The sequence below is a fragment of the Theobroma cacao genome, chromosome 3 (genome assembly GCF_000208745.1).
Source record: "Theobroma cacao cultivar B97-61/B2 chromosome 3, Criollo_cocoa_genome_V2, whole genome shotgun sequence".
Classification (NCBI taxonomy): domain Eukaryota; kingdom Viridiplantae; phylum Streptophyta; class Magnoliopsida; order Malvales; family Malvaceae; genus Theobroma; species Theobroma cacao.
The window spans coordinates 27398664-27452063 of record NC_030852.1 but is presented as its reverse complement, the minus strand read 5'-3'; the positions used below and the strand labels follow the sequence as shown (position 1 = coordinate 27452063).

General features: G+C 35.6%; 9 protein-coding genes across 19 annotated transcripts; 6 read left to right on the top strand and 3 right to left on the bottom strand.

The window, feature by feature from the left end:
* On the top strand, positions 4298-5159 carry LOC18605359. The gene has a single exon (XM_007038327.2). The coding sequence runs from the start codon at positions 4508-4510 to the stop codon at positions 4676-4678; it is 171 nt and encodes a 56-aa protein (XP_007038389.2). The 5' UTR covers positions 4298-4507; the 3' UTR covers positions 4679-5159.
* LOC18605358 (putative glycerol-3-phosphate transporter 1) lies at positions 13046-16564 on the bottom strand. The gene is made up of 3 exons (XM_007038325.2): positions 16396-16564; positions 14337-15415; positions 13046-13935 (listed from the first exon to the last, which is right to left on the bottom strand). The coding sequence occupies exons 2-3, from the start codon at positions 15337-15339 to the stop codon at positions 13370-13372; spliced, it is 1569 nt and encodes a 522-aa protein (XP_007038387.2). The 5' UTR covers positions 15340-15415; positions 16396-16564; the 3' UTR covers positions 13046-13369.
* On the top strand, positions 25717-26799 carry LOC18605357. Its single transcript, XM_007038324.2, has 3 exons — positions 25717-26044; positions 26138-26297; positions 26407-26799. Exons 1-3 carry the CDS (start codon positions 25722-25724, stop codon positions 26797-26799), a joined length of 876 nt encoding a protein of 291 aa, XP_007038386.2. The 5' UTR covers positions 25717-25721.
* Positions 27846-29020, bottom strand: LOC18605356 (23.6 kDa heat shock protein, mitochondrial). Of its 2 annotated transcripts, none has more exons than XM_007038322.2 (2): positions 28582-29020; positions 27846-28481 (listed from the first exon to the last, which is right to left on the bottom strand). In XM_007038322.2, the coding sequence occupies exons 1-2, from the start codon at positions 28796-28798 to the stop codon at positions 28063-28065; spliced, it is 636 nt and encodes a 211-aa protein (XP_007038384.2). In that variant the 5' UTR covers positions 28799-29020; the 3' UTR covers positions 27846-28062. The 2 variants fall into 2 exon arrangements, with proteins under 2 accessions (XP_007038384.2, XP_017974095.1); XM_018118606.1 differs by having other exon boundaries at positions 28579-28966.
* Positions 29956-34869, top strand: LOC18605355 (conserved oligomeric Golgi complex subunit 7). Its single transcript, XM_007038321.2, has 10 exons — positions 29956-30380; positions 30704-30793; positions 30902-31021; positions 31118-31219; positions 31330-31610; positions 32019-32164; positions 32303-32501; positions 32837-33497; positions 33718-34050; positions 34479-34869. The coding sequence occupies exons 1-10, from the start codon at positions 30096-30098 to the stop codon at positions 34758-34760; spliced, it is 2499 nt and encodes an 832-aa protein (XP_007038383.2). The 5' UTR covers positions 29956-30095; the 3' UTR covers positions 34761-34869.
* On the bottom strand, positions 34988-40308 carry LOC18605354 (luc7-like protein 3). 10 transcript variants are annotated; one of them, XR_001927178.1, is made up of 10 exons: positions 39979-40308; positions 39747-39875; positions 39413-39452; positions 37335-37410; positions 37031-37231; positions 36580-36792; positions 36094-36486; positions 35936-35995; positions 35794-35832; positions 34988-35122 (listed from the first exon to the last, which is right to left on the bottom strand). XR_001927178.1 is itself a non-coding variant. In XM_018117797.1 (8 exons), exons 1-7 carry the CDS (start codon positions 40019-40021, stop codon positions 36136-36138), a joined length of 1053 nt encoding a protein of 350 aa, XP_017973286.1. In that variant the 5' UTR covers positions 40022-40308; the 3' UTR covers positions 35866-35995; positions 36094-36135. The 10 variants fall into 10 exon arrangements, 2 of the variants coding, with proteins under 2 accessions (XP_017973286.1, XP_007038381.2); XR_001927175.1 differs by having other exon boundaries at positions 34988-35126; positions 35936-36486; XR_001927174.1 differs by having other exon boundaries at positions 35936-36486.
* On the top strand, positions 42170-43185 carry LOC18605353 (peroxisomal membrane protein 11B). The gene has a single exon (XM_007038317.2). It carries the CDS (start codon positions 42287-42289, stop codon positions 42965-42967), a length of 681 nt encoding a protein of 226 aa, XP_007038379.1. The 5' UTR covers positions 42170-42286; the 3' UTR covers positions 42968-43185.
* Positions 45243-48438, top strand: LOC18605352 (cell number regulator 6). The gene is made up of 5 exons (XM_007038314.2): positions 45243-45528; positions 45683-45784; positions 46529-46643; positions 46973-47238; positions 47857-48438. The coding sequence occupies exons 2-5, from the start codon at positions 45683-45685 to the stop codon at positions 48073-48075; spliced, it is 702 nt and encodes a 233-aa protein (XP_007038376.2). The 5' UTR covers positions 45243-45528; the 3' UTR covers positions 48076-48438.
* Positions 49824-50794, top strand: LOC18605351. The gene is made up of 2 exons (XM_007038313.2): positions 49824-50226; positions 50327-50794. Exons 1-2 carry the CDS (start codon positions 49927-49929, stop codon positions 50516-50518), a joined length of 492 nt encoding a protein of 163 aa, XP_007038375.2. The 5' UTR covers positions 49824-49926; the 3' UTR covers positions 50519-50794.

Sequence of the window (53400 nt, the reverse complement as noted above, 5' to 3'; positions counted from 1 at the left end):
ATTAAACTAAGAAAAGGCTATATTAAGATAACTTAAGATTAAATGGTACCGTTCGTAGAACGGGCGTCACGGAGGTGCTAACCCTTCTCCGTGGGTAACCGCACTCCCGAACCCATCTCTAAAAAAACGTGGACCAGTTCTCGTTCTTTCGACGGACCTAAGATTAATTTAGGACTTTGTCGATTAAGAATCGGGTTAATAGGTGACCAATCACACCTTAGATAAACATGATTGGTGGCGACTCCCACACCCACACGATTTTAATTTTCGCCCGCGTCTGGCGGACGGGTATTCGGACCCGCACGTCACGACAAGCAGCAGTGTGTGTGGGGTTAACATTGCACGAGTACGATATAAAATTAAATAAATTTAATTTTAAAATTATATATTAAATATGTCAAATTCACTTAATTCATCTTAAATTCATTTATTTTGTTTAATTAATAGTGTTACCATTTCGATATGTATATCTCGTTTATTCATTTATGATTTGTATAAAAAATTTGTATAAACTTTTTTTGAATTTATTAATATATTATTTTTATTTTATAAATAGCTTTTATAACCCAAGACATGGTATGTGACAATGGCGCGGAAGTCTTTAATCTTGACTTTTGGTGTTTTTATATAATGATGAATTATGGATATTATTTGAATTTTATTGTGATTCTCTTGTGTTGATGTTGATAGATTTTTCATATGCTTGATAGATATTATTTTTTTTGAAAAGCAAGGAGATTTCATTAATCGGATGGGAAAAAGATTTCCCCTGTACAAGAGGCACAGCGTACAGCCAAAGCAAAACAAAAGGAATATTGGTTAGTATACCCATCTCATGAAGGGGTATACTTCCCCAGAACTCTTGTTCAAAATTAAATCACACATCTGGACTCAAAAGTTCATCGTAGACTTACAAAAAGAGTCAGCAAAAAATCAGTCCTTCCATTCAGCATTCTGGAAAAGAACCACCAAGACCGGTTTGGAGTCCTAACCTTCCGTCATTTGAGAATCCAGAAAAAACATCTCCAAAAAGCACAAAGACAGCAATTCAATCCATCCCACAGTAGAAAAAACACACAGGAAATCCAAGCATAACCATCCAGCTGGCCTTTTGAAAAAAAGATGGGAGTGTCATCAACAAAAAAAAGGGGTTCTTACCTTGTCAGACAATCTCACCAGATAAAGTGATGGAGAAAAAAGAGAAACGAGGTAGGCTACCCCTTTTAAGCCCAAGAAGCTTACATCGGGTTATGAAATTCAATCAAGTCAACTTCTCTGCCCACTCCTTCCTTAGCCAAGAGATCAACTTCCCGATTCCCTTCCCTCAGAGTGTGTCTAATTTTCCAATCTGTCACTCTTTTCTTTAAGACTTCTATGTGCAACATCCATTTCCTCAACCTCCAAGCTGTTTTGGAAGGGTCATTAATCCACCTGATGGCATTTCGTGAGTCACTCTCGATAACAAGGGAATGGTTGTGCGCCTATATGGAGTTTGAGAACAAGATGAAAGCTTCCCTAATGCCCAGATATTTTGCCAGATTTGAATCTCCACTGCCTATAGCTTTGGAAAATTTGATAAGGACTTCCCCCTTTTCATTCCTAAGTAAGCCTCCGATTCCCGCTTCACCTGGGCTTCCATTCGCAGCACCATCGACATTGAATTTTACTGCATCAGCACCTGGTTTCTCCTAAACAATTAAGGGTCTTATGTTCTCATCTCTCTGCTGATTGAGACCAATAGTAGGGAATCTGTAAATATCAATGATCGAACTAGCAGTATCTTGCCATATAGCCTTAACCCACATAGCCACTCTGAGTTTAATCAATTCCCAAATGACTTCTTTGTCCCAAACTTTGTTGTGAAAAACCACCTTGTTCCTGCCAATCCATACGGTCCAAGTAATAGCGAACATCGCTGTTTTCCAGACCCTTTCACAATTTGATGCCATCTTAATGTTGTTCCACATAATCGTTAGCTTTTTGAATCTTACTGGCATAACCCAAGCTAAACCCCACTCATTACACCAATCATACCACAGACTTATCACGCTTTTGCAACCAACAAATAAGTGATCCACGATTTCAATGCACTTGTTACAGAGCGGGCATGATGCATGAGCACTGTTGATAATCCCTCTTTTTAGTAACTCTCTTTTGACTGCAGCTTTATCATGCAAGAGTTGCCAGACCAGAGCTTCCGTTTTATGCAGTGCTATGCCCCCCTAAACCTATTTCCATACCCTTTGGGTTATCCGTCCCTGTTCACCATACTTTTTCCATAACGATTTGACTGAAAATGTGTCATTGGCAGTTTTCTTCCACACTAGCTCATCTCTTATGTTTTCACAAAGAAAGAAATCACCGATTGTCTTAATAAAAGTATTGTACTACTCTTGTTCCCAACCAAAGCTATTCCTTCTGAGCTTGACTTTCCATTCCCAAATCCCGTTTTCCCATTGCCCAAACTCTTTGACAGTTTCACATTTGTTTTCAGCCAATGCGAAAATTCTTGGGAACATCTCTTTTAAGCAACTGCTCTCCATCTACTCATCAATCCAAAAGCGAATATTCTCACCATCGTCGAGAGCAAAGCCAAAAAAAGGTTGAACCTGCATAAAAAAGGAGTTAGTGGGGAATACGGGTTTTGTGATGTTTTTCCAAATGGATGAAACTTTTTTTCCAATCAGCACTTAGGGCAGAAGACACTTTACATTCTCCTCATTTTTTTGACTCACCACTTTCCTCCACAGACTCTCCCTTTCACTTCTATACCTCCATATCCCTTTGGTTAAAAGAGCCTTATTTTTTGTCTGTAGGTCAATGATGCCCAGTCCCCCTTCATTTCTCGACTTGCACACCTTATCTCACCCTATGTAGTGGATCCTTTTTCTATTTTCGCTTCCACCCCAAAGGAATCTTCGTTGAATTTTTTTCAATTTCATTACTCATTCCAATAAGCATGGGAAAAATAGACATGTGATAAGTTGGTAAATTGGAAAGCACTGACCTCATAATCGTGATTCTTCCTCCCATGGATAGCAACTTTGATTGCCAGCCAGTAAGTTTATTTTGAAATTTTTGATTGACTGGCCTCCAAGTTAGCTTTGATCTGTGGTTAGCGCCCAGAGGAAGCCCTAAATAAGAACTGGGCAGCGATTCGTTTTTACATCCCACCAAGTTTGCCCACTCCTCAATAATATTTGACTCCATATCAATCTCCATTAGACTGCTTTTAGCAAAGTTAATCTTGAGGTCAGACATCGATTGAAAAATTCTAAGAACCCTTTTAATGGTCTTTATCTGCTCAAGATCAAGATAGTAGAAAATCATAGTGTCGTTCGCGAATTGGAGGTGGGAAACCGTGAGTCCATTTCTGCCAACAAGTATACCATTGAAAAAACCTTTCCTTTCAGCTTCTTTCATCAGAGAGCTGAATCCTTTCGCTACCAAGTTGAATAAAAAAGGGGACAGCGAACACCTTTGACGTAATCCTTGTCTCATGCGGAAGTTATTTGTGGGTGATCCATTCACAACTTGATAGATATTATTGTTATATTATAATTGTTTTATGATTATTAATTTTAATTTTGAATAGTAGAGTTTATATTTTATTTGTGTATGTTAAAATTAAATTATTAATAAAAATATTTTAATTTAATCATATTAATCATTTAAACGAGTTATTATTTGTGTCATATTGTATAAAATTTAATTTAACTCATTTAATAAATATGTTAAGCATGTCGTATCGTGTGCATATTTAATAAATATATTCGTGTACATGTTATGATTTTGATATATTTAATTAATTGTGTTGTGTTTGTAGTTATCTATTTAAATATTAATACTTTATATTTATGCGAGACAATTAAAAGACTTAGACACAAATTATAAACTGCACTTAGCACAAACCTTGAACATCTTCTCTCTCTTTTTCAAATCACTATAAAGAACAATGCCAGTTATTTGAATATTTGCCTGTTCCCTTTCTGTTTTTGTGCCGATAATAATAACTTTTGAAAGTATAAATTTTATGGCAATGTTATTGAGCTCAATTTAATGACGGCATTCAGCATCATTATGTAAATTATACTTATTTTTATATATAAATAGATTGAAAATAGAAATATAAAAGTAAAAGAGAAGTAGAAAAGCATATTATTAAATATTTTGTATTTGTCCGTTAACGTCACCGTGTGATTAAAACTTAAAAGAATTGGGTTTTTTTATTTTTTATTATTATTATTTGTTTTGCTGGAATAACAAAACCAGAAAAGGGTAGTTACAACGTGCCACAACAAGAAAATGACAATTATGCCCTATGAGTGCATTCTTCTTTTCCGTCGAAGTTCCGATCTTCCAGATGCTTCGAGAAGCCAATTCATCTTTCGCAAAAACCCTAATCCTAAAATTCAACCCAAACCCCCACGATCTCTGACGCTAAATCCCAGAAATCCGATTCCACTCCTTCCAAATTTCAGTTCAAGTGCGGCAATCTCACTACTTCATGGGAATAATAAAAAGCAGTTTTTCGTTCATCGCAGGTACGGTTTGCGGAATTTACATTGCCCAGAACTACAACGTTCCCAACATCAAAAGGCTGGCTGACACCGCCTTCTTCATGGCCAAGCATGTCGAAGAGAAATACCGCAAGCCCAAGAACAGGGACGACGATTAGCTGCTATACGAATCCGTTTTTTAGGAACCAATGGAATCAACAGGTTCAATTTTGTTTTCTCTTCATGATTACGGGAAAGAAAAAAGATTATTTTGTTGGATCAAATACGATATTGGGGTTTTGTACAAGAGAAGCAAAGATAAATTACTGACAAAATTGGGTGCTCTTTTACTCAATTGGGGATATATTGGTTTGAATATTGTTGGTTTTTAAAAAAGTTTATACTTTAATTTTGAAATTGGAATCTTATGTTTTGGGATTTTGGGTTGATTGGTGTTTAGGGAATGAATGCAACAGGTCTTCAAAAGCCTGTAGCCTGTTCTTACTCACTCGGGCGTTTGTTCTTTTCATAGCTTGAGAAACGATAATTTACCATTAACTTGGTTTCAAAACAATGTCAGGCTTTGCATAATTCAATATTTTGTTCAATGATGGAGTTATGTTGATTTTGTATATGGAATTTTTGCAGGTGTTAGTACTATTGAATTAATTCTATTTTGCATGATAGGCAGTGATCATTCTTTTCATTACGAACTGGTGGATGAGTTTTCAAGTGGTTGTTAATTTTGGAATGTATGATATTTTCAATCAGCTGCAATACAGTTGCCAGCTGGGTTAACCCTTTCAATTAGCATTAGCCCTTTAAGTTTCTGAGATGGATTTCCCTTTTAGGCATTGCTTTTATTGAAGGGAGACCCTTTCCTTGTTAACTTTATTTGATGTTAACCTTGTGTTGTGTGTTTCTTACACCTGCAGTTCGGTGGTTAATCCTGTGCCTTGATAGCTTCCAATTTTTGTTTTGGAAATTAGAACTACTCAGTTTTAAGAGTTAAGCGAATTGCTTATCTTTGACATCTGGTTATTAGTGAATTATGGCGTGGGGTTGGTTGTGTGTCGTTCCTCGGTTTGGAGTGCTTTGTGAGGCTTTTCTGGTGCCTTGCTCTCTCAAGGCTCTCTTAAGTCTTGAGTTTTCTGGCATAAAGGGCAAGTAGAATGTAGCTTCTAAGTGTTGGTGGTTATAGGTTATAGGGAAAGTGTATATTCGATGCCGGCATTGTCCCAGCTATCGTCATGATAGATAAGATAGATAGGTAATAATGCTTCTGTTCTCTTTCCGCAGCATATCCATCATGTCATGGCTTTCAAGTTATGTATATCAAGTGTATGCTTTCTTGCACGAGGCCTAAACATGGGCAATTTGGTGGCTACTTGAATTTTTGTTTTGAATCTCAATACTTTGGTCAAACTGTTGTTAGTGGTTTATCCTTTTTCTTTTGAGAATGTTTTAATAGAAACACCAGCAAAGATAATAATAAAAATTGATCCTCGTTCTCGTTCATGGGAGTAGCTACACCCAATTAAACTTTTAATGGAAAGTACCCTACCCTGAGAAAATGTTCACCCTAGATATCATAACAAGTTTAAATCTCTTCAACGCTGACTAGATTGGCGTAATTCCGGGGGCATTGGTATATCAACAGTAGGTCCTTAACTGTGCGCAGACTGCAATAGCTCTGTGAACAGGATCAGATAAGAAGTTGCTTACCAGCTCCTAGTTAATGGGAGCGCCTGAATCAACCTCTAGGAATGCCTGTTGAGTAAGGATGTAACCAAAACGTGGAGCCCAAGCTCTACTTTCTTGAACCCAATCGTGCAGTTGTGGAACAATTATCAACCATGGAAGAAACTCCTCGAGTATGCATGAAGGGGTTCTGTCGCAACGTGCGGGTCCGGGAATCCGTCCGTCAGACGTCGGCGAAAATTAAAATCGTTTAGGAGTCGCCACCAATCTTTTTTATCTAGGTGTGATTGGTCACCTATTAACTCGATACTATCGACGAAGTTCTAAATTGATTTTAGATTCGTCGACAGAGTGAGAATTGGTTCACGTTTTTAGAGATGGGTTCGGGAGTGCGGTTACGCACGGAGAAGGGTTAGCACCTCCGTGGCGCCCGTTCTATGAACGGTACCATTTAATCTCAAGTCATCTTAATATAGCCTTCTCTTAGTTTAATCACTACTTTATTAATTAAATTTTTATTAAATTAACAGACTGGGTTTTTTTTTATTTGGTTTTACGTATGCACATGATGCAAGCGTAAAATGATGTCATGACTTATTTATTTTAAATGATGGAGTCGGTAATCTTTTATTAGAAAATTGTTCGAAGATCATCTCAACGCTTTGGTGAAGTTTCGAAATTTTCCTCACCTAGAGATATTATCGGAAGAACTCGTCTCTACAAGCTCATCGGGAAAATCCCATCATCGGGATTCCCGCACCATTTGCAAAATAAATGTGGCATGCAATGACAATATAAAATGATAAAATCTACATGATCGTGTTTATTAATTAGTTGGTTGGTAATATTAACATGCTTAATAATTTCAGGTAATTTATTGACTTATTCATATATTTATCATTATTATTTATCATTATCATTATATACTATTTTAAACAACAATTATTCAGACTAATGGGTATAGGAGTATAGAATTCGGATTTATCCCGACGCTTCGATGAAAATCTGTTTCGAACTCCGTCCTTAAATGACCCACCTGAAAGAGACAACTCTTTGCCTCTTTTAGGTGGTAATACTCAAGTAATTGTTTCATTTATTTATTTTTATTATTTGCAAGCCTCTAAATATATTTATAATATTTTTTATTATTGTTATTATTTATATATATATTTTTCTTAAAAAAAATCTATAAGTATTATGAATTTTCTTTCTATTTATTTATTTATTTTATGTATATATATTTATTCTTCTTTTATTATTATTTTTATTTACTACTATCATTATTATTTTTTAGCATTAAAAGAGACATTTATATATATATGGCTAACTTTCCTAATGTGGTTTAAATCATAATAAAAATGTAATTTTTTTAAAACAAAACGGGCTAACTTCAAATTAATTGAAATAGGCTCAAACCAAAGAAAATGGGTTATACTTTACTGGGCTCGAATTAGCCAAACTCGTCGACCCGCAGAAGCCCAAATCTGTTACACCCGGCTTGCCTCCTGAGATCCACAAAACAGAGTTTAAAACGCACCGTTTGTTGCCTGTGGGGCTGCTCAAAACGACGTCGTTTGGGCCTGGACCTTTCAACTTCTGCCACTCCACTAAAACGACACCGTTTTGCTCTCCTTCTTCTGGGTATAAAAACCCTTTTTAGCTTTTTTTATTCATTTTCAAATTTCTTTTTCTCTCTCTAGCTGGCCACTCTCTGTCTTCTCTCTAAAACCTTCTTTCCTCTCTTCGTCGGCGTCCTTTCTTCTCTCTCGTCGGCCTCTCTCTTTCTTCTCTCTATTCGCTGGCCTCTCTCCGAACACTTACTCGTCGGACTCTCTCTCTCTTCTCTCTAATCGTCGGCCTCTCTCCAAACACCTACTCTCTACCCGTTGGTCACCGCAAAAACTCTCTTTTCGTTTCACTTCTTCCCTTCTTCAACTTTCAGCCGGTAGCCTCCCTTGACGTCGATTTCCCTGTCGATTCTCTCCTACCCAAAAAACTTTTTTCTACCCTTAAACTCCCCTCTCCCTCATTTTTCAGATCTCACTAGTTTTCTTTTTTGGTTTTTTCTTTGTATTTGTTTTGATTTTTTTGTATTTCTTTGCTTATGGTTAGGTAGCTTCTGGTGGTAGCTTTTTTATCTGTGTTTTCTGTCCTCTTTCTGTAGACACTTAAAAAAAATAATAATAATAATTTTAAATTATAATAAAATAAATTAAAATATAAAATAATATAAAAAAATATTAAAAAAAAGGGATGGCTGGGCGTATGCCCAGCCATCCCTTCCCCCAACCACCACGTATGATGGGGTTCTGGCCACCAACTCCCTGGTGTCAGAACCCCATCGCCGAGTTGTCCAAATTTTTGGACAACCCGGCTTTTTAAGGACCACCTGCAAAAACCAAACAGGGGGGCAGAAAACACAGATCAAAAAGCTACCACCGAAAGCTACCTAGCCACAAGCAAAGAAATACAAAAAAATCAAAACAAACACAAAGAAAAAATCAAAAAAGAAAACTAGTGAGATCTGAAAAATGAGGGAAATGAGAGTTTAAGGGTAGAAAAAAGTATTTTGGGTAGGGGAGAATCGACAGGGAGATCGGCGTCAAGGGAGGCTACCGGCTGAAAGTTGAAGAAGGGAAGAAGTGAAACGAAAAGAGTTTTTGCGGTGGCCGGTGGGTAGAAAGTAGGTGTTTAGAGAAAGGCCGACGATTAGAGAGAAGAGAGAGAGGTCGACGAGTAGGTGTTCGGAGAGAGGTCGACCAGAGAGAGAAGAAAGAACGTCGGCAAAGAGAGGAAAGAAGGTTTTAGAGAGAAGACAGAGAATGGCCAGCTAGAGAGAGAAAAAGAAATTTGAAAATGAATAAAAAAAGCTAAAAAGGGTTTTTATACCCAGAGGAAGGAGAGCAAAACGGTGTCGTTTTAGTGGAGTGACAGAAGTTGGAAGGTCTAGGCCCAAACGACGTCGTTTTGAGCAGCCCCACAGGCACCAAACGGTGCGTTTTGAACTCTGCTTTGTGGATCTCAGGAGGCAGGCCGGGTGTAACAGATTTGGGCTTCTGCAGGTCGACGGGTTGGGCTAATTCGAGCCCAGTAAGGTATAACCCATTTTCTTTGGTTTGGGCCTATTTCAATTAATTTGAAGTTAGCCCGTTTTGTTTTAAAAAAATTACATTTTTTATTATGATTTAAACCACATTAGGAAAGTTAGCCATATATATATAAATGTTTCTTTTAATGCTAAAAAATAATAATGATAGTAGTAAATAAAAATAATAGTAAAAGAAGAATAAATATATATACATAAAATAAATAAATAAATAGAAAGAAAATTCATAACACCTATAGATTTTTTTTAAGAAAAAAATATATATAAATAATAACAATAATAAAAAATATTATAAATATATTTAGAGGCTTGCAAATAATAAAAAATAAATGAAACAATTACTTGAGTATTACCACCTAAAAGAGGCAAAGAGTTGTCTCTTTCAGGTGGGTCACTTAAGGGAGGAGTTCGAAACGGATTTTCATCGAAGCGTCGGGATAAGTCCGAATTCTATACTCCTATACCCATTAGTTCGAATAATTGTTGTTTAAAATAGTATATAATGATAATGATAAATATATGAATAAGTCAATAAATTACCTGAAATTGTTAAACATGTTAATATTACCAACCAACTAATTAATAAACACGGTCATGTACATTTCATCATTTTATATTGTCATTGCATGCCACATTTATTTTGCAAATGGTGCGAGAATCCCGATTATGGGATTTTCCCGAGGAGCTTGTAGAGACGAGTTCTTTTGGGGATATCTCTAGGTGAGGAAAATTTCGAGACTTCACCAAAGCATTGGGATGGTCTTCGAATAATTTTTCAATAAAAGATTATCGACTCCATCATTTAAAATAAATAAGTCATGACATCATTTTACGCTTGCATCATGTGCATACGTAAAACCAAATAAAAGAAAAACTCAGTATGTCAATTTAATTAATAAAGTAGGGATTAAACTAAGAGAAGGCTATATTAAGATGACTTGAGATTAAATGGTACTGTTTGTAGAACAGGCGTCACGGAGGTGCTAACCCTTCTCCGTACGTAACCGCACTCCCGAACCCATCTCTAAAAACGTGGACCAGTTCTCACTCTGTCGACGAATTTAAAATCAATTTAGAACTTCGTCGATAGAATCGAGTTAATAAGTGACCAATCACACCTAGATAAAAAAGATTGGTGGCGATTCCTAAACGATTTTAATTTTCGTCGACGTCTGACGGACGGATTCCCAGACTTGCACGTTGCGACAGGTTCAAGGAATCAACCGCTTCAATCAGACTCTGATGATGATTTTTGAGTCTGAATGGCCCTTCTTTCTCAAGACCCCAATCTGGTGGCAATGATTCATCAAGTTTTAAAAGTAGTCTACTCTCTTCCTCTAGCTGCTGGCATATTATTTGCTGAAAATCCAGTGCTGGCAGTTGGCTCTTAATTCAAGATTGCTAAGAATGAAGAAAACGAAAATTATGGGTGCTAAATAATTGGTATCTTGGTACAATCGTTTTATCCCGTTTTCTATGTCTCCTTGCCCTACCTACAAAACCCACCAAAAGATTAGTTGGCAAAGGGAACGAACCAAAAGATAAAAGTGACTAACCAGTAAATCTGAAGCAGCTATGTCCATATAGAAGTCAAAATGTATCTTTTACTATGTAGAAAGTTAAATTGTTTATTCTTTTGTTCAGTTATCATGGAATGCACCAGTTTTCATCAGGGTATTGTAAACTTGTTAGATTACAAGGGGAAGAGCCTTGTTATTCACCTTTGAATGGCTTTGGAGATTCATTTAGAAAGCTAACAGCGTTCAGAAGTACCAGGTTCCCTTACAACTAGGCTTAGTGTTTTCCTTGGTTGTTGGTTCTTTCATTTATTCCACAGCCGGCCTAAGAAATATGGATCCATGAAAATATCATTTTCTTTTCTGGGAGAATTGGCATATTTCTCCTCAGAAAGCATTCTTTCATTATTTTCATGTTGGGCCGTGATCTGTTATCGGGTTAAGGGTCCAGAACAGGGCCATGCACTCCATTTCTTCTTCTCTAATTCGCAATACTTTGTTACATTTGATGGAAAAATTCCATCACCATTAAAAGTAACAAAGGCAAAAGATAGGAAACGACCGGTGCATATTATTATATGCAGAAAGACAAAAGAAAGATAGCATAGGATTTTACGTTTCTTACTAATCTATTTGTAAAATTTAGAAAAGTTGTCACTATGTGTGGTTTAGGGATGAGAATCAGTTTTCTAATCTCTATGAGAGACGGATAAAGAGAGAGAAAGTGAAGATTAATCAAGTGATTTTGAGAGATCAATAGGAATATAGGTTAATATTATTTTATGTTGATTGACGCACCTAGCAAAATTTCATTCGTAATTCGTAAATGATTAATATTTAATTTAAAAATTTTTAATTTTATAATTTGAAATAATCGTGATTTGTAAATGATTGATATTTAATTTATAATTTTTTAATTTCGTGGTTTACGCGGTAATCAAATCAAGTTCGTGGCTGATACACAAAAGTAGAAATCATCTTGATATCTGTGGTCCATACAAAAATCACTATGAGATTGATTAATTAAGTAAGGGACCAAAGGTCGGTTTCATCATTTTAGTATTAGTTTAGTCTTAGCGAGTGACAGAGCCAGTAAACCGCTGGGGTTAAAACCGACAAACAGCATAAAACCCTGCCAAAGCATCTATTTACTGCCACTATGTTATAATCTTGGTTAGGGAAAATTTCCCATTAAACTCTTCATATCTTTAGAATAATCTTGAAACCTAAACATTTAAAACTATTTCAGTGTTTAAAATTTCATGTCTTGTTTCATTGTTATAAAATTTCATAAAAAGGTTATGAAATTTCATATTGAAACATTTGATAAATAATTAGTGCATGTATTTTTTTATTTAAAAAATTAATTTTTTTTTCATAATATATATATATATATAATATTTATATGTTCAAATGACTGTTAAGAAAACGGCCTTGCGTCTAAGAAAATGTTTTCATTTGTCTGGATAGCAGTATTCCCCATGTTAAATGTGGCAAAGAATAAACAAGGTAAGAATAAACCAGGTAAAGAGCTCCTGCTCCTGGCAATGGCATCATTTTCAACTTGCCAACCCAGGCTTTTTCTTTCAGGATAATTAATTGAAATATCTAGCCAACAATTACACCTGGACCAGCCTGCTTGCAACCATTAAGAGGACCAGCATTTTCCTTTGTTGCATATCTGATAGCAGCCATTATAGAAGCATAGCTTTCTCAAAGTCAAGTGGGCCGGTCCAGCGTTTGTTGGAGAACATTTATAATATAAGTGGTCGAGACACGCATGGGCAGAGCAGCTGTTTTCAATCGTCTAGTCAGAAAACCTTTTGTGTGGACCAAGTTTTTCCCCGCTCCATTCCCTGTGTTTATGCACATTTTGTACCTTTTCACCTTTCACACATCTATATGGGGCACCACTCTGGGCCAGTTTTCATATTTGGACGTGCTTTCCGGCCAACAGTTGTCTTACATTGTCTACCTGGATCCTCAACAGTCCTAAACAGGACTCCACTATCAAACTTGTTTCATGGACATTTCTGATTTCCTTTTCCTGAATCCTGGTTACAGAAACATAGGCAACTCTTTTTCACTAAAAAATTGGTCGATGGTTTGATTCACTCTTTTGTTTTGCCAGTAAATTTTGTTTGTGTATAGGCCATGGATGCACAAATAAATATGGCTCCAATCAGGAAATGCTTAAACACTTTGACAATAAAGAAAGGGTGATATTCTGAATAAGCAATAATATTTGAATGATATTATAGCATACAATATGTACATACGGAGGGACATGGAAAATCCTCCCTCCCTGCCCTCTTTTTTTTTTCTCTTTTCCTTTTTCTCCCAACCTCTCCCTCCATTAACCAAGTAAAAAAAATAACTAATAAAAACATGTATCAATCTAAAACCATGGAGAAGGCTACAAAAATCTTCTCCTTGCCCAAGCCATAATCAAAGGCTCTTCCCTCTTCATTTTATAGCTAGAGCTAAGACAGACATGAAAACCACACACTTTATACAGACGGAGCTCCTGTTGCCCCTGCAATAAATCAAACATCCAGTTCTGCAGCTTCAGATCTTGACTCCTGTCCACCTTGTGACCTTGATTCAGAAATCCTTGCAGCCACCTCGGCCACCACAAGCCTTGTCAACAACAGCCCTGCTACTAGAGCTGCTCCCATAAGCATGGTAAAAACTGCACTCCAGCTCTTGGCAGAAATGTAACCAGTTAATAATGGTCCAATTGCAGCACCAACAGAACCTGTTCCATCTATGATTGCTGTCACAGTTGCCAATGCCTTTGAGTTCCCCTTTAACGAACTGTGTGTTCCCAGGTCGGCCGAGACGGCAGTTGTTATAAGAGCATAGGGCCCATTTACAAACATGCCGGAGATGAACATGAGAGCTATGTTCATTGCCAAGGAAATATGTCCATAACTACGATAGAAATAAAGAGCAGGGATAGCGCAATACATAAAAGTTGCTGCTGTTATGGCTCTGGCATCTAGACGATCAGAAATGTGGCCAGCTAAGATTCCTCCGAGCACCCCTCCAACATCAAAAAATGTTGACATGTTTCCAGCTGTCTCGTTGGATAAATATTTTCCCTCAATCGCTGCCAGATAGATGAATAGAAACGAAAATTAGTAATGAATCATCTATAGTCAGCCAAGAACATTTTAGAATCCATGAATTCAGCATGTTAATGTAGTCATTGAATTTACATCAAAGGATGAACAAAAATCCTATGGAGATAGTTCAGAACAAAATGCAAGCAATTCAAAAGTTATGAAACAGCTTCAGGCATTCTAATGGGACAAAAGGTATTCCATGTTGGTTAAAAAAGGTCACAAGTACCTTGGGTCTATACAAATTCGATATTTCTATAATTCTATGTCAACTAGCGACAATCCATAGAGTGCCCTGTTTTTTTCTATGGTCAAGGAAATCAGTCTTTTAATGATAGTACATGGATGCAGAAATATGTGATTGGTGAAAGAAAATATATTAGAATACCTGTATGGCTAATGTAGTATGGAAGCCAATAGAGGAATGTGTAAGCAACCAATTTGGCAAAGAAGAGGCAAAATGCAAAAGGAGCAACCCCAGGGATTTTCCATGCTTCTATGAACCCCACAGCTTTTTCCTTAAGCTCAGTATCTGAGCCCAACAGAGGCTCTGTTACCCCCTCTCCATTCTTCCTAGGAGAATCTACTTCATCTTCTTCTCTATCAACTCCAACCGATTCAGGACAAACAGGCAGTAAAAGGAAAACCACCAAGCCCAAAAAAGCAATAATGAGACCTGGCACAACAAAGGACCAACCCCATCCATAGCTTAATAGTGCTGAAGCAATCAAAGAACCAGTAATGTTCCCAACAGATGTGTGGGCATTCCATATACCCATAATCAGCCCTCTCTTTTTCTTCCCGAACCAGTTACCTACTACAGCAACAACTGAAGGCCATCCTGTTGATTGAAACAAACCAGCGATCATTTGTACTATCAGGAAGTAGTAAAAACTATGGAGTTTAGCCCAGTATCCAACACCAAATAGTGCAGTAAACAAGCCAGTTCCGATCATTCCCACTGTCAGAAAGATCCTTAAGTTCATTCTATCACCCAAGTGTCCAGAGAAGTACATTCCAAAAGCATATACCGCGAGAAAGGCCACATCGAGTTCACCAAGCAAGGCGGTCCCATCAGATCCATTAAAAGGGGCCCAACCATCTCCTAGAACCCACGAAAGTCTTTTGCTTTCAGCAGGTTCACTAATGTATGTTATCCTCCATGGGAACTTCAAGCCTACATCAGATGACTGGGGATCAAGGGCACTCTTGACAATGCTGGTGGTTTTCCTTGTTGCATGGTAGCTAGTGTAAGCAAAAAACGTCACAATCAAGACAATGGCTTGATAGGTTTTATAAGAAAGCTTTGCTTTCGTAGTGGATTCTAAGAATCGAATTCCAAGAGGCTTGCTATAACTTCTCTCCGCTGGCAATTCAGATGGTGAACCCATATAATTTTGATTCCCTCAAAAAACTATAAAGAAGAAGTACGGCTCCAACTTCTCCTGATAGACCAAAAACAGCAAGCTGGACATTTGAGAAACCAATAAGCAATGTGAGACAGTTATTCAATAAGCAATTCCAAACTAATATTTACTCAACCAACAAGAGAATTCTAATAATAAAAGATCCTATAATCTAATCTAACAATCAAGTTAATGTTGATTCATACTAAATCAAACAATGATTTGATATCACTCAGAAATAGCACAAATATCGCAGAAAAGTCGTTAAATTCAGGGCAGAGTGCAGCGATGCTAATTTTCCATGAAATTTACCGTCCGTCAGTCCCCATATTACTCTCTTTTTTTTCCTCCATAAAAAAAAAAAGGAAAAAGAACAAGCCATGGCAAAGTTACCATATCAAGCTGCTATAAAATTGAGATACTGTGCTAAAAAGGTCCATCAAAATCTAGTCAAAGTTCAATTCAACTTCTAAGGTGAAAAAAACCAGTCCTTAGAAACTAAAAAAGATATTCCCTGTCTTCACTAAAGAAAAGACCCCGATTTATTTCTGACATGAACTCTCTCAAATTTAACATAAAAATCAACTGAATCCTTGGATGGATTGTATCCAAAGTCCACATAATCCGTTATCAATGATGCTAAATAAGAGAGGATTCAATAGGATCTTAAAAGAAAGCAACATATTTCAAAAAAGGGCGCTTAAAATGAAAACAAAACACGATCGAACGTTATATACTGCTTTGTAAAACGCAGGTGTGAATACAGATTACACATGAAAAAACAGAGAATCTCCAAGAAACAGGGACAAACTGAAAAAAATTTTCGGACTTTTCAACACACTGTTTGACCATTCGGAAAAGAAAACACCCAGTCTGTCACACTTGCTTCATAGGAGATTCCCTTCATTAAATCAATGTTACCCGCTAAAGAATGTCATGAAGAACTCAAAAAATCAATATAAGAAAAGAGGGTGAAAACCTGTTTACAAGAATCAGAAACAGACACATTTAACAAAATACAGCAATGAAAAAGATCATTACCTCTGGCTCAGCTGAGCACACTAGATTGCTTCGTGTTTCAATATAACTCTTTCTTTTCTCTCAAAAAATATATCTTTCTTTCCTCTCTCAATCTCTTCTCTTCTCTTCTTTTTTTTTCTCTCCTTTGGTTTTTCAGTTGCCAACAAACGAAAACGCCTCACCGTTTTAAGCTGTGACAGCGGGATGAGTCTTACTGGAAAAACAATTATTTAAATATGGGAATTTCCAATCGTGCCCCTACTTAGTTTCTCAGTAGTTTCCTGTTTACTCGTTTATATACGGTGCTCGGTTTCTGTGAGTTGACTTAATTGCCCCTCGATAACACATGCTGGTTACAGCAATTATTATGTGTTAACCTTGACCAAATTCCCACTACTACAAGACACAAAACTTAAATTCAGAAAAATAGACCAATTAGTTCAATTTCGTATATTGGTTTTGGAATTTTATTTTTGTTAATAAATTAATAATTACTTAAATTTACTATGATAGTAGTTTTTTTTCTTCTTTTTAATGGTGCAAGTCTCAAATAAAGTAAAAACTACATATGGAGTAGGAGAACGGAAGAAATATGCTTGTTAACTTTTCTTATGGTCTTTTTTCCAATTAAGTCGCTAAGAGCAATAGGCAACTAGATCGCGTTCACAATAAAATGAGCTATATATATAAATAGTAGTCTTTTTTCGTAATTAACATACTGGAGGTAATGAAATGAAATTGAAAGTTTGTGGTTACTTTTTTTTTTTTTGCCTTTTTCATAAATATATATGATTTTTTTTCTTATTAATTTTTTCCACATATGAAACTTGAAAGTAACAATATAATAAAGTCTTAAAAAGCGAAACCCTACAAGAGCAAGTCTTCCATATTGAGAAGAAAAAAATTGACACAGCAACCGACTGTTACCCACTTTCCTACGTATACTAGAAACATTTTTTGTTTTATTTTTCTCATAGATATACAAATCTCTGCATATTTTTTTGAATAAAAAACAAATTTCTGGATGCGTTTTCAACTAATTCGTGTCACGTGCTGTACCACTATCATCGGAAGACCAAAAACAAAAAGGGATATGATAAACAAATAGAAGCATATAGAAAACAGAGTGCGATCATCAAAATATTTCGGTTTAGTTTGCGTGAAGAACAAGTGCAAAAATTAAGTTTGTGTGTGTGTGTGTGACCAAATTGAATGTATCAATTTAATTTTTAATGAAAGCTATCAGGTTCAAACACCAGTGGATCAGTTATTTTATTAATAATTTTCTCTTTTCTTTTCCTTGCAAATCCATGCTTCGACTTTTGAAAATTCTTCTACATCGTAACACAAATTACACAAATTAAATTACTACTAAGCTTTTAGACTCATTTAAGTCAACCCATGATGAAATCTTTTCTCTAAATAAATAAAGAAAGAAAAAATGTTTAACTTTTAAATTATATATTATTAGTTTCTCTAAATAAATTTAAAGTTTTTTCTGATAAAATATTTTATTTAAAATTCATTGAAAAAGAATATTTTCGACGGAATAATTAGTAAAAAGTTTTATCAGAAAAATTGTCATCAAGATTGCATCACTTTACTAGCTTTGCCCTAAGCTTCCCGGATAATTTATTTTATCATGTCAATAGAAAATTAAAAAGACAAGAGTGTGTGATTTAGTCCTGGTGTGAAAAATGTGGAGAAGGAGAAGGAGAAGTTGAGAAGCACTGCCACCGGCGCAACCGTTTTTGTTTCTTCGTGACGTTTCTCTCCTTCTCCCAAAGAAAGAACAAAACAAGCAATTGTTTGTTTTATTCAAGGTTCGAAAGCATTTGGCATAAGCATTTAAGTAAGGAGAAAGTCGTCGTTTAGTCGAGGTTTCCAGCCATTGTTAATTTAAAGGACATTGTTTTTCAGCACCTGACATAAGCAAAGGAAGAAGTTTTCCTAATTTACGAAAGGGCATGAACGTTTAATGCCTGAGATAAATTAAAAGCAGACGGAAAAAAATAATCAAAATCTCTTCTGTGAAAAAATGTTTGAGACATGGAAAGTGCCACATTTGGCTTCTCTCTTATTTTTCTTTGTATTCCTCTCATGGATTAAGTTGCTTGTTCTAATACTTAAAATTTTTAAAAAAATCAAAATTTTTATTTTGAATAAATTAAAAAAATCAATGATGAATCTAAAATTTTATATGAAGAGTGATTAAAAGATAATCACATGAAATTATAAATTTATATATTTCAAATTTTATATAAATAATAATAAAAAATTAAAAACCGATCATCACTTTTCATCACCAAAATGACTCCTTCACTAAAAAATATATATATAAATCAAAATTTGCAAGATATCAGCTTTGTACTCTCACCTCATATTCGGATTTAAAGCTTTTAACGGTTGAGAACATTAAATTAGTTGATTTTGATTTTTGATGTCAATGTACCTTTATTTTTCCCTAGTTTTCCTGCCCAACTTCTTGGTAGCGATCAGGACCCACCAAATTCAATTTTCTCGGAATAATATTCATCTATAAATCTACTCCGTCCGATCCACATCTCTAATGATCTGGTGTCCCAACTTTTTCCAGGATTATTATTTTAGGACACATGGTCCAAAAGGTCATTTCCGTCACACTATCCAAAAAATAACTACAGAGCTCAACCTGGCACAACCGTAATTTCTCCAAACATGGGGGATATTTCCGTTAATCCACTAGCCGGCTGTGTTTATAATTGTAGAAAGGGCGGGTGGACTCAAAGGCATATTCGCATATCCAAGAAGAATTATTCTTAACGTGCAGCGTATATCCTCCTCTTAAGAAACGGGGACCCGCAACTACCACGTGGGAGTACGAATAATGACGTGTCAGTATTATTGGATCATGTTTAAGGAGAACTAAAGCCAGGATCTTAGGCCACGTTGAGATGGAGATACCAGGCCTCCTATGGGCTGGTTGTCGGCATCAGGGAGTGGCCTGATTAAAAAGAAAGTAAGGGGAAGCAGGGAAAGCACACAGAAATTTCGTTGTCTGGCATTTCCCGGTCGAATCAGACACCGGGGGCTTTATCCTTTTTTTTGTCAGTTTGGATTAAAGCATTCATTGAGTAGTTTTCGGATATGTATAACTGTAATTTTCCTTTGGGTCCTATTTCCATCACGTATCTCTTTAATTCTCGGTATATTGATATTAATGTTTGTCATGCGACAGACATTCACTCGATAGTGGGCTGCTGGGTGGTGGCATGCTCATAGCTTTTTTTGTCTCTGGATGTAACCTTTTGCATTCTGATAACATTTAAATTGATTTTTTATCAGATAATTAACGTGGTTCTATAAAGATTTAAGTTTAAATTATAGTATAGTTTAATTATAAATATTTGAGGTTTGTAGGAAAGGAAAATTTTACGTTTTGTTATGCAACCAAGCTGTATTATTGGACCTAGAGACATTTTTTTGTGGATTTTAATTTAATTTAACTTTATATATTTCGAATCTTAATTTGTTGCTTTATAGTAGTATTTAATACTTTTAATTAACAATTTTCATTTAAAAATAAAAAAACCTTTTATATTGTCAAAATCATGTAATTATTGCATAGTCACGTTTATAACATTTAATACATTTCAACTAGTGATCAGGTGTGCGCATATGAAGATGAATAAGATATATAGTTTTTGGTAAAATAAATTATTTAATTTTCATTTAAAAATAAAAAACCTTTTATATTGTCAAAATCATGTAATTATTGCATAGTCATGTTTATAACATTTAACACTTTTGGTGTGCGCATATGAGGATGAACAAGATATATGATTTTGGGTAAAATAACCTGTTTAATTTTCATTTAAAAATAAAAAATCTTTTATATTTTTCAAACTATGTAACTATTGCATTATCAAGTTTATAACATTTAACACTTTCGATGTGCGCATATAGAGATGAACAGGATATATGATTTTGGGTAAAATAAACTGTTTAATTTTTGGTAGGCGAGGTGTGCCTTTTGCCATTAATTAACTAGATTAACTTAAATTATAATAATCAAATTGCTATTGTTGAGAATTAAAATAGTGGTATAGTTCACGTGTATATGTTCAATCTCGTGGGTTGCGGCGTGCTCACCACCAAGCAGACGGACGACAGTGAAATTTCCCAAATGTCTGCTCCGGAAGTCCATAAACTGACGTAAAATAAACTTGGTTCGTTTTTCCCAACGTAACAACATTCGACTTATAAAAATCACAAGAAAAATTAAAGCCGTTCAAACTAAGCTTGCTGTCTGCGTTTTCCATAATCTTGTAAAGAGATGTATTGGCGTAAACTGATCAGCATCATCATCATCATCAAACGAGCCTCGAATAGAAAATTATTTTACCTATATTGCACTCTCAGCCCAGGGCACGAACCCTTGATTATTTAAATCATATGGAACCTAACTTATGATGAAATGGAACCCTCTCCACGTAATTCCTTTTTAGTTAAAAGATGCCTCAACAGAATGCAATGGACGATGTCTGTTTGTTGCATTATATTATACGAGTCGTGTGTCAAACTTAATTAGAAGCATGTGACTTGGGGTTTTGCTCAGTGACGTGTGGAGAAAGGACACTCGTAAAACTCTTGTTCGTGAGTTCATCCATCGAGAATAAAATATGAAATGCGAAATTATTTTAATCTATTGGTAACAAAAAAAGTAACCACAAATACTAATAAACTAATGACATGTACAATTGATCGATGTGTACATGTACATATTAAGTATAAAGGTGGCAATAAGATTAATGGAGTCGAATTATTTGTTAATTTTATAGGTTTTTTAATTTAAAGAAAAGAGATTCGAATTTATTATTTAAACAAAAATTATATATATTTATTATTAAATCAAATATTTTGATTTTTTATAAATATATATTTAATTACATGATTTTATTACTTCTTTTTTTATTTATTTTTCTTTACAGAAATGTTTAAAATGTGAAGGCTCCATGGAATCTAGTAGATGGCACAAATTAAAGAAAAGCATCAAATGGATTCAAATCAATTTATTTTAATTCACAATAAAATTGAAGAAATGTTTAATTTTGTTAGGACTCATATATATAAGATGCTCAATTAGAAAATGTGGATAAGATCGCTCTGTATTTGATTTACAGAAATGCATGCTTCCTTGTTGCACAGATGGCAGTAGGGGATAAATTGCTTGCAAGAGGAACATAGGGAGGAACTCTGCTTGAGGTCCAACCGTAGCAACTGGATTATTCTATGTCAGCACATCAATTATTTTCTTCCCAAACACTTGTTAAAAGGACAATCATATTGAGTCGAGACTGGAGATTTTTAAGCACCAAAGAGGCATATTGACAGCTGATCAAGCATCATTTTTGGATGATCATGTTGAGGGGGACGTTGATGCTGATGCATCCATCCAAAAGCGATTATCATTATTGGCTTTCTGGGGTCTGTTTTGTTTTGGATCAGGAAGCTTTTTCACATATATATATTTCCTGAAATGGAAATTTTGGGGAAAATACATGGAAAGTTCGTCTTCTGGAGTTTTTCTGCCTCATTACTAAAGGTTGGGCCGCTTTGGATTTTTTTGCATTGATTGTTTAATTTGGACATGCCTGGATATTTCGGTCACACAGTCGGAGGGAAGACTTACTACACCACAAATCTCTGGCATTTTTTTTTATTTAATTAATTGATATTTTACCCTCAACACTAGAAGGTATCAATACGAAACAAAGTTTCTTTTTGCAAATTCTATCATGAAATGATTAATGTTTCAAACTCTTTTTTTTTTTTCTATTTTCAATATCTTTTATTTATAATGAAACATTTATAAATAATTTAATTTACGTAATTTGTTTGAACAAAGTTTAACTTGATTTGAGTATATCTTAACGGAAAAATAATCACATAACTTAAGTTTAATTCTTTCTCTAAATAGTTAAGATCAGTTTTATGAATTTACATACGTGTCAAATGCTGATCAATTCTAAAGTTGTTGACAAGATTTGACTCAATTACAATAAGGAAATGGACCTACGTCAAAGCAGCTACACTTTATGGACTGTTTTGACCAAAAACGAAGCACAAGTGGTTTTCCTTTGAACGCAGAATACAATTTGCTATTACTTGTGGGCGAGACATGAGAGACCTACTTGCTACGTTTCTCCAACCGTACGTTTTGTTCCAAGGATTTGAGAAAACATGCGTGGCCTAATCTTAAATTTTCCATTTGATATAAAATGTAGTACGATTAATTAGATGCGCACGTGCATAAAATCAAATTGTTTGTTTGGAGTCATTCACGTTACCTTTGGTCAATGGCTGCGGGCGCACCTGCCAAAGCAGATGGATGGCGGTTGGTTTTCCTAGATGTCTGCTAACAAAAGCGCGAACGTTTGAGGCCGAACGCTTACCTTATCTAATACGTACTATTCCAAGGAATAACCCAGCCTTTGCCTATGCCCATACTGACTGCGCCCTTCACTCTCTCTCTCTCTCTCTCTCTCTTTGTTTTGTATTATTTCTATCATATATTATAAGAGATAAGATGGTGTTTGCTAGAGCATTTTTGAATAGTAAATTTTGTATGTTTTTGTATAGCCCGAACCTTTTGACTTTTTAAATTAATTGTCCGTTTAAAAGATTCTTTGAATTATTTAGCACCTATACGCTAACTGGGGATAAGCCTTTCTATGCTTTTCTAAAATTTTGTCTAAATGGTGAGCAATGAAAAGGGAACCATGGCTAAGTTGAAACTGAGTCATGTGTCAATTTAAAAATGACGTGCGGTCTGCATCGTATCACATAGTATTGGGTGGACTGCATTGCTTGGATAATGGGCGTGGGCTCACAGATGGCAACGCAGGTTTGTTTTCAAACGTTTTTTTCTTATTTCTTTTCAATGGAAAACCTTTTTATATATCAAAGGCTAGACATGGGCTCTAGCTTCTAGTTTAGTGACGTACAGAAAAAGACTTTCTTGCTTGGTCTAGGCTCTTCTCGAATTTTACTTCGACCTGAGAGGAAAGAGGAATATAAGTAACTAGATGAGATGGTATCCAATGAATTATACCTCATGTTCTAAACCAAAATAGAAAAATGCCCAACCAACGCTAAACAATCCGGTTCTTTTAATGGAATTTTACTCACCTTCTGATCCTTTTCTTTGTTGATTCACAAGGGGCAAACATCGTTTTATATTATCTTTGCAAAAGGATTGGAATTGACTGCTTCTGACTCTCAACTCGTATCTAATGTGAAGGAAAAATGGGCTGACGAATTGGATGGATTTCCAACTTATCTTCTACTTGATCAATTAGAATTAGGTCTACATGATGTGTGTATGAATCTGCCAGAAGGTGTTTAAGGTTTGTTGGTTAAATGAACATTTAAAAGTTAGCAGGCCTTTTGCCACATATAGGCTGGGTTAAAGCTAGGCAGATTGCTTACAAGCAAAATCCAAAAATAATCAATGGAGACTTTGGACTAGCTACTTCCTTTTCAGTGACGTACTGGTTTGTTTTCAGAGTAATGAAATATGTGCTCAGTCTGACTTTCAAAATGGCTCAACCAAATAACTTCCCCTATTGCCATTGGGATTGGGATTGGATTTTGTCGAGTGATTTGCTTCGGCTGAAGCCCATAACGCATTTTTGGGCTTATAAATCAGGTCCATACTCATGATTTTTAAGGCATTTAAAAAAAATGTTAAAAAGGGGAATTTTCTAATATAAAAGGTAGATCTTATATGTATTAAATATAAAAATAGTACAGAACAATCATTTCAGACAAGTCTTGGTGAGTTAATACCTCTAAAAAATGCTAGCAATTTGCTTTAAAAGTTATATTCGAGTTGATAATCATGTTGGATATAATTGTTTTCATGTTGATATCCATGTTAAATTCATGTTTATATTTAGAATTATTTTTCAAAGACAACTTACCGTTGTCAACATTTTGATTTGTTTTCAGAAAATTAGGATTCTCTCAATTGCATCGAGTTTTAAATTCTGTTAGCATCATGTATCATTCAAAATTGCCAACCTTTAACATCATTTAGAGCCCATTTTCCTCAAAATAGAAACATTTAATATATTTTATTTTTAAACAATTAATTTTGCAAGACAAAAATACTGTAAAATGACAGTAACAAACTTGAGCTTCTCTTATGATTGAGTGTTCCAGCAAAAATAAAGATGCATTTATAAGAATGAGCAAAATCTTTTCGAATCATAAAGCTCGATTAAACTGAAGTGAGTTTGATTTTTTCAATTTGATTAAAACAGTTTTCAAGCTGTTCTGTTTTGTAAACTCGGTTATTTTGAAGCAATTAATAAAGCTTTTTTTTTTTTCAGTAACGGGAAAATAGATGTTTTTTTTTTTATTGAAAGGAACATAGACGTTCTAGACTTCTAGTAAAGGTCTGGTACTCTAAAATATTTCCTGGTCACCTTGGCAAGAAAAATTATTCCAAGTACAAAGCAAGAACAGCATTTCACAGTTGAAGAACAATGATACTGTCAATTTCTTTTTAAAACGGTTGTGAGTAACCTTTCCTCTTTCCTCCCAAGCCACTTTCTTTTTGGAGTTCTCAATTAGAATTTAGGCCTCAATCCAATCCCAAGCTAGGCCAAGAAAAAAAAAAAAGAAAATCAAATCCCACCCAGCATACCAAACTACTGTAGAATAAAGCAAAGCTCAATCTTCTAAAAGAAGAAAATCCCTCTGTTTTATACACTGCAATTCACACAAACAACCTTCACTAGCAACAGGTAAAGCACACACATTTTACTTCAGGCTTCTAATTGGCAGAACTGTTTCATACTCATAGCCAGCTAGTATCTCTAAAATCATGCCCTCACTTCCATACATGACTAGAATCTGAACTACCATTTGTATAGTTGCTCGAATATGCTGTTCAAGGAGGCATCAGATGAACATTTCAAAACCAAGAGTAGCAACTTTGTTGCAATTTTGATGAGCTTTCAATTAAAAACTGTCACGTGGCAGCTCAGGAAAAGATTGTTTCTTATAAAAGCTTAACATGGAGGATGGCTAGAGGGTGTTGGATTTATGACAGAAATTCCAGCACATAATCTAGCGGTGAAAAGGTTGATTATGTGGCAATGAGAAAAGCTCTGGAGAAGGAGAGAGGCGGTGATGATTCTCTATGTACCATCCTCTCAGAAACTGGCACCACGTAGCAGAAAAGGAAGATCCCAGAACACTGACACAAATGCTAAAAATGAGGAAAAAATATTTGGGAAGAATCTGTATTCTGAAGACTAGAAATTAACATGCAAGTTGTAAAGACATAAGGAACAGAAATGCATGCTCGGTTCACGAAACCCTTCAAAGTTTCCCCACCTCTTCATTTCTTTCTCTTTTCTCTCTCAATTTTAATCAGTGGCTCCCCTAAAACAAAGCGAAGGAACCAAATAAAAAACTTTCAAAATTTCTCTAAGTTGAAGAAAACAAGGAAAGGCAACAAAAGATCATCATGTCAGGGTTCTCCTAAAGTGAAGAAAAGAAGGAAAAGCAAAACAAATTTATTTCCAAACATTTTCTCCCTTCCGAATGAGCTGATGACAGAAGTTTTAGCTCGGGTGGCTGCCTATTCATTCCACGATTTCTTCGATGTCAAGTTAAGGTGTGTTTTCTTCAGTTTCATCGATAAAGATTATTAATTATGATAATGTTCTGTTTCTTTTTGTATTCATTTGTTTGTACAATATTGTTGCAGTTGCAAGGTTTTTCATCAAATTGCTGATGATAAGTACATACTTCAACATGTGTCCCTTGAGAAGTTTCCTGTTACCCCATGGTGTTCAACTAAACAATCTTTCTTCTTAGAGAAGTGCAAAAGGAGTGGACATCCAGAAGCCTTATACAGGGAAGGAGTGGTTCGTATTAGACTTTTTTTTTTCTTTTCATTCCCGTTGTCAACTTGCCAAGAAAATATGGGAAACTATAAGTGTTTTAATGCATATTATTATGTCTCCTCACCATCAGGTTGAACACTTCAGTTTTGCGAGGGTAGAAGAGGGACTAAACTGTCTAAATAGTGCAGCAAAAGTAGGACATCTTGGAGCGTCTTATGTGCTAGAGGTTATCCTACTCTGTACAGAGGAACCTGACCAAGAGCAAGACGGTAGAAGACTTCTAAAACTAGAAAAGTCAAAAAAAGGTGTAAGAGAAAGTCGAAAGAAACTAAATGACACGATGAGAAATATTTGGCTGAATAACTTGTTGGAAGCAAAGCCTAATTGTTGTCCAATGCGAGACCAACACAGAAGACGTGGGTGGCCAAGTGACAATGAGGATGATGTGGATTGTGAAGCTTGTGGCTGCGACTTGGAAGTCATTTTCGTTTGTAATTTGTTACGCGGTATTCTGACATATTAACAAGTAGTCAAGAACAAGAAGCCAGCCGCAAGGAAATTCTATGGAAGGTAAAGCAGCATTGCCCTTGCATTATGCCATTATGGGAGGAAAAATGAAGGAAAATGATATTATAGTTTTGGCATATAATAATTAATGTTTTCAAGTTGATATAGTTAGCTGGAATTGGCAAAACAAAGCCTGTGCAGACTCTCAAAGCTATGTTTTCTAGTTTCTACCCTGTTGCAAAGCCTTATTAGTTATAATAGTGCTTGAAGAGTTGGTTATCCTGTTCTTTAATTAACCCATTAATGCCTTTCATCCTGGAAGTTTGAATTGCCTTCATTCTCTCAGGGAAGGGTACCCTCTAATTGATGGCAAGTAAGAGTTGATACTTTGCGATACCCATAGAAAGTTTACTTTTCATTTCATGATCCATTGGTAAGCCAGCATCTGTCTAATTCAGCTTAGATTTCCTTTCTCTAATGTGACACAAGTGAAATTGCCTAATTAACCAACCTTTTTACTATTTGAGGAAAAACTTGTCCAACCAGTTCCAGAATTGGTGTTTTACCGTCTTCAGAGTTGTGGCTCGCGATCACTATTTGGAAAGGTAAAATCAAACGCTCATAGCTAAAGCAGTAAGCAGAGGGCACCGCTGTTGTTTAAATGAGAGCTGGCGTGGGTTGGACTGGACACGTTGCATATGGGACAGTGAATAATTCCAGCTCTACGGATTAATGACAGATTGAAGTCCTCATCATCTTCACTTTCTTTCTTTTGATAAAAGATGCCTAAACTGGCTAACGCTGTTATAAAACTTTGTTGCTCAGCATGCTGGATGTACTGATACAAGAATTCTGCTGCCCCTTTACCTTGTACATTGAGTTCTCATTTCTATCTTTACCGTTGATTATGAATAATGAATTTTCGTTCATCTCCAGGTAAATAAGAAATTACAGCGTTATTGTCTTTCCAGCTAACGATTGAAGAAACTCAATTCAAATCCATAATGCCAGTCCAGTAACTCGAATCAATCAAGATTCAACACAGATCACCACAAAATTGGAAACAGACGAACACAAAGATCCAAAAAAAGCCAGTTAAGAAGCCTTTGGTAAATTTACACCGTTTCATACTGTGAAAAAGTCTTTTGCAAATTTACTTATTTTCCCAAACAAAGCTAAGTACCCAAAACCCTAAAACATATCTACTAAAACCCAAACAGGCCCGAGCCGAAAGAAAGGGTAAAAACACTTAGACGTATCCTGCACAAAGCCCAGCAAATCATTCAATTTGGACCTGAATCACATCACTCCTCTCCTCCTCCTGAATCTTTGGCACAACCACTTTAAGCACACCATTCTTCATCTCAGCCTTAATCTGATCCGTCTTGTAAATCTTCTCAGGCAGATGGATCCTGCTTGTGTATTTCCCGCCACTCTCCTCATCTTCAGATTCTTTGGCAGCCTCACCTTTGATGATCAAAGTGTTCTGCTCCACGGAGACCTTGACATCCTCCTTCCCAACGCCGGGCATGTCAATGCGAAGGTTCAAGGCGTCCTCTGTTTCCTTAGCGTCCCAGCTTCGACGGAGCCCACCCCCCATTCCACGCGAAGCCGAGAGGAATGGGTTCTCCATGAATTGGTCCATCATGTTCAGGACTTGGCTTAGGCTCCTCGTTGGAGAAAAAGGGTCAAATACATCTGCACAGGAAAAATGGAAGCCAAATTAGAGTCCAGTTCAAAGAACCAGAAAAGAAAATAAAGGAATTTGAAAGGAAAAAACAGAACGATGAACAACTACCTGAGAAGAAACCATCGCCGCGGCGAGAGAGTGAACGAACTTGGCGTCGATCATCGTTGAGGTCACGCTCGTCACCATGGTCGTCGAATTCGCGCATGGCGTTGGTGTTAAAGAGTCTGGAGGTGTATGGAGAGGTGGCGATTGGGCGTATCACGCGCATGGAGCTGGGTAGGATGTTGGAAGAGACAAGCCTCCTAAGAGCCAGGGACGAAGCCATTGCTGTTGATTTCTAAACAGAGAAATCTGAAATGCGCTTGGAGAACAAGAAGAATATTTACGAGCTAATTCTGCCTGAGGTTTTTGCTGCCTAAGAGGACGTCAATTCGTGGCTTTATAGGACTGGTGCTGGCAGCTGCTAGGGAGAAATTTCTAGAATATCTGTTATCGGATGATTCTCGAAGCACATTTCAGACATATTCTCGCAGGTCTGCTTGGCTCCCAAGAAAACCGAAATAGTATTTTGGGCTTAGGCCCATTGGAATTCTCATTTCTTCTAGAAAAGTCCCGCGCGCTCGCAGCTTTCAGCTTTCTAAATGCCAATATTGTATGGGTTTCCACATGGAAAGTGAAATTGAGTAAATCCTACTGACATAGTTTATAGTAACCAATTCTAGTTTTTTTTTTCCCGACAACCAAACAAAGTTTATAAGTATATGTGAGATGATGAAGAATATAGAGGAATTGGATTAATCCTGTTATAATTTTGCATTATGTAAAGATGACTAAAGTTTAATTGAGTTTGCATAGATATAGTCCTCGGAGCCATTACAAAAAAAATTAGTTTTAATATTTTTAGGTATTATTATAAAAAATAATTAATTTTAATAGTTACAAGCATTATTACAAAATATAATAGTTGTTAATAGTTTTAGTATTATTATAAAAAAAATACAAATTTAGTAACTTTATGCATTTCAAAATTTAAATAATAATTATTCAAATATTATGTTATTTTGATAATCTTTTTATTTATTATTTTAAAAGTATAAAATTTGGAAATTTAAAAAATTTATATTAAAATGTTTGCAAGTGTATTAAATTTTGTATTTTCATATACAAGACTAAGTTTATAAATCAACACTACATTTTTAATAAAATACTTCTAGACCTAACATTGCAATATAATTTTTAAGATTTTAATCCATACTTTCTTATATGTGCCAAACATATAACCTTATTTTTTTGACAATTAGTTTTTCAACAATTGCATTTTATTGGAATGTTACGGTGGTAAAATATCAATGTTAACTTAAAAGGTAAATTTTCAATTTGCATAATGGAATTTCTTTTTTCCAAAATTTGCATTTTTTATTTAATTATTATTGAACCTCCAAAACGAGGTCGTTGGAGTGTATAATTGTTCCCACGCCCCTGCTCTGCTTTAACCGGAAGGCAACTCCCATGTCGTCAGTTAGTCACCAGTTCACCATTAGAACGGCAAAGAATACTCCCCAGGAAAAGAAAAAGCGTCCTCTCATGACTCGTAAGCCTTATAACTCAGCAGAAAAGAAACAATGATGCTGGATCTAGGCCCGTTTTCGGACGAGAAATTCGATCCGAAGAAATGGATTAACTCGGCGTGTAAGTCTCGGCACCCTCAGGACTCCCTCGACAAGCACATGGTGGATCTCGAGATGAAGCTCCAAATGGTCTCCGAAGAGATCGCCGCTTCGCTCGAGGAGCAGAGCGCTGCAGCCCTTCTCCGTGTTCCTCGCGCCACTCGTGACGTCCTCCGTCTCCGTGACGACGCCGTTTCTCTCCGCATTTCCGTCGCCGGAATCCTCGACAAGCTCAAGAAGGTCTGCTCTTTTCCTTTCAGATCTTATCTCAATTCAATGTTGCATTGGATCTGGAGAAATTACCGGAAACTTGAAATGTTCCTTAATAATTGGTGGCCAAATCACAGTATATTTTTTTAATTTAAGCTGATTTAGATTCAATTCCAACAAATTACAGAAATTAAGCTTAATTTAAGTCATTTGAGTAATCTGACGCTTATATTTCTTATGTTCTAATGCTATGAAATTGAATTTAATGTTGGTTTTAAAATGAATTCATGAATTCGAAGGTGGACATTTGTTTTCTCTAAGTGATCTTGCAACTAATTGGCTATTATTTGCAGGCCGAGGGATCCTCAGCAGAGTCTATAGCTGCTCTTGCTAAAGTTGACACTGTCAAGCAGCGAATGGAAGCTGCATATGAGACACTGCAGGCGAGTATCATTGATTTTTTATCATCCTGATCTGTCACATATTCGACTTTCAAGTTCATGTTAGGGTTTCTTATAAGTATTTTGTTTTGTTTGTATCTGGAAAAACAGGATGCTGCAGGGTTAACACAATTGAGTGCAACGGTGGAGGATGTGTTTGCAAGTGGGGATCTTCCTCGTGCTGCAGAAACCTTGGCTAACATGAGGCATTGCTTGTCTGCTGTTGGGGAGGTAACTATATTTTAGTGCTATTTATATGATATTATCTGTTTTTTCATCCATAAAGTTAGATGGTTTAATGTTTATCCTTGAATTATCTGTTTCTAGGTAGCTGAATTTGCAAATATTAGGAAGCAGCTTGAGGTCCTAGAGGATAGGTTAGACACAATGGTGCAGCCTCGTCTCACAGATGCATTGTCCAATCGCAAGGTTACTGTTTTCTTTACAAGACTTTTGTTGCTTTTCGTTACTTGTGGTTCCATCATTTTATTGTTGTTAATAGATTGCTGTATACATCTCTATCTATTATGGCTGTACAGATTGATGTTGCTCAAGATTTGCGAGGAATTCTTATTCGAATTGGAAGATTCAAGTCTCTGGAGATGCACTACACAAAAGTTCACCTAAAGCCCATAAAGCAGCTCTGGGATGATTTTGACTCTAAGCAGCGAGCTAGTAAGCTTGCTAATGAGAAGAGTGAAGTTGAAAGGCTATCAATTAGTAATGACTTGCGGTCAAGTTCTCCAACAGTTTTCTTCTCAAGTTGGTTGCCAAGTTTCTATGATGAGTTGCTACTCTATCTTGAACAAGAATGGAAGTGGTATTGTTCACATTTCAATGCTCCACAGTTTGAATTCTCAAAGTGTTTTGCCATGCTTTCTTATTTTATTTTCTGGAAATTTGTGAAATACTTTAGATTTGTTTTGTCATATATGTTACCTATAATTTGCTGTAAAAGGAGTTCAGTACTCCGGAGTTTATGTTACTTGCATTTTCTGGCATATATCTCAGCAGATGATTTTTTTGTCGAAAGCTGCTTGTTCTACTTTTATTAATGGAAGAATATTTCTGAAAGAACTGATCATTAGCTAAATTCATTGCACTTTTTTGTCTTTAAAATGGGAAATTGGCAAAGATCATTGGATATTTGTGGAAATTTTGCTTTTTTCTTTTTCAAAGAAACCTAAATATGATGGAATATGAGCATTTACTAAACTCTTACCCCCAGGTGTACGGTTGCTTTTCCTGATGATTACAAGACTCTTGTCCCAAAGCTACTCATGGAGACCATGGCAGCTGTGGGTTCAAGTTTTGTTTCCCGCATAAACCTTGCTACTGGAGAGGTTGTTCCTGAAACTAAAGCACTGGCTAAAGGTAATAGTTAGCTTTCATAAGAACCTTAAATTGTTATGTGCATGTATCTGTCAGGGTCTCAGCATGTATCTGTCAGGGTCTCAGCGGAAGGGCAGCTCTTGAATATTATATTCTCACATTCCTTGTTTATGACATCAGGTATATTAGACATTCTATCTGGAGATCTGCCTAAGGGTAGTAAGATTCAGACTAAGCATCTAGAAGCCCTGATTGAACTACACAATATGACGGGAATCTTTGCAAGAAATATCCAGCACTTATTTTCAGAATCTGATCTCCGAGTTTTAATGGACACACTGAAGGCAGTGTACTTTCCGTATGAATCATTCAAACAGAGGTAAGTTAGTACAAGGATAATAAAACTCAAATACCTTTTTTGTTCTTTTTCCTTATTTCCTGATGTAGAGGCACAAATTCTACAGATCCACCTGGTTCTCTGGGTGCCCAACGGTGGAGTATAGTGTAAACTCAGCTTGTTTAATAGCAAACAAACAAATTAGGCTGTTTAGTTTCTAATCATTTTCCTCATGATCGTTTCTAGTTCAGGTTCCATTCGGCTTTTAACTTTTTCTTATAAGATGTGTCATTTCTGATTCTTGCAATTTTATCTATTTGTGTTGGATAGCAAATTTTGGTGTTCTCTTCTTTAATGAGTAACTGGATATGATCTAGGTATGGACAGATGGAGCGTGCTATCCTCTCCTCTGAGATTTCTGGGGTGGATCTCAGGGGAGCTGTCACTCGTGGTGTGGGAGCCCAGGGTATTGAACTCAGTGAGACAGTTAGAAGAATGGAAGAATCTATCCCTCAAGTTATTGTACTTCTTGAGGCAGCTGTAGAGAGGTGCATCAGCTTTACCGGTGGTTCAGAGGCAGATGAGCTAATTCTTGCACTTGATGATATAATGTTACAGTACATTTCTACCCTCCAAGAAACCCTTAAGTCGCTTAGAGCTGTCTGTGGAGTGGATCACAATAATATGGGCTTCGACAAGAAGGAAGGGGCACAAAATTCAAGAAAGGTTGACTTGATCTCTAATGAGGAGGAGTGGTCAATTGTTCAGGGGGCCTTGCAGATACTCACAGTTGCAGACTGTCTAACAAGCAGGTCTTCTGTCTTTGAAGCATCATTGAGAGCGACTCTGGCTAGATTGAGCACAAGTTTGTCAGTTTCAGTATTTGGTTCAAGTTTGGATCAAAACCAGTTACACATCACAAATGATGATGGAAATGGGGAACCATCCTTGGGTGGAAGGGCTGCCTTGGATGTGGCAGCTGTTCGGCTTGTTGATGTTCCTGACAAGGCCCGGAAATTGTTTAACCTTTTAGATCAGGTATATGAAAATAAAATCTGTGCTTCCTTGTCTGTCTTCTGTTGCTCATATTTATGTTATTTTCTTGAAGCCACAGTAGCAGAAGATGCAAAGTCTTAAATCTTTTCATATCTTTGCTTTGGCTGCTGTGCTATTTCTCCCTCATGTAGAAGACTAGTTTCGCTTGCCACTGCACGCTGACTAACTTCGAAATGATGGTGATAATTTTTTTGTCATGCAGTCTAAAGATCCCCGATTTCACGCACTTCCACTTGCATCCCAAAGGGTAGCAGCATTCGCTGAAACTGTGAATGAGCTTGTTTATGATGTACTTATATCTAAAGTACGACAGCGTCTCAGTGATGTGTCTCGTTTGCCAATCTGGTCTGCAGTAGAGGAACAAAGTGCTTTTCCCCTTCCAACCTTCAGTGCATACCCTCAGTCCTATGTGACCAGTGTTGGTGAATACCTTCTTACTCTGCCCCAACAATTGGAGCCACTTGCTGAGGGCATTTCTAGCAGTGACGCCAACAATGAAGAAGCTCAATTCTTTGCAACAGAATGGATGTTCAAGGTAGCCGTCTATCCTCTGAACTGTAAATTATTGAATATGTGAGCTAACCATGATAGTTTCCATGCCTGGCTAGAAATCTTTAATATTAGGACAGTAACTTTTCTTTAAAATGGGGAGGGGAACAAGTGTTTAAGAAAAAGGGGGAGTTTTTTTATGAATCCTCCCAACTGCGCATTTCACATGCAATGTTGGAATTTCCACATTATCATACAATTAAGACATGTGTTAACCCTATACATCCCCTTGGAAGTTCTCAATGGCCATGCCAGTTTGTGCTCTAGCATAGGCAATTGAGTGGTTGGCCTGAATATTTGAAGTTGCTCAATTTAGAGACGAAAGATGTTTGAATATACTTTGACTGAATTTTTGTTTTATGTGTACTCTATAACTAACATAATATATGTCTTTTATCACCCTGTGTTGGAAAGGTTGCTGAAGGTGCCACTGCGCTATACATGGAGCAGCTCCGTGGCATCCAGTACATAACAGATCGTGGAGCACAACAACTGTCGGTTGATATCGAGTACTTGAGTAATGTGCTTTCTGCCCTTTCAATGCCAATCCCTCCAGTTCTTGCAACATTTCAAACCTGCTTTGGAACCCCTAGAGATCAGTTAAAAGACCTATTGAAATCTGATTCTGGGAACCAGCTTGATCTTCCAACTGCAAACCTTGTGTGTAAGATACGGCGTGTCAATTTGGATCAGTAAATTTTGCTCAAAATGATTTTTGACTTTGTAATTGAATACAATTCCGTCAACATACCATAAGTGAATTACTGTGAAAAGATTTAATTCGTTATCTTACCAGTGAAAATCTTATGGTGGCCTCACCTTTCTAAATTTCTCCTGTTCTGATGTTCGAATTTACCCTCAAGTTTCCCGATTAGCGTTTCTCACATGGGACTTCATCCCTAGACACGTGCAATGGAACTTCAACGCAGTATTCGTCACCTCTTTTTTTTTCCTCCAAGGTAAATGCAATGAAACTGCAATCATGGCTTTCTCAAAATTTACGTTCAGACCAAAGTCTAGCAGTCCCTCTATCAGCTTGTACCTTATGCACGCGGCCTCTGCCTAGGATTAAAAGGTGTGAATGGATAATAAAAATTCTCTAACAACAAAATAAAAATTGTAAAACATTATATCTGATTAAAAAAGACTGATTTAGGATTTCGTAAATTTCTCGCCTTTCAGCTTTGAATAACAAGTAAACAATGCCATTTGTACTTTTTCTGGATCAATCCATTATCTTCATAGCAATGTGTGTGATTCCCGAGCTTTAAAACTTGGAAGGAAGAAAAGGAGTGACGGTTAAAAAAGGGGTTTCAAACTACAAGAACGATGCCTTCCAAACAAATTGAAAATTTGTGATCATACAAATCCATCACAAAGAACAAAAACTGGAAACCACAACTGAATCTTGTCCTTTACAAAACAATTAAACAAAAGGAAAGAATACTCTAATCCAAGTATATTGCTTAAATTTACAGTAGCACAAAAAACATGCGTGCTTAGGGTACTAAAAAACCTTCAAAACCACATATGTTTAAATGTACTTTCTCAATTTGTCTAAGATTTTCCCTGTATTATTCCACAACAGTAGCCTTTGCAAACAAATAGTAATTGATAAAAAGCCAAATAAGCATCCACAAAAAGAAAGAATAAAAATATACACACGTATAAGTATGAAGGTTAGTCAAGTATGGCATGGTGATGCTATAAATGAAATTTAATTTGTTACCTCATTATTGGAAAGAGGTCATCTTTCTCAGCAGCTTGACTATAAATAAGCATATAAAGGAAGAGGCATAAGAGACTCGAAACAATGCCCACAGAAATTTAGTCCAAACAAGATAAAAGAGTTACAATAATGTTATACCTACCTCAACCCTTTTCTTCTCTAGTAATTTTGATCAAAGGGAGTGGGTATAGTCTCAACAAAGCTGTGAGATACGAAGAAAAAAGTTTCACCCATGATGACAAAATTTAGCACGACTCCAAAAGCACATGTTTGTAAACTAGAAAAAAATAAGAGGTCTACCTCATTGGCTTTCAAAGCCAAAACATTTATGTACAGAATGCACTAATATCGTCGACCTGGACTTCTTGAGGACCTCCTGTGACTATGTCTACCAGGGGAACGTGACCTGCTGCGGTCCTTGTGCCTATCTCTGCCCCCGTCTCTTCCATTCTTGTACCTCCAATCCCTCTCTCCATCCCTACTACCTCTACCATTCCATTCTCGAGACCTTTCACGATCCAAATCACGTTCCCTATATCGGTCCCGATCCTTGTCTCGATCATGATACTTGTCCCTGTCATCTGAATCACTTCTCCTCCTACTCTCATATTCCTTCTCCCTCTGCTTTCTCCGTTCTTCAACTTCTTTCTCTCTTGCTAATCTTTCCTCTTCCCTGGCCTTCTCCTTAGCTGCCTGGAAAGTTCATTCAAGTTCTTCATTCACACTTCCACAGCAAAAGGATAAATGAACTAAAGCCCCCAATTCATTCTAGGAAGCAACACTTACCTTGAACTCAGAAATGAAATCCCGAACCATTCCATAACCAATATGTTGCTTTCCTGTAACATGGGACTGAGTCCTCTCAGCAGCATCATTAGCTACTAGAAAAGATCCGCAAACCTCACATAGAGCCATTTTTTTCTCCTGCGCAAGCATCAATACTTTATCGTTTTGAGGTTGTTGAGTCAAGGCTGTCTTCTCAGCATTAAGCACCTCCACCTATAAACAAACATCACAAAGGCCAAACTTCAAAATCTAAGAACTGCCAATGGTGATGAGTTGATGTATCAGAAATGAAATGAACTACATAATCATAATTCAAGAAGCAATTAAACATAGACATAATCCCCAAGGTGATTAACGTTGTCTGTCCACGATGTGGCAACATTGGGTGATCAATATCTCATAAAACTTTTAGGATCAATAACTAATAGATAAAGGAAACTCTTATCAGTACCTTTCTCATAAGCGCCTCAGCTTCATCTACCTTTCCGGATTCACCAAGGTTTTCCACTTGTTCCAGCAAGTTTTTTATTTTTTCCTCCAACACAGATAGCTGCTCAGACTTTTCTGCAGATACTGGAGCAGGTGGCGCTGGTTCCACCTCTTGAGCAAGGCGTTCTCGTCCACGCCTAACCCTTCTGTCGAGGTCCATCACCTAGAGCAGAATAGGCATGTTATTGAATACATGAACATTAAAATTGTTATGACAAGCAACTATAAGGGATACTAGTTCGAAAAGAAAGGGCAATGGAACTCACCAATTTCTCACAAAACTGAGCCAGTTCAGCTTCAAATTTGGGCACATAAGCATCGTGTCTTGGGGACTTCTCAAAACTAAAGTCACAAATTTCAAACACCAACTTAAAACCGAAGCATAACAGTTTTATCACAGAATATGCAACGTTCAATATTGACACAATGGTTAGAAGGTCCACGATAGGATAAACCATGAACCCCCAAGGGGAGAGATGGATATGAATCCCATGGTACATTCATAAAAAATTTATGTCAATCAGAATAAGGCATGTCTGGTTTGGACAACTCAACTCCATATCAGAGGTTCCAAAATAGCTTATAGATAAGCTATTTGAGTAGATGAAGCAAGATAAAATATGCAATTACTTGGGGAAAATAACAACGAGCAAGTGAGCAAATGGGACAAACTAATGCAGCAGAACCAGATGCCAAAGAAGCAGCAAGAATGTAATTTAAACCAAGAGGCTTTATAGAATCCCAGAGTTTACACCTTCACCACAATAGAAGTTAAAAAAAAAATCAACCACAAAACCCATGGAAAACAAAACAGACAGTATCTGAAAATCTCTGTTCATATTTGACCACGTTGCTCATTGTTCGAATGTCTAAAATCTTAGCAAACTACATGTATTAAAGACATCACCTGATTGAAATCAAAGAAAAGATAGCAACTGCAAAGCCCATTAAAGGAAGGATTATATCACCAATTTATTATAAGAGCTTTAGACCAAGTAATTAAAATGTTTTACCCTGCACATTATTCAACCTAAAACTTTTGGCAGCTCATAGCCATAAGCTCTATATATAACAATCCTTGCAGTGAATTTAATAGTGGCAAGGAACATTATTCCTCTTCAAAGTAAGTTATTGCTTACATCTGAGTTATGAGTTATAAAAACTTTACTGCATCTAAATTATACTTATAAAAACATGAATTACCATAATTTCTTCTCAACTGATATTACTACATATTACCATAGTAATTTCCTGTCCCCCCAAAGATAAACGGCAAAACTTTACGGCATTTTCAATCAATGTATTTGCCCTGTATTGGACTTCACTCTTGCAATAAAACAATCTCATCTTTTTAACATATCAGATGAGGTAAGGATGGACACAGAAGGCAAAACATACCAAAGAAAATGTTTCAAAAGAGACAGTGTTTTGAGATAGGTCATAAGGGAAACGATCCAGTGCCAATAGGTAGGAAAAACTACTCTTCAAAGCGCATCACCCACCCAGTTACATAATCCAGGAATGATACCATTAATAAAACACGCAGAGAGGTAATGTTAGAAAGTTAAATCCAGAATACAATCAAGGTCCTTATATTCATAAAGATATAAAAATATACATGCAATTTCATTTGTAAGTAACAGCCCCAACTATCTCTGATGGTGTCAACCACGATTGCAATGTCTTGAAGTGAGGATTGGAGTAGGATGGGAATCCAATAACAAGGAATAAATATCAATGATGTCACACACCATCTCTTACTTTGATATCAACTCATAGGATTTGAATTTTCATGGCTATTACCACTCCAGAAATATATAGAATATATAATATTTTATATTTCCCTTTCTCTTGAAGAATAAAATTTAGATATTAAGCATTTTTTTGCGAGGAAAGTCACAGGTTTTACAAATGATCTGACATAAGATGTCTCAGATGCATCATGCACAGGGCAAGAATCAATAAACTGAACTCCCAAGTAAACATCCTAGTTTGATGAGAGTTCAATAATCTCTCCCTACCCCTGCAAGGATCTGATCAAAATGTTTAGATCGGTTACCTCAAAAAGAAAAACCAGCAACACCTTAGCATACCGCGTGTAATGCATATTTAAGTTCCATCCTACACGGACATATGAAGCAGCTAACTTAATAAGGTTAATACAAGATCAACAATATTCTAAACAGATCATTTTGATTAAAGTTTACTATTACCAAGAAGGCTAAGCAAGGTTAAAAACCAAGAGAATAAGCACGGGCAATTAGATAGCTCATTGGGATACAGTTGTACAAAAACAAATTTCTTATAGCATAGAAATCCGGAAAGAATGCCCACTCAATCACACCTTTCTTTCAACTTTTGGTCATGAACTCTAGGGCATGGTCCTGATGCACAAAAAACCACCACGAAACAAAGAACAGTTATTAAAGAGTCCCATACTCTAAAAACTGACTAATGTTGTAGTTAAAGCTGAGAAATAATGCAGCTAAGGAAAATTAATAATTATAACCAAAAAACTTAAAAGCTTAACCGTCTCAGCTACTATAGAACTCAATTACAGAAAAAAAAAAAAAACTCTTATAATGTTATCAATTTCTCAAACCTACGATTTGCTTTTGCCTTTCTCGGCAACCAAAGAGCAAGTGAAAAGTTAAATCAACATAAAATTAAAAACGCACCGAGATCACTGCGAGTGTTGACGAAGAGGTCGTGAGGACAAAAGCGAACCATATAAAATCCACAAACCTCTTTATCATCCCATCGAATTTCCCTGTAACCCTTTTTCTCTTCCTCCGTTAAATTACGAGCTATAAAATTCCAAAAATCGTCAGAAATTTTTCAAGAATAAACTCATCCAAACGCAATAAATTAAACTAATCTCAGAGAAATAAAAACGATATTTCTAAATACCTGTTCCCATGAGTTCGTCAAGCAAAGCACGCTGTGCGTCCATGACTTAGAGTTGAAAATAGCGAGAAATATTAAAGAATTTTGACGATTCTTCCCTAAATAGACCTCCTAATTTTTGCAATTGAAAATGCAAATCGAATATTAATCCTAATAAGTCAAAGGGGGAGAGGTTCAGGGTTTTCTACGAAGGAGGAGATGGAGTGGACTTTAAGGCAACTGTGAAGTGTTATCTGGGGTTCGGCCCTTTAGCTGGGATCTGGAGAGAGATAAAGAGGGAGGGCAAAACGGCAATCCCAGTCGCAGAAAAACGACATTAGGATGGACGTATATAAGGGGCATAGCCACATAGGGCAAAACTTCTTAATAAATGACTAGCGACTTGCCAAATTTAATAATTACGCGAAAAAACTTTGGTACTATTTTTAATTTTATATCTGAGTACGTTGGTTATTATTTTCTTTTTATTACTATATATATTTTTTAACATACAAAAGTGTATTGAGCTTTTAGTTATTTGGTCATTTAGCTTAAAAAGAATTTATTGTACTTTAGTTATATAATGGGAAGTTATCATGATTTCATTTTATATATTTAAATTTAATTAAACTTTAAATTTTTAAATAAAAATAATAAAATACATTATTTTTCTATTCAATCAAATAAAATATCTCAATAGTTAAAATTTAAAAGAAAGAATGAGATTTATGAAACATAAGTAAACTATCTGTCATTGAATAACTTAAAGACTCAATATACTACACATGACTAGTAACAGTTTATATTCTTAATTAAAGAAAAAAATTGAGACTATGGATTCCACTAGCATTACATTCTAAATGCCAAATAGAGTGAGTAAACCACTTTGATAAGCTTTTTAATTTTTTTTTTTTTATAATTGGAGAGGAAGATTCGAACCCTACTCTTTAGGTAAAGAGATTATGCATCAATCAATGAAAATAATTTATTGTACTTTGATAAGCTTTCTAATTCTTGTTATATAATCCATTAATTAAATAAAAAATTACATAATATAAGCTTATTATATTATTTAAAAAAATAATTTCATTCATTTCTTCTCATAATTCAAACTCAAAATTTAACATCTGATCAAATTTTAATCACTTAAATGTCCCTCCGGTTACTATTTAAACATGCTAATAATACAAATTAGGAAGTATAAACCTCAAGGTTTGCACCATGGTACTTGGCTGTTTAAGTGGAACTGCATTCCCCACGAATATTTTGATTTTTTATTACTCCTAGTTAGATGTAACTGGTTCTTACTTTTCACCACTCTTTGGATGTATAATTTTTACGGGTTATCTGATCAAGCATACCAAGGCCATTTGCTCACCTTCGTTAAGAGACATAATTTGCTCCTGTTTTAGATGTGGCATAACACTAGCTTCAACGCCAGCATTGTACAAATAGATTAATGGTGGTTTTGTAGAACTAAACTTCATATTCTGGGAGCTTTGTCTCGCCCAACAACCTTTAATTAAGGCTCGTAAATAGTTCTCTTTTCTTATTAACACTTAAAGTTGAATTGAAAGCGACGATGATCGTTATTTTTTAATTTTATATTATAATTTAATTTTATTTAAAAAATAATTGATTTTTTTTTCGAATTGAATCATGAACTTAGATTCAAAATTTTGTATTTATTTTTTAATTATTTTTAATGTAAAATCTTGAATTTATGAGAAATCATCTGTTGTAGGGAGACTATATCTTTTAATTTGCCTTGAGTAAAAAAATTTAATGCATGTGGCTTGTGTGCTTCACTCTATGGCCTATGCATGTTTATTGTTAATAATTGGTATTCCATACTAATAATCTTGATATTCAAGTTGAAATATTAATTCATAACATCTTTTGTACATAATTAAGATTTGTTTTGAAATGTGAATAACGACTAGAATAGTAAAAAGATTTTTTACAATATCATTAAGGACTTAATTTAATTTTAAATTGTTATAACTTTGATATTGGTAGATAAGAAGTATTATCATATATGAAGAAGAAATTTGTCCACTTGGCAGTCCAATTGCTGGCGGTGAAGGCTTTTTTGTGCACAAGACAAACAAAATAACACAGAAAAAACTACTGGCTGTAAGGAGCTAAACAGGGTCCAACCACAAGGCAACCATTTCGGATTTCACACAATTATCCCCAAAACAAAATTTCTGTGGCTCTCCTTTAATTTTAAATGGACACTTAAAACCTGTCAAGAAACCAAACGAGCTCTTCACTGAGTTCATCATCATCAACAACAACCAAATCGATCCTTAAACCTATTACTTCAACAATGAATGACACAGTAGACAAGCTGGTCATCTTTCTAGCAAAGAGAGATGGCATTGACAAGCTTGTCAAGACCTTCCAATATGTCTCCAAGCTTGTTCACTGGCAAGTGGAAACCACTCACCCGGATATTGCAAATAGGTTCAAGCAATGGGAGGTTGCCTCGGGTCTTAGCAGAAAAGCCTTTAGAAGTGGCAGGTTCCTTACTGGTTTCAATGCCCTGAGAAGAAACCCTGGCTCCAGTCCAACATTCAAGTTCCTAGCCGTTCTTGCTAATGCAGGAGAGATGGTCTATTTCTTTTTTGACCACTTTCTTTGGCTATCAAGAATTGGAACTTTGGATGCCAAGTTGGCAAGGAGGATGAGCTTCATATCTGCATTCGGTGAGTCTTTTGGTTATATTTTCTTCATTGTTTCAGATTTCATCATCATGAAAGAAGGGCTAGAGGCAGAGAGGAAGCTTATTGCTTTAGCGGAAGAAGATTCAAAAGATGCAAAAGTGAAGATAAGAAGCATCAGAGCTGACAGGGTGATGAGGTTGATGGCAGTGGCAGCAAACATTGCTGATTTGATTATCGCACTAGCAGATATCGAGCCCAACCCATTCTGCAACCATGCTGTGACTCTCGGTATCAGTGGACTGGTCTCAGCATGGGCTGGTTGGTACCGAAATTGGCCCTCCTAGAGGAAAATTATAGGGAAAACGATGAACAAGGTCTGGGACATGAAACTCTTTCAAAAACCTTGATGTGTAACTAGCTCGAAAATAGTGAGGATTATCGATTTTGCGTTTGTTTTGTTCTATACTTGGAAGGAGGGATGGTTTTACACTTCTACTGCTAAAATCAGCTTTATGTTTTAAAATGAAAATGATGGTACACATTTAGTGAAATATTTCTTTCATTCGCGAATTAATAAAACTAACAATCTATGTCAATAATTTGACTGCCATGGTGCCATTTGAATTATAATCAAGGTTTAGAGCTAATTGACATGAGGTTGGTAGGAACATGGGGTAGGGGAAAAAGAGTTTTTAGCTATTTCTTTTTCTTTGCTCATATTTCTTTATGGTATTACATCTTACTCTATTTATTCCTTACAAGATTATTTGAAGATCAAGACCTGTAAAGTTATGTGATGATGAAATAACGAATAAGAACAAAAAGAAAACGGAAAAATGAAATGATATCTCTAGAAAAATTTGGCAAAGAAAAAATTATGCCCTCTGGTGCCTGGCCCTCTTCCATGGTACACTTCCGTGATTTGTTGTGTGAAAACCATGAGGGTCACTGGGTAAGTGCATTGCATGCCAACCAACATATGGTGTAGAGAAATTTCTCTCCATTTGGCTAGTGAATCTCTTCACACTCAAGATTAGGAACTAGTGAAATTTTGCTATTTCTAATTTCTACCATCGACAAAGGATAAGCAGGGTAACAATCACTTTCTCCACCATTAATTTCATCTCCAAACTCACATGTTTCCTATTTTTTTTTTATAAAAAAAGTAATAATTAAATCGATGAAGAAAACCTAAATTGAAACTTTTCTTTATATAACAATGCAGTTATAATGTGATAATTACGCCTACAAATCAAACTCACATGTTGAAATCGTGACTAAACATGGAAATACATAACCTTTCTGTTTATTCATGGAAAACTAGGGAAAAAAATGCTACTTGCTTTGGACTGTTATTGTCATTACTTACATTATAAGAGCATTTTTTTTTTGTTATTTTTCTGAGAAAATAACTTTGGATTCTTAATCACGTGATTTTATCTTCTCTGTTGCTTTCATCATGGAAATCATAATTGGGAAAAAAATAAAGCCAATGCAACACTCTCTAATATGCACAAATAATAAAAAGGCAGAAAAAGAAAAGACAAAAAAGGCATGAAACTAAGAAATGTACTACTAATCAATATTCTAGATTAAATTAACGTACATGAGATATGGGTATGTAGGTTACTGTAGACTGGAGAGAATGCGGGAGTGTGACACCTGTTTTTTTTAATTGTTTTTAGCGAGGGAGGGTTAAAAACACGACGCCGTTTATTGCCAACTTTAGTTGCCAAAAAATTCTAGAAGCTGAGTTAATTATAGTACAAGCTGTACTACATTGATTTACCGTTCTTTCCAAAATTTAGAGTATTCCACTTAAATCCGCCGTTTACTTTCCTTACCATAAAGAATAAGAATGCAGGAATCATTTTTTGTTGTCAATATCCCTCAATCTGTTTCTTCAGTCTATTATCAAAGAAATAAAAATAATCAACTCATTTTGATTTACTCATACTTCTTTTTGACTAAATATATATAACTTTATATAAGTGGTTATTTCTGAAATCATTTTATCAGGATGTCTATTTTTTATAATTTCTTTTTTATATTATCTACATCTAGGTATTAAGTTAAAATTTTTTTTCAAAAATGTATACATTTCAATTTTAATTATTCAATTCTTTTAACTTGTTTTATATAATGCTTAAAAAAGCTTTTAAATTATTTAAATTTTTTATTTTTTATCATATGGAGTCAAACTTTTATATTTTTTTAATCAAATAAATTTTTATAATTAATATTTAATTACTTACTATTAATCAAAATGTTTATTTTTATTTTATAACAATGTGACGTTAACATGATATTGATATAGAAGGTAAAAAATATAATATGATCATGTTATTATGTAATATCACACATATAACGTTATTATCGATTATGACATATTAACTTATTATGTTAGTGTCAGGTTAACTTTACATAACATATAATGATAAATAATATTTTAAGTAAATAAAAAAATCAAACTTAAATTTTATTTGATTTAAAATATAATATAATAATTTATTTAAATAATTTAGAGATTTTTTTAAATATTATAATTTTTTTTCATTTAACATATTAAACATAAATATCGCAGCAATATCGCGGGTATCTTGCTAGTTAGTACTTTTCTGACACGTGGAAGTTTGCCGTCTTGTGTCAAAACGGCAGTCGAGCACTGCCCGGTGGATCTAAACCCACTTCTTTGCAAAATCCATGGGTCAAGCTTAGGTCGGTGGTGGCATAGAGGAAACCGTAGAGATTAGACTAGACCGGGGAATTGGAGAAGCTGGTTGACCCTGCAAGCTTTTCTTTTTGTTGTACCCTATTTTCGGAAATTTTGATAATTGCCATTCTCCCTAACTTTCATATTTTGTCTTCTTTGGAAACTTCTCCGAAGATCTCGTATATTACGGAGGTTGTAAGACTTTGAATACTCATCTATCTTCTTTCTTTTCAGCTCCGTAGCATTTTCTTCTTCTTGGTTTTTTTTTTTCCTCGAAAAATTTTCCAAGCAGTAAAAGAGAGGAGGGTTGATGTTTTTGATTTGATATTTTGGGTGTTTGGATCAGATGGAGGACGCACAATCGAGATACGTTAAGCTGACAAAAGATCAGGCGCCTTTGGAGGATATCAGACCCGGTGAACTTAATCAGCCCATTGATGTTCCTCAGGTCTCCCTCTCTCTATTAAAAAAAAATCGGCTTTTCAATTTTTTTCCTGAGATTTTGAGTGTTTAATCTATAGAAAAATCTGGTATCTTCTTTCTGATTCGATTGTTTTAGAGAAATTTGTTGCTGTGGAATTTGAAATTGGTCGACCATGTAACTTTTTTATTTATTTCTTCGAATGCTTTAAGATTACAATTGTACCATACGGTGGTTGAAATAATATTTGAAAATATGTGAGGATAGTGGTGTAGCTATTTCTTTTAGGATGATAATTGGGTTAAAGCTTTACTTGAAGTCCAGCAAATTTGCACACGAATTATCGGCTGTTTGAAGGATTTTTTGGGGGGACATTCAGATCTGTCTGGAAGACCTATTTTAAAAAGTTTGTGAAATGCTATAGTGGTTTTCCTTTCTGTGCCCAGGAAACATCCTTTAGCGTGTAGGTCTTTTGCATTAAGATCTTGTTCATCATGAAAATTATGAATTTGGAAGTGCTTAAGTAAAAAATAATAAATATAAGATGCCTTCCTGCCTCAATTTGAAGGTTGTTGGTTGTTTTCGATCTGGGAAAAAAAATTTTCAGATGTCTGTGCATGTTGGGATATAGCTTGACCATTCTGGTCAAAAGGTCATTTATTTATAAGAATTGAAGAATGATATAGCATGACATTTTGTGCAAAAAAGGTCTTTTTACTTATTGGGAGATGCACATTGATGTACTCACTGATATGGTGGATTGTTTTATAGTTGCATGTTCGAAAGTGCAATGAATGTGGACAGCCTTTACCTGAAAACTTTGAGCCTCCTGCTGTTGAACCTTGGACGACTGGAATTTTTGGCTGTGCTGAAGATACAGAAAGTTGTAAGTTGATGTGTCATAGTGTTTGCTTTGTCAATCTATGACTTGCCATTGTTCTTTTATGTTGTAGCTAATTGTGTAGGAATGCTTACATGCTTGTACGGATGAACAAATTTTTAAGTATCCTATTAGCTAACTGATGAGTCATTTTCTAAATCTAATCACTCAATGATTCTATACGTGTTAGTACATGTCTCTTAAGTGAAACAAAGGGAGAGCGCTTTTATTTGGCAGCCGCTGTAAGAAAATGGTTTAGTATGGCCCACCCTTATGCTACTGTTCTTTCATGAAACCATTTGTGTTTTAAATTAGCATATTGACTTGCTCTGCAGGCTGGACGGGACTGTTTTGTCCATGTGTTCTATTTGGGCGTAATATTGAGAACTTGAGAGATGATACCCCTTGGACTACACCATGCATTTGTCATGCTATTTGTGTTGAAGGTGGCATTGCATTGGCAGCTGCAACAGCAGTCTTCCATGGTATTGATCCGAAGACATCATTTCTCATTTGTGAGGGTTTGTTGTTTGCTTGGTGGATGTGTGGCATATATACTGGTCTTGCTCGGCAATCCTTACAGAAAAAGTATCATCTCAAGGTAGTATCTAAGCTTACTTTGCCCATATGCGCTTATTAATAAGGCAAAACAAATACAACCTTTAAGTATAGAATATCCAGCTTAAGTAGTTGCACAGATAATACTTGTTGCTTGTATAGCTTTCACATGGTAGAATATTTTAATCAAATAAGCATTTGTATTATTGCAAAATATAGTATTAGTAGAATAATAGGGTCCAAGTCCTACTAAACATTATGTTTATGATTGACGTATTAGCTTATATCCATAGAAGTAAATTCAAAAAATTAAAGTTTGCCTGAAGCTCAATCTATCAATTTGAACCTTTTGAGACTTCTTATTGGTGAATTCTATCATTTGTAATTTAGTACTGATTATTCTTTGCATCTAACCAGATTAAACATGCAGCTTAGTCTGTTGTGTATTTTTGGCATGAAGCAAATCCTCCATTACATATGTTGGTCCTTATGCAAATTAATTAGAAAGTCATGCCTGAAAATTTAGTTGACTTTTGAATTTTCAATGTGTCTATTAATCTATATACCTGTACCGAAAATGAATTTTTCCCAAAGATCCTGGGTTTTGGAAGTAAAGAGATTCTACTTCATTAGTTGACGGACTTCCATTTGTTAACTGCAGAACTCACCGTGTGATCCATGCATGGTGCACTGCTGCATGCACTGGTGTGCTTTATGCCAGGAGCATAGAGAGATGAAGGGACGTCTGTCAGACAACTTTGTCATGCCAATGACTATTGTCAACCCTCCCCCTGTTCAAGAAATGAACTCTGCCAGTGAAAACCATGATTCAACACCACCCTCCGGAACTAGCACCAACTTGGAGATGCAGGCGCTGTAAGATCCGTCATTAATCGAACAAAAGGCATTTTGGTGAATGATTTTCGTCTCGGAGTGGTCTTATTTTCATGTTCTTGCCTTGTTTCTTAGTAGAATTGGCTAGCCTTCACACCCGAACTCCTCCATGCTCCCTTGCATACGCTCATGTTGGCACTTGGAGAGATGCTTTACTTAATTCTCTGATCCGTGAGGCTTTTTATTAGATATACAGATATGGTCACTTCAACTTTCATTGCTTCATTGTACAGATGGTGCAATTTTATTTTATAAAAAGGTACTCCCATACAATCCATGATGATTTGTTGTCAACTGCCAACCACCCCATTGAACGAGAATGTAGGCTGTCTCACCTTTGATGTCTTTATTATTGTTGCCATTTTAGTCGTGTTACGGTTACTGAAGTGACGCAAGTAGATCAAACGTCAACCAATTGAAGCTAAACTTTTCTGGAAATTCAATGGAAACAGTAAAAGGAGAAAACAAAGAAGAAGAAGAGAAAAGAGACATTCAAAGCAGTGGAAAAATAATTGGCAAAAAGCACAATTTCATTTCTAATTTCAGTATTTAAACTTTCACAATATCAACGTTTCCTAATAAACCGGATCGAAAAAGAAAATTTCACACTAACCAAAACACAGCTCAACGGTAATATAAACCAGACAAGCCACCTTGAAACAGAAAATGAAAAGTAGACTAAAACGGCGCCCCAAGGTGCGTATAAGACTCAGCTAAAATAAATCAAAACAAAACGACATGAGCAATATCATTTTGAATACAACAGGCTTAAAAGCTAAAACGATGGCGTATTTTGACTGGATAAGCTGGTGGCGTGGGCGTGATAATTTTTCTACTCAGTTTGGAACAGTAGAAAATATTCCCTTCTTCTTTCACCTCCATAATATCAGATAGGCGTAATACTTAAAAAGTTTTTGTTTTTATTTAAAAAATGTAAATAAATTTTTATTTATTTATTATCATTAATTAAAATTTTATATTTTTATTTCAAATCAAAATAAATATTTAAATTTTAATTTTTAAGTAAATAAATTTTTATATTTAATAGTTAATTTAGTCAAATATCATATATAAATATAATATTTATCACCTTTCAAACAATATTATGTTAATCTTTCATAAAATAAACTAATAAGTAACTGATTGATTAATAATAATTAATTATAAATATTTATTTAATTTAAAATAAAATATAAAAAATTAATTAGATATAATAAAAAAGAAAAAATTATTTAAATTTTTATATATTATATATATTAAATATTAACTCACACAACTTGTATTAATTACACGTCATGGAAATGTTTAAACAAAATTGACGTGAAGGTTAGCATTTTCCATCTAAGCCGGTGGCGGTCGGCTCCTCCTTTTCTGATTGTATACAATAACGGTAATTCAATGCGTAAATAATCGTAGAAATGGGCAATCGGCACCCCACAAACAAATAATTGATCCAATAATGCCTGACTCTTTTCTCAAAGTTCCAAAAGCCTGAAACTTGTAATCCCTACCTACGGGCCTAGTCCCTATTATTATATCTGTAGTCTGCAGTTGTACCTGATCGTATCTTTTCTCTACCATTTCAATCTTTCTATCTACTATAATTCTCTAGTTTTTCAATTATTTTGCTTCAAAATTCAAAATAACAATTTAAAAAACCCTGTTGTTTGTCTCTTTTTAAGTCAAAAGGAGCAAATGGCACCAGTGCTGGTCAAAGTTAGCTTAAAGTTCAAACTTCGAAACCTTTTCTGCTACCAACTTCGCACGCTCTTTTATTCCAGCAAAACCTTTTTCTTTTTCCTTTTTTTCTTTTTGTTCTCAAATTTCAGTTCAGTGAATGGAGAGACAACGCTCAGATAATGGAAGAAGAAATAGACAGCCAAAAGCCAAAGATTCTTCGCAATGCAGAATCCAGCGCGCTTCATCCCTGCCCCCGATTGCAAGAGCTCCACCTCCTCCAGCCAACGAGCTGAAGCTTGCAGCGATAGCTATTAATTTGAACGTTCGGCTGAGATCCGCTGACATGGCTATGACAATGCAAGAGCGAGCTATCAGGCGAGCCAGAGCTCTCGTAGACGCCAACCAAGATAAAAACAAACGACCCAATCCTACGCAGCTCGCAATGTGCCTTAAGAAGGTAACCCAAAAGCTTGCCTATTTGGTTCTCAAAAGTTTTTCTTTTTCTTTTCAATTTTTTTAGAGTATTTAACTTTAAGGCTTGAAAAAAATTGATGCAGGAATTTGATGCATTGTATGGACCAGCATGGCATTGCATTGTGGGGAAGAGCTTTGGGTCGTTTGTGACACACGCGAGTGGAGGGTTCTTGTATTTCTCTGTGGACAAGCTCTGTTTTCTTCTCTTCAAGACGGAGGTCCAACCGGTTGTTAAACCTCCTACATTGCCTAGATTAAAAATTAATAATGCCTAATGTTTTCGGTAGAGAATGAATGGGATCTTTGATTTCATCGTAAATGGAGGATGGCTTTGCTCTATAATGGCGTTCTTCCCCAGCTCCTCAAGTATATTGTGGAGTGAAAATGCTGTCTGTGTCATTCAGCATTTTCTTAGAAAGGCTAAAGATGAAACTTGGTGAAAGTTTTCAGCGCATTTGGCGTGATTTTATGTAAGGATTCTTTTACATTCCTGTTCATCTTTTCAGTTTATGCAAAGCTATCTTAGGCTTCAATACACTAAAATTTGGATATGGAACCTGCACAACTGATTTGGGCTAGGTTCATCTCTTCGCACATTGAGGTAAAAAAGCATGGCTCTTAACTCGAGTTTCCTTTTAATTTTGAAGCTTTCATTTTTTTTTTTGATAAATATTATTCCCCACTTTAGTTGTTAATATTTTTACAAATTCCCAATTGCATGACCATGTTTTAGCCAAAATTCGGAAATGAAAAAAGGAAAAGGAAAAGAGAAATTGATGACAAACAGAGAATGAGACCAGACCTACATGATGTACGAAACATAGTCCGCTGTGCCCTTTTTCAGTTTCAGATCAAAGAAAATAAAAAGGCACCAAACACAAACAGTGGGACAAAGGCAGAATACAACTATTATACTGTTGGCGCCTAGGTTTCACTCTCTCTCTCTTATTGAATTTTGGCTGGGTTAGGTTTTTGCTGGAAGCCAGCATGATATAATCCCTAAAGGACCTCAGACAGCCTTAATCCGACCACATAATAAACATAGTCTAGCACTTCTATTTCAGCTCCTAACATGTTGACATTGCAAGTTGGATCTAACCAACTTGAGAACAGGTCCCGTGACAATGAATTAAACCATGTCTAACCAACTCTAGGAGTCAGTGAGTAGGCTGCAATTGGTCCATTACCCCGGCCAGTCAGCATGTATAGCCATGTTTTTTTCTCTTTGTTTCTCCCCGTTAAGGAAGGGTGGTCTACTCTCAAAACTCCCCTAAAAAGGGCTGAGTCCGAAACGGGTCAAGACTGTCAAGGCACATGTTAAGACCGAGCAATGACTTGATTCAAGAAAAGATATGCCAAAATGTGCACTGAAGGACAGAGCCAAGGTACCTTGCAAACAAACAGAAAGCAATCAACTGATCTGAGCAGAAAACTTTTTAGTGTATTTTTTTCTTTTTCAAGGTAAATGTTAGTTTTACTATCTGGTTGTTAACAAGTGCTAACATTTCGGGGTTATACATGTAATTCTATGACTTAAAAAATATTATCCTTTTTGGATCACTGATGATTCCTAATTTTTTTAATTACTACTATTTTTGTTTGTATGTATGTTATGTATTTTCAAAAAAAAGAGCCAAGAACTCTTTTCAACAAAAAACATGAAAAATGAAATCATCGAATGAAAAAACGCCATGTCAGCAAAAAATTGTCGTTGATACTTGATCGGACTCGCACTCAATGATAATCATTAAAACCAGTATTAGTCAAATCCTATCTACAATCTTCTCCAAATTTCCGAATGCAGTAGAACAATTACTACCGTTTCTTCCCTCCTCGCTCCGTTTCCGAAACCGATATTTCAACATCCATGGCCAGAGGGATCCCCACCTACGACGGCGATCGCAGCTCCTGTGACTGCGGCGGCGGCAGTGGAAGGCAATACATAACAACGCAGTGCTATCCCTCTGCCTCTTCTTCGTTTCCGCGCGTTGATTCTTTCTACTATTCATCATTGAATCGTGGTACTGTCGGAGACGTGTTTTTTGGCACCGACGATATTAGGGACACTAGAGATTCAATGTACAAGGAAGATGTGATGGAGAGTTACTGTAGAGAAACGGCCATAAAATCTTTGAGGCGGCAATCAAAGAAGAGATCCATCTCGACTTTCGGGTGTGTCGAGTTCTTGAAACTTTTAAGGTGTTGTTGCAGATGTATAATATAAGATGATTATTGATCGATTAATTTCTAGTTAGTAGCATCGCATTTGACTGTATCTCCCTGCTCAAAAGAATTGGGAATTTTTATAAAAAAAAAGTTAATAAATAAGCAGAAAATTAAATTTCTGTATTTTCCTGATTCTTTGGCTCCTTCCCTTATATCAACAGCTCCGTTCAGTTCATTATCAGATCAAATCAATTAGTTGCAGTAGTTAAAAAGATGAAAAAAAAAATCAGCTGTCTTTGAGTTCTCCCTATCTCCGAGCAACCCCTTTTTCTTCAAGCATTAGACAAATTGGGGTTTACTTGTTTTAGTTGTTTAAGTGCAGGAGGACGCAATTTGGATTTGGGAGATTTGGATCGGCACGATACGGAAGTTCGATTTACGGAGTTTCCTTCTTTCCTTTCATTACTATTTATCACTTCAACCGTCACATTTTCCACGCTTTTTTATTATTTTATGCTTCTAGTACATTCACGAGGAGTTTTCATCCCAAAGTCGGTTGGGTAAGATGTGAGCTGGCATTGGATTTTATAGTAGTTAGTATTTATAACCATTCCATGTATGATAGTAACCTTTATAGCATGTTCGGTGCCATTCCTCCTTAACGAGCTTTTGTTTCTTTATTTGATTGTGAAATAGCTAAAGGAATAGTCATTCCACATCTTTAAAATTAAGAAATAACTAATACCACCTCTTCCTTATGATATTAACAAAATTAAAATACTTCTTACAAGTTTAAAAAATTACAAGTTTATTTGTATAAAATATTATTTAAATATTAATATTTAAATTATCAATCATTAATATTTAAAATAAATTATAAATATTACTATTTAAAAATAAATTAAATTAAAAATAAATAAGCATAATAACATTTAAATTATATATAAAATATTAATAATTAAATTATCATTATTAATATTTTAATAAATTA

What these genes read in the sequence shown, in the direction of transcription:
- LOC18605351 (XM_007038313.2), top strand. Translation starts at nt 49,927, where the DNA reads ATGGAGAGACAACGCTCAGATAATGGAAGAAGAAATAGACAGCCAAAA. An exon ending in TCGCAATGTGCCTTAAGAAG is followed by an intron (nt 50,227 to 50,326) that starts GTAACCCAAAAG and finishes AAATTGATGCAG; the next exon opens with GAATTTGATGCATTGTATGG.
- LOC18605355 (XM_007038321.2), top strand. Translation starts at nt 30,096, where the DNA reads ATGATGCTGGATCTAGGCCCGTTTTCGGACGAGAAATTCGATCCGAAG. An exon ending in ATGCATTGTCCAATCGCAAG is followed by an intron (nt 31,220 to 31,329) that starts GTTACTGTTTTC and finishes ATGGCTGTACAG; the next exon opens with ATTGATGTTGCTCAAGATTT. An exon ending in CTTGAACAAGAATGGAAGTG is followed by an intron (nt 31,611 to 32,018) that starts GTATTGTTCACA and finishes TCTTACCCCCAG; the next exon opens with GTGTACGGTTGCTTTTCCTG.
- LOC18605356 (XM_018118606.1), bottom strand. Translation starts at nt 28,798, where the DNA reads ATGGCTTCGTCCCTGGCTCTTAGGAGGCTTGTCTCTTCCAACATCCTA. An exon ending in CGATGGTTTCTTCTCAGGTA is followed by an intron (nt 28,482 to 28,578) that starts GTTGTTCATCGT and finishes TTTCCTGTGCAG; the next exon opens with ATGTATTTGACCCTTTTTCT.
- LOC18605359 (XM_007038327.2), top strand. Translation starts at nt 4,508, where the DNA reads ATGGGAATAATAAAAAGCAGTTTTTCGTTCATCGCAGGTACGGTTTGC.
- LOC18605358 (XM_007038325.2), bottom strand. Translation starts at nt 15,339, where the DNA reads ATGGGTTCACCATCTGAATTGCCAGCGGAGAGAAGTTATAGCAAGCCT. An exon ending in ATACTACATTAGCCATACAG is followed by an intron (nt 13,936 to 14,336) that starts GTATTCTAATAT and finishes TCTATCTGGCAG; the next exon opens with CGATTGAGGGAAAATATTTA.
- LOC18605352 (XM_007038314.2), top strand. Translation starts at nt 45,683, where the DNA reads ATGGAGGACGCACAATCGAGATACGTTAAGCTGACAAAAGATCAGGCG. An exon ending in AGCCCATTGATGTTCCTCAG is followed by an intron (nt 45,785 to 46,528) that starts GTCTCCCTCTCT and finishes ATTGTTTTATAG; the next exon opens with TTGCATGTTCGAAAGTGCAA. An exon ending in TGCTGAAGATACAGAAAGTT is followed by an intron (nt 46,644 to 46,972) that starts GTAAGTTGATGT and finishes CTTGCTCTGCAG; the next exon opens with GCTGGACGGGACTGTTTTGT.
- LOC18605353 (XM_007038317.2), top strand. Translation starts at nt 42,287, where the DNA reads ATGAATGACACAGTAGACAAGCTGGTCATCTTTCTAGCAAAGAGAGAT.
- LOC18605357 (XM_007038324.2), top strand. Translation starts at nt 25,722, where the DNA reads ATGCATGCTCGGTTCACGAAACCCTTCAAAGTTTCCCCACCTCTTCAT. An exon ending in TTCTTCGATGTCAAGTTAAG is followed by an intron (nt 26,045 to 26,137) that starts GTGTGTTTTCTT and finishes ATATTGTTGCAG; the next exon opens with TTGCAAGGTTTTTCATCAAA. An exon ending in CCTTATACAGGGAAGGAGTG is followed by an intron (nt 26,298 to 26,406) that starts GTTCGTATTAGA and finishes CCTCACCATCAG; the next exon opens with GTTGAACACTTCAGTTTTGC.
- LOC18605354 (XM_007038319.2), bottom strand. Translation starts at nt 40,021, where the DNA reads ATGGACGCACAGCGTGCTTTGCTTGACGAACTCATGGGAACAG. An exon ending in TGACGAACTCATGGGAACAG is followed by an intron (nt 39,876 to 39,978) that starts GTATTTAGAAAT and finishes GGAATTTTATAG; the next exon opens with CTCGTAATTTAACGGAGGAA. An exon ending in CTGAGGCGCTTATGAGAAAG is followed by an intron (nt 36,793 to 37,030) that starts GTACTGATAAGA and finishes GTTTGTTTATAG; the next exon opens with GTGGAGGTGCTTAATGCTGA.